The 66572-nt window shown below is 58.2% G+C and overlaps 4 protein-coding genes, 3 long non-coding RNA genes and 1 other non-coding gene across 15 annotated transcripts in view; 5 read left to right on the top strand and 3 right to left on the bottom strand.

The window, feature by feature from the left end:
• IGSF8 (immunoglobulin superfamily member 8) overlaps nucleotides 1-4780 on the top strand; it is a 7049-nt gene extending 2269 nt beyond the window's left edge. The window contains exons 1-7 of one of the 2 annotated variants that reach the window (XM_086693991.1): nucleotides 379-931; nucleotides 1032-1409; nucleotides 2094-2555; nucleotides 2901-3308; nucleotides 3512-3925; nucleotides 4206-4336; nucleotides 4516-4780. In XM_086693991.1, the coding sequence (XP_086550117.1) occupies nucleotides 817-931; nucleotides 1032-1409; nucleotides 2094-2555; nucleotides 2901-3308; nucleotides 3512-3925; nucleotides 4206-4321 (1893 nt within the window). In that variant the 5' untranslated portion in view covers nucleotides 379-816 and the 3' untranslated portion in view covers nucleotides 4322-4336; nucleotides 4516-4780. Of the gene's footprint in view, nucleotides 1-378; nucleotides 932-1031; nucleotides 1410-2093; nucleotides 2556-2900; nucleotides 3309-3511; nucleotides 3926-4205; nucleotides 4337-4515 lie in introns of those variants that run through there. The other variant, XM_025915262.2, reaches the window with a different exon arrangement.
• Nucleotides 4781-9545: 4765 nt separating this feature from the next.
• On the top strand, nucleotides 9546-10799 carry LOC147572267 (uncharacterized). The gene is made up of 2 exons (XR_015246093.1): nucleotides 9546-9848; nucleotides 10202-10799. It is a non-coding gene; the product is annotated as an uncharacterized LOC147572267 (long non-coding RNA).
• Nucleotides 9546-15913, bottom strand: KCNJ9 (potassium inwardly rectifying channel subfamily J member 9). Of its 2 annotated transcripts, XM_086693999.1 has the most exons (4): nucleotides 15704-15913; nucleotides 14543-14752; nucleotides 12257-13122; nucleotides 9546-9877 (listed from the first exon to the last, which is right to left on the bottom strand). In XM_086693999.1, exons 3-4 carry the CDS (start codon nucleotides 13101-13103, stop codon nucleotides 9546-9548), a joined length of 1179 nt encoding a protein of 392 aa, XP_086550125.1. In that variant the 5' UTR covers nucleotides 13104-13122; nucleotides 14543-14752; nucleotides 15704-15913. The 2 variants fall into 2 exon arrangements, with proteins under 2 accessions (XP_086550125.1, XP_086550124.1); XM_086693998.1 differs by having other exon boundaries at nucleotides 14543-15913.
• A 588-nt stretch (nucleotides 15914-16501) lies between these two features.
• Nucleotides 16502-22617, bottom strand: LOC147572265 (uncharacterized). Its single transcript, XR_015246092.1, has 2 exons — nucleotides 21025-22617; nucleotides 16502-19219 (listed from the first exon to the last, which is right to left on the bottom strand). It is a non-coding gene; the product is annotated as an uncharacterized LOC147572265 (long non-coding RNA).
• Nucleotides 22618-22749: 132 nt separating this feature from the next.
• On the top strand, nucleotides 22750-48588 carry KCNJ10 (potassium inwardly rectifying channel subfamily J member 10). 6 transcript variants are annotated; one of them, XM_086693995.1, is made up of 3 exons: nucleotides 22750-23005; nucleotides 46868-47057; nucleotides 47170-48588. In XM_086693995.1, exons 2-3 carry the CDS (start codon nucleotides 47055-47057, stop codon nucleotides 48307-48309), a joined length of 1143 nt encoding a protein of 380 aa, XP_086550121.1. In that variant the 5' UTR covers nucleotides 22750-23005; nucleotides 46868-47054; the 3' UTR covers nucleotides 48310-48588. The 6 variants fall into 6 exon arrangements, with proteins under 6 accessions (XP_086550121.1, XP_086550119.1, XP_086550122.1 ...); XM_086693993.1 differs by lacking the exon at nucleotides 46868-47057 and adding an exon at nucleotides 32420-32617; XM_086693992.1 differs by lacking the exons at nucleotides 22750-23005; nucleotides 46868-47057 and adding exons at nucleotides 30923-31152; nucleotides 32420-32617.
• Nucleotides 48589-51511: 2923 nt separating this feature from the next.
• On the bottom strand, nucleotides 51512-56744 carry LOC147572264 (uncharacterized). Its single transcript, XR_015246091.1, has 3 exons — nucleotides 54150-56744; nucleotides 52443-53667; nucleotides 51512-51909 (listed from the first exon to the last, which is right to left on the bottom strand). It is a non-coding gene; the product is annotated as an uncharacterized LOC147572264 (long non-coding RNA).
• LOC112851830 (small nucleolar RNA SNORA43) lies at nucleotides 56578-56704 on the top strand. Its single transcript, XR_003222825.2, has one exon. It is a non-coding gene; the product is annotated as a small nucleolar RNA SNORA43 (small nucleolar RNA).
• A 1610-nt stretch (nucleotides 56745-58354) lies between the features above and the next one.
• Nucleotides 58355-60458, top strand: PIGM (phosphatidylinositol glycan anchor biosynthesis class M). The gene has a single exon (XM_025915263.2). The coding sequence runs from the start codon at nucleotides 58491-58493 to the stop codon at nucleotides 59763-59765; it is 1275 nt and encodes a 424-aa protein (XP_025771048.2). The 5' UTR covers nucleotides 58355-58490; the 3' UTR covers nucleotides 59766-60458.
• Nucleotides 60459-66572: the final 6114 nt, after the last annotated feature.

The raw sequence follows: 66572 nt of genomic DNA, 5'->3' as shown, positions 1-66572 counted from the left end.
TGTGAAATGGAAGCAGGGGGCTGGCCCAGCCCTCCTTCCTGGAGTTCTGTGATCTTATCCAGTGGGGCTACGGAAGGACGGATGCAAGGAGAGAAGGAAGAAGCAGAGCCCTCCAAGGGCCTCAGGAGTATCTGCTGGGGGCAGTGTAGGGCCTGGAGGTGGGGGCAGCATGGGGAAGAAGAGAATTTTGGCCTATCTGAGGAGAGAAAGACAGGAAGGGGTGGCCCGAGTTTGCGCCTCCCAACACAGAGGGAACCTTATGTAAATGAATGCACACCGTATGCAAATGAAGGCTTTTGTTAGGGACTTGGGAGGGGGGCTTTGTGCATCCACTGGGTCAGCCTAGAAGATTGGGGGTGGGGGTGGGGCTGGGGGAGCGATCTTCTGCCCCCAGAGGCCAGGGCAGAGGTTGGTTCTTGCCCCATAAGCCTCAGCTGCCTCGGCAGCCCTGTGGGATGGCAGAAGCAGTGAGCTCATGGCACAGCTGGACGGGGCGGGGAGGGCATTGTGTGGTGAGAACTGACTGGGTCTGTGCCCTGTCCTGCTCGGGCCACTGGCTCCATTGTCTGGAGTCCCCTGGTCCAGGTGACACAGCTGAGCCAACCCGCCCTTCTAAGCAAGATTTTGCCAGCTCCCCTCCAACAAAGGAGAGGGACGCGGGGACTGAGTCCCTTAGCTGGAAGGCTCCGCTGACCGGGCCCAGAACGCACGAGAGCGGGGAAATGGGGGAGGGAATCCAGGTACAGCTGGAATCAAGGAACGGAAGCAGATAGACTTCTTTCTGCCCGTAGGGGCCTTACTTCTGACCCGCCGGAAATGGGGTGTTTCTGGGTCCTGAGGCAAACCTGGGTCTGTGACCAACTCGAGATCCGGGTGTCTTACCTCCCGGCATCCTTTCCCTGGGTCCCAGCCGGGTCCCAGCCTTCCCCAGGTCTCCGGTCCTTCATTGGGCAGGGGTCAAGAGCGGGGCTGGTAGTGGGCGATGCGGCGGGGACCCAGGCATCTCCGGCATCTCCCGTCCTTCCCTACAGGAGCCGAGTGCTTCGCCCGGGAGGTGCTGGTCCCACAGGGGCCCCTGTACCGCGTGGCTGGCACGGCCGTCTCCATCCCCTGCAACGTCAGTGGCTACGAGGGCCCTGCCCAGCAGGACTTCGAGTGGTTCCTCTACAGGCCTGAGGCTCCAGAGGCCGCGCTGGGCATCGTCAGCACCAGGGATGCCCGTTTCTCCTACGCTGTCTTCGGGCCCCGCGTGGCGGCTGGTGAGGTGCAGGTGCAGCGTCTCCAGGGGGACGCCGTGGTGCTCAGGATCGCCCGCCTACAGGCCCAGGATGCTGGCATTTACGAGTGCTACACCCCGTCCACGGACACCCGCTACCTGGGCAGCTACAGCGGCAAGGTGGAGCTGAGAGGTAGCGGCCCCGGGCGGGGGGCGAGGCCCACCCACGCAGAAGGCGCAGCGTCGGGGCCAGGAGGGACCTGTCTAACCACCCCTCAGGTTTTGCAGCTGGGGAAACTGAGGCCCAAAGGGGTTACGGGACTCGCGCAACATCGCCCACAGGCCGGTGGCCGGTCTGGGCCTCTAACCGAGGTCTCTTCGTTCTAGCTGCTGGCTCTTCCTGTTCTATGGAGCTACCTCCGGGGAAAGGGGGAGCCAGTCCCCTCCATTCCCGGGTGGGGGGAGCCTGCTGGGGTGAATAGAGGCCATTCCTGGAGATTCCAGGATCCAGATCTGGGGGCGGAGGGGGAGGAAGTGGAGGTAGGGTAGGAGGAGTGAGGCCACGTGACATTCTTGGTCTCTTATATTTCTTTGTGTTCTGGGAAGGAGGACAGAGCCACTTTTCTGTAGTTCAAACAGGGGTCGGCTCCACACATACGGGTGAGTAGGCGACGGGCTGGGCTATGAACTTTGACAAGTATTTATTGAGCGCCTGTGGGGTGCCCAGCACCGTCCCTGGCACCACTGGGTTAGAGAAGAGATCACCCGGCCCTGTGGGAGCTCACCACGGTCTATTTCAGGAAGCAGGTGGTACACGGGGAACAGCAACGAGGGCCACCGGCTCCCGGCCCTCCCCCACTCCGGCTGTTCTCTCCAGTTCTTCCAGATGCGCTGCAGGTGTCTGCCACCCCCCCGGGGCCCCGAGGCCGCCAGGCCCCCACTTCACCGCCTCGCCTGACGGTGCACGAGGGGCAGGAGCTGGCGCTGGGCTGCCTGGCGCGGACGAGCACGCAGAAGCACACACACCTGGCCGTGTCCTTCGGGAGAGCGGTCCCCGAGGCGCCCGTAGGGCGAGCGACGCTGCAGGAAGTCGTGGGGCTCCGGCCCGACCTGGCCGTGGAGGCTGGGGCTCCCTATGCCGAGCGGCTGGCTGCCGGGGAGCTGCGGCTGGGCAAGGAGGGGGCCGAGCGCTACCGCATGGTGGTGGGGGGTGCCCAGGCCGAGGACGCGGGCACCTACCACTGCACGGCTGCCGAGTGGATTCAGGATCCCGACGGCAGCTGGGCCCAGATCGCGGAGAAGAGAGCTGTCCTGGCCCACGTGGACGTGCAGACGCTGTGTGAGTGCCACGGGCCCACGGTGGGACTGGGGGCTGTGGTGTCGCAGTGGGCCCCGTGGCCGAGGGCGGGCACCGGACGGTCCCTGCCCGACTCCAGGGAGCCCGTCTTCCACAGTGAGCCATCCTGTTTGCATCACTTCCCTCCCGTGGTGGGTTTTCTCTGCTCCGAAGTTGGGTGTGGAGATGGGAGGGCCGTGGCCAAGGGCCAAGAGTCAGGCCCTGGGTGGGCGCCACGGTCCTACCCTGTGACAGTGCCGCTGTCCAGGAGAGAACTACAGGTGGGGAGTCGGGAGCTCTGTGCCCCCTGCTGCCTCCGTGACGCCCCTTCCCTGTCCTGTGTTGCAGCCAGCCAGCTGGCAGTGGCCGTGGGGCCCGGGGAACGGCGGATCGGCCCCGGAGAGCCCTTGGAACTGCTGTGCAACGTGTCCGGGGCGCTGCCCCCGCCAGGCCGCCACGCTGCGTACTCTGTGGGCTGGGAGATGGCCCCTGCCGGGGCCCCTGGGCCCGGCCGCCTGGTAGCCCAGCTGGACACAGAGGGTGTGGGCAGCCTGGGCCCCGGCTATGAAGGCCGGCACATCGCCATGGAGAAGGTGGCGTCCAGAACCTACCGGCTCCGGCTGGAGGCTGCCAGGCCAGGTGACGCGGGCACCTACCGCTGCCTGGCCAAGGCTTACGTCCGAGGGTCTGGGGCTCGGCTTCGAGAAGCGGCCAGTGCCCGCTCCCGGCCACTCCCGGTGCACGTGCGGGAGGAAGGTGAGGGGGTGGCTGGGGCCTGGCCAGGGTCCGGGGCTGGTGGGACCTCTTCCTTCTGCTTCTGTGCATCCCCCCCCTGCTCCGCCCCGGCTGCTGCCATGCCTCGGTCTCCCCGCTTCTCTTCTTCAGGACTGGGGTGTCGCTCGGACAGCAGTCCCGACCCCACACCCCTCTGACCCCACGTCCTCGTCCTCGTCCTGCAGGCGTGGTGCTGGAGGCCGTGGCCTGGCTGGCGGGAGGCACCGTGTACCGTGGGGAGACGGCGTCCTTGCTCTGCAACATCTCTGTGCGCGGCGGCCCCCCGGGGCTGCGCCTGGCTGCCAGCTGGTGGGTGGAGCGACCCGAGGAAGGGGAGCTGAGCCCTGCACCTGCCCGGCTGGTGGGCGGCGTGGGCCAGGACGGCGTGGCAGAGCTGGGGGTCCGGCCTGGAGGAGGCCCGGTCAGCGTGGAGCTGGTGGGGCCCCGCAGCCACCGGCTGAGGCTGCACAGCCTGGGGCCCGAGGACGAAGGCGTGTACCACTGCGCCCCCAGCGCCTGGGTGCGGCATGCCGACTACAGCTGGTACCAGGCCGGCAGCGCTCGCTCGGGGCCCGTCACGGTGTACCCCTACACGCACGGTGAGTGACCCCTGCCCGCCCCCCGCTTCAGCCGGGGCCCTTGTTCTGCCCCTCCCATGTGCCCCTCCTGCTCCCGTCCCCCCTTCTCCTGCGTGAAAACCCGCTTTCGTCCCATTCTGGCCCCAGCATCCCCGCTGAACCTGGTCTGGGAGGAGAGGGCAGGGGGCGCCGTCTGGGAATGGAGGAAGGGGGCCCGCGACCCGGCAGCGAGGGCGCTGGGACGCGGGCATGGCAGGGTAGTGGCACCCCGGGCTGAACAGAGCCGTCCGCTCTCTCCCAGCCCTGGACACCCTGTTTGTGCCCCTGCTGGTGGGTGCCGGGGTCGCCTTAGTCACCGGGGCCACCGTCCTTGGTACCATCACGTGCTGCTTCATGAAGAGGCTTCGAAAACGGTGACCCGTTGCTCCCCAGGTGAGGGCAAAGAACCCCCGACCTTGCTGTCTCCCCCCCCCCCCCCCCACCGCACCCCCGGCCCCGGCCTCCCCGCCACCGCGTGCTGGGGTGAGTGCCCCTCCCCGGCCCCGCCTGGGGGAGAAGCGGGCACCGGAGGGGGCTCTGTCCTTAGCGCACCCCGCGCTCTCTCTCCCCAGTTCTTGCAGGTGTGGACTGTCTTCCAGCCCAGCTCCAAGAGCACTTCTGGCTGCCTGGCTCCCCTCTCCCTCTGTCCCCCCTTCCTTTAATTTATTTGGCCTCCCCACCCAGAGTGGGGGCCGTGGCCCCCCGCCCCCACTCCTCCCTTCCCGGCTCCCCGCTCTGGCCTTCTGTTGTTGTTGATCTCATGCCCATCCCACGGGGAGACCATCCCCTGTCCTAGAATTCGTTTTTCTAAAATGTGAATAAACTTGTTTTATAGAACCCAGGGCTGGCGTGCCTTCCTGCCCCGGGGCCGAGGGGTGTGGCCAGGCGGTCTGTTGGGGGGCTGATCGCCTATTCTGGACGACTCAGGCCTTCCTTCCCACCATAAACACCATCTGGCCTCTGTGGGCCGAGCCACCCACCCCAGGAGGGGACACCTGGGTCCCATCTGCTGCCCGAGCTGTCAGTGCCCTGCCAATCCCTGTCGGGGCTCCTCCTCGGGGAGGGGAGCACAGAGAGGGGGTGAGTGCACCGAGCCGGGCCCCCTCTCCCAGCCTCCTCCCATGTTGCAGGGTAGGGGCTTCTGATGAGCCCTTTTTTGAGCTCCCCACACCCCTCTGCCTTCTCATTCCTGGTCCTCAGGGTCTCGGGCCTGACTCCTCCCATTTTCCCTCGGGGTCTTCCTTATTCTGTCTCGCAGCCCAACAGATGCCCCAGAGCACAGCCCCCTGGGGGGTGGGGAGGACGGCAGCCAGGGGAGGGCCTGTGTCCACAGAGCCCCCCCATAATGCCCCCCACAGCCTGCCTGTACCCCCCCAGGCCTTGGCCCATCTCCCTTCCAGCGCCCCAAGGGCCCCTCAAACTTGTCTTTGCTTCAAGAGTCTCCGATCTGAAAATTCTTAGCCGCCCTGCACCTTCAGGGGCACCCAGTGTACCTCTTTTAATGCAGCTGTTAAACAATTATCAAGTTTTCTCGACATTACTAGTTTTCTAAGTGTTATTTTTACAGGAGGGGACACTGAGGCCCAGAGAAGGGGTATAACTTGCCCAGAGTCCCAGAGCTAATTAGCGACCGTGTTGGGAGTACAGTCCAGGTCTCCTGACTCCCTGCGCCGTGCACGGTGGTGCCCTGAGCGGTCACCGAGTGGCCTGGATACAAACGGCCCGCCCCTCCGGTCCAGACCCCCCCCCCCCCGTTTCCCCGAATTAAACCCAGCGACCCTATCCCACACCCCAACCTTTGTTCTTGAGGGGACAGCCGAGGCCAGGGCTCAGGGACCTCATCCTTGACCCGTGGTGACCCAGGTGGCCCTGTGACGTGAGGCAGACGTTTCTCTGAGCGGACCCACACCGGCAGCTCCCTCCGACCCCCTTCCCGCTTTCCGGAGGCACAGGGGCCCACGGGATCCTGCTTCCCAGCCTGGAATGGAACAGACCGGGGTGCTTTCCTCTGAGGGGTTCAGTCTTTTATTAAAGGACAGGAGCAGGGTGTGGCCAGGACCAAGGGGTGGAGGTCACTGCTGGACCGGTGTCGTGGGAGCACACGCTTGCCTGGACAAACACTCCTCTCCCAGGAGGCCAGCCTCAGGTCCCCTCCACCTCCACCCTGTCCCAAGCTGCCCCTGCTCTCCCCTCGCCGTCCTGCTGGGCTGCCCCCGGCGACTCGGATGACACCAGGCAGGGGGTGGAGGTGGGATGGGAATAGCGTTTCCGGGGCCGGCTGGCCCAGCTGGGTGGACAGCAGGCCACAGACACATCCGATGTCTGACCTTCTCGCTTCTCCCTCCAACGGTCACCCACGTGCAATCCTGCCTCTTGAGTCAGTTCTACAGGGGATTCAGTCTCGGGCCACTGATGCCCTTTCCCCTCAGCACCCCCCCCCTCGCCCCCCGCCACCCCCAGGACTCCTGACGGCTTCGTCTTCCCCGAACGCCATCTCCAGCTTATCACTGCGGCGCTTCCACTGAGAGGTGAGTTCCCGGGCCCAGGGTTAAACATGTCAGCCTGCATTTCAGGGTCCCTTTTCCCAGTCACGATAGCCCACCCTTTATATCCAGTCTCCTCCTGCTGCGATCTTCAGTGTTTCCTCAGCTACTCCTCAGCTTCCCCTCAGGTTCTCAGCATTCCTTAGCTACCCTCAGCTCCTCAGCTCAGCTACTCCTCAGCTTAGCTACTCCTCAGCTTCCCCTCAGCTTCTCCTCAGCTCAGCTACTCCTCCTCATCTCAGCTACTCTTCAGCTTCCTCTCAGCTCAGCTTCCCCTCAGCTCAGCTACTCCTCAGCTTAGATACTCCTCCTCAGCTCAGCTACTCCTCAGCTTCCCCTCAGGTTCCGCTCAGCTTCGCCTCAGCTCAGCTACTCCTCCGCTTCCCTCAGCTCCTCAGCTCAGCTACTCTTCAGCTTTTCCTCAGCTTTCCTCAGCTTCTGCTCAGCTATTCCTTAGCTGCTCCTCAGCTACTCCTCAGCTTCTCCTCAGCTCAGCTTCCCCTCAGCTTCTGTCAGCTTCTCCTCAGCTCAGCTGCTCCTCAGCTACTCCTCAGCTCAGCTTCCCCTTAGCTCAGCTACTCCTCAGCTTCTCCTCAGCATTCCTTAGCTACCCTCAGCTACTCAGCTTCCCCTCAGCTCAGCTACTCCTCCTCATCTCAGCTACTCCTCAGCTTCCCTCAGCTCTTCAGCTCAGCTACTCCTCAGCTTCCCCTCAGCTTCTCCTCAGCTCAGCTACCCCTCAGCTTCCCCTCAGCTTCTCCTCAGCTCAGCTACTCCTCAGCTTCCCCTCAGCTTCTGCTCAGCTATTCCTTAGCTTCCCCTCAGCAACGCCTCAGCTACTCAGCTACTCCTCAGCTACTCCTCAGCTTTCCCTCGGCCCAGCTACTCCTCAGCTACTCCTCAGCTTCCCCTCAGCTTCTCCTCAGCTATTCCTTAGCTTCCCCTCAGCTACTCTTCAGCTACTCCTCAGCTTCTCCTCAGCTTCCCTTCAGCTTCTCTTCAGCTATTCCTTAGCTACTCTCAGCTTTTGCTCAGCTACTCCTCAGCTCAGCTACTCCTCAGCTTCCCCTCAGCAACGCCTCAGCTACTCAGCTACTCCTCAGCTATTCCTCAGCTTTCCCTCGGCTCAGCTACTCCCCAGCTTCCCTTCAGCTTCTCTTCAGCTATTCCTTAGCTACTCTCAGCTTTTGCTCAGCTACTCCTCAGCTCAGCTACTCCTCAGCTTCCCCTCAGCAATGCCTCAGCTACTCAGCTACTCCTCAGCTTTCCCTCGGCCCAGCTACTCCTCAGCTTCCCCTCAGCTTCTCCTCAGCTATTCTTTAGCTTCCCCTCAGCTACTCTTCAGCTACTCCTCAGCTTCTCCTCAGCTTCCCTTCAGCTTCTCTTCAGCTATTCCTTAGCTACTCTCAGCTTTTGCTCAGCTACTCCTCAGCTCAGCTACTCCTCAGCTTCCCCTCAGCAACGCCCCAGCTACTCAGCTACCCCTCAGCTACTCCTCAGCTTTCCCTCGGCTCAGCTACTCCCCAGCTTCCCTTCAGCTTCTCCTCAGCTATTCCTTAGCTACCCTCAGGTACTCCTCAGCTGCTCCTTAGCTTCCCCTTCAGCTTCCCCTCAGCTACTCCTCAGTTTCTTCTCGGCTCCCCCTCAGCTTCTCCACAATTCCCCTTCAGCTCCTCCTCAGCTCAAATGCCCTACCTCCTGACGTGACTTCCAAGTCTATGTAGAGCAGTGGTTCTCAAAGTGTGGCCCCCATACCAGCAGCATCGGCATGACCTGGGAACTTGCTAGAAATGCAAGTTTTTGGTCTCTACCCCACACCTATCGAGGCCGAAACTCCGGGAGCGGGGCCCAGCCGCCTGCGTTTCCACAAGGTCTGCAGGCGACTCTGATGGACACGCCAGTTTGACAAGTGCTGGCTCACTCGTTCTCTGTCGTTCTCTGGGCCTTACTCAGCCCCCAGCTTTCCGATCACCGAACCCTCCCGCCCTCTGCTCCGAGAGACGGTCGGGTTCCGTTTGAGCCACACCTGGTGCGGTTGCCTCAGGGACACCGTGTCCCGAGGACGGGAACCAGGTCTCCGAACGCCCGCCCCGCCTGTGCCGGGTCAGTGCTCTGTACCCAACGTGCACCCGGTGAACCCCGCCAGTGGCTCCCGGGTCACCGTGCCCCGGGACAAACTCCGCTTTCCCACGGGCCCCTGTACCCTAGCTCGAGCGAACTCACTTTCTAGATCTCTCCTGGCCCTTCTTCTTCCCCAGAGCGTCCCTCTTCCTCTCCTGCCGCTGCAGTGCTATTTATGAGATCTCGTCGCGCTGTCAGAAAATAGCCGTCCCTGCTCCTCCTTCCCCGGGGCCCTGTCTCCCTGCACGTGGGGGCAAGGTCACTCACACCTGGCCGAGCCACCCCCGCGGCCTTCCGCCCTCCTGCTCCGGTCACAGTGGTGGGGGCGGGGCGGGGCGGGCACCCTCGGCCCGGCCCACCTCCGTCCGCGCGGCGTTCTCTCCTCGGGGTCAGCTCGGGCCACCATGTCCAGCGAGACAGGTGGGCCTCAGCACGGGGAGGCTGGCCGGGGAGGTGAGTGGGGACTAAAACCCAGCCCGCACTCCGCTCCCCAAGCCGTGCCCTCTGGGTCCGGACGGCATCGGTTCCGGAGGGAAAGGGCGCCTTTCCAGAATTCGCACAGAGATGCCCTAGGGCCGAGCAGCGGCCCCGGGACCGCCACCTGCGTCCGTCCGTCTGCCTCCCCACCGGCGTCCGTCCGTCTGCTCCCGTCTCCCCATCCAGCCCCGCACAGATCCATCCTTCTGCCCACCCGTCCACCCGTGAACAGACGTGAGGGCCGAACACACACAGGCTGGCACGTTACCCGTCCCCACCGTCCGTCCTCCCGAAACCAGGCCCCGCGCCGTCCGCTGGATTCTGGGCTTGCCATTCTCAGGGGGCTCTCCGGCCTCAGCGCGTCCCCCGAGGGGGCCTTGCCTGCCTCCTCCTCCGCCCGCGCCATCCAGCTCCCAGGTACCGGTGTCTGGCCCTGCCACAGGGGTCTGGAGGAAAACTGCTCACACCTTGGACTCGCTCTCCGGGGGCGGCAGGCAGCCGTTCTGCTCCTTGTCCGCGCCAGCCCCTCCGCCCGCGCCCTCCCCGGCCCCCTCCTCCTCCACCTTCTCATCCAGCCGGCTGGGGACGGACCAGTAAAGATGGGCGTCTAGGCGGGCGGCGGCCTCGGCCAGCTCCCGGGCGCTGCACGAGGGTGTGGGCACCTCGAAGGTCTGGTGGAAGCTGGCATAGTCCACCTCGTAGAAGCCGTCCTCCAGCGTGAGCACCGACGTGAACCGGTGGCCCCACAGCACCTCGTCCACCAGGTAGGAGCTCCGAGCTTGGCAGGTCATTCCTGCGGGGAGGGACGCGGGTCGTGGCCGGGGCGGGGGAGGGGCGGGGATCCCAGCCCCAGCCTTCCCTCTCCTGCCTCTCATTCCGACCCTATTCCACACTCTTCTCTCTGCCCCTCCCCACCCCTCTTTGGCCCAGCCCATCTTCTCCCCCTTCTCCACCCCTGTACCCGCCCGGCTCCCCCCTCTTCTGCATCCGCCCTCCCTCGCTCTCTGGACCCCCAGCCCACGCTCTCCCCTCCTCCCTGTGGGAGGTGCCCCATCAGAGAAGCTTAACCTTGACACTGACCTTGGGGACCATCTATCCAACTTCCCTCTGCACACAGGCCGTCCCACTGGAGCCCGACGACGGGCATCGAGCTTCTCCTTCCCACTACCCGGGATGGGGCGCTCACCGCCTCACAAGCGTCGACGCCCCGAACAGGTTTGTTTCTAATAAGAGCTAAACTCTGCCGCTGGCCATTTCACACCCCTTCAAGTATCTGAAAACAGGAGCCTCGGGGCCCATCACGTCTTTTCCTCGGGCTGCACGTCCCTGGCTCCCTCCATCCTTCCTCATGCCACCTGGCTCCCCCCCGATTTTGCCGTCTTGATCGCAAACCTGAATGGCCAAGGGGACCCCTTTCGGCACTTTGAGCGTGACACGTGTCCGGCTGTGGCCCGCGCCACGCATGGAGAGGGCTCACCACCTCTCTCCGGCCATGAGGCTGTCGCTAATAGGGCCCAAGACTACGTTACATAAGCGTTTTTGGAAGCTGGATCACACTGCTGCAACATTAAGCCTGTGGCCAACTGAAACCCCCGGTTTTTTTTCGCCCCAGCTCTTCAATGCGGTGCTTACATAAGTGATTTTTTTAAAGCCTAAATGTAGAATTTTATATTTATTCCTTTTAAATGTCATCTCGTCGGGCTTTGGCTCATTTTCCTTGGCTTTTCAAAAGCGTTTTGAATCCTGACTCTCTCACCCAAAATATTACCGTCCTCTCCAGCTCTGTCTCTCTAGAAACGTCGGACGAGCTCCCCTCCCGATCGCCTCCACGCCACCCTCCCCAGTCCTGCTCGCCCTGGGGCTGTGTCCCGTCTTCCCTGGCGGGTTGGCACACCCACCAGGGCAGGCGACCCTCCCCTAGGGTCTCTCCCCCAGCTCCTGTCCACCTCAGAACAAGGGGGAACAGGAGACGGAACGTTAGCTAGCCAGGGACCGGCTCTCCACGTTGCCCTGAGACACCTTGGGGACACTGGCATTCTGACTCCTCTGGCGAAGGCTGGAATAGGAAGTGTCCGGTGGGGGAGGGGAAGAAGAGGCAGAAGGGACCCTGGGGGGAGAGCGGCTGTGAGGGAGGGAGGGCGCAGCAGGGACCTCTCTCCTTAGGGCTGTTGCTCAGGGCCCGGCAGGCGAGTGACAAGTGGCTGGACAGCAAGGAACGGGACCGGGGTGAGGGGAAGGGGCAAGGGCTAGGGCAAGCATGGCGGGGGGGGGGGGGGGGGGGCGGTGAGGAAGCCATGGTGGCACGGGGGCGGAGGGTGGTGCAATAGAGGCTTGGCAGGAAGGGCCAGGAAAGGGGTTTGAGGGCACCAGCCTGGGAAGCCGGCAGAGGCCGCCGCGCAGGCCACACCCCGCAGCCTTCCGCGGTTTTCGTACCCTCCTCCGGCTTCCAGATCTGAGGCCTGGAACGACCTCATCTGCGCCCCTGCGCTGGCCTCTCCCTACCTGCTCCCAAACCCTTCACTATGTAGGCCTGAGTCGAAGGTCCGGACGGACATCACCCAGGCAGGGGGTGTTGACAGCTCCTTCTGGAAAGGGGCTAGCGATGCTAAGATCATCTAGTTCCTTGGTCAGCGGAAGCTGAGAGTCCTCGGATGGCTGGGGAAAAGCTGAGGCAGAAGTGAGCCCAGCTGTCAGCCTGTTCCTAAGCTCCAGCCCAGGAATAGCTCAAGCCACGGAAGGCCCTCGCCACCAAGTTCAGGGGCCCGGACCCTCTCAGCGATGGAAAAAGCCCTGAAGGTACCCCTTCTTCCACCTTCCAACTCTGGACCAGCAAACCCCGGAGCCGGGCTACCCCTGCCCTATCCGCTTATCACACCCGCGACTATGGACACCCGTCTCAACCTCTCCTCGCCGCGCAATGTCCCGTCTGAGAAATGGGCACGGTAAGGAGAACGGGCCCTCCCGGGGTCAGGAGCGTCGCCGGGACCAGAGGACCTCGGGGCCGCGCGGGCCACGCAGCAAGTGTGAGCTCCGCGACCGTGCCCCCACCCCCACCCCGCTCCCGGTGACCCCGACCTCGCGGCTCCCCCCCCCGGGGGGGGGGTCGGCCCTCCGTCCGGCCCGCCCCCGCACCACCCCCGGTCCCTCCCCGGCCCCCCCCGCGCCCGCGCACCGGTGGCCTCCACCATGCCCTCGAGGATGACGACGATCTCGAAGTCGTCCCTCTCCAGGGCACGGCGCGACGCCTCCCAGAACGGGCTCGCGGCGTCGATCTCGTGGCTGATGACGAGCGGCGACACGAGGAAGAGGCGGTCGTCGCCCGTGTCGAAGCCCACGCTCAGGTCGGTCTGGTGCAGCGGGATGAACTCGCCCTCCAGCGTCTGGCGCGAGCGGATGAGCTTGGCGCGGATGGAGGCCTCGACGATGTGCGACGAGCGCAGGTCGCCCACGCGGAACATGAGGCACAGGCGCCCGTCGCGCAGCGACACCACGGCGTGCGACGAGAAGACGAGCGTGGCGGCACGCTTGTTGGGCTGCGAGATCTTGACGAACATGCAGCCCACCATGAAGGCGTTCACCATGGAGCCCAGGATGGCCTGCAGCAGCAGCAGCGCGATGCCCTCGGGGCACTGGTCGGTGATGACGCGGTGCCCGTAGCCGATGGTGGTCTCTGTCTCGATGGAGAACAGGAAGGCGGCCACGAAGCCGTTGAGGTTGTTGACGCACGGCGTCCACGCCGCGTCGCCCAGGTGCTCCAGGTCGCCGCGGCCGTAGGCCACCAGCCACCAGATGGCGCCGAAGAAGAGCCAGGTGAGCGCGTAGGCGAGCACGAAGAAGAGCAGGCTCAGGCGCCACTGCAGGTCGGCCAGCGTGGTGAACAGGTCGGTCAGGTAGCGGCCCGGCTCGCGCACGTTGCCCTGCTGCACGTTGCACCTGCCGTCCTTCTCCACGTAGCGCTGGCGGCCGCGGCGGCGCGGCGGCTCGGGGCCCGGGGAGCGGGGGGCGCCGGCCCGCGCCATGGCGGCGGCCGCAGGGGGCCTGCGGGACGGGAGCGCCGAGCCTCAGCCCCCGCCGGCCGGCTCTAGGGGGAGGGGGGGGGGGGCGCCCCGCGGCCCCCGCCCCGCCCCCAGACCCACCCTCAGATACAGCCCCAGCCCCGCCCCCAGCCCGGGGCGCCCCGCGGCCCCGCCCCGCCCCCAGACCCAGCCCCGCCCCCAGACCCACCCTCAGACAGAGCCTCAGCCCCGCCCCCAGTCCGGGGCGCCCCGCGGCCCCCGCCCCGCCCCGCCCCCAGACCCACCCTCAGACACAGCCCCACCCCCAGCCCCGCCCCCAGCCCGGGGCGCCCCGCGGCCCCCGCCCCGCCCCCAGACCCACCCCCAGACACAGCCCCAGCTCCGCCCCCAGCCCAGGACGCCCCGCCCCGCCCCCCGACTCAGACACAGCCCCGCCCCCAGACACAGCCCCGCCCCCAGCCCGGGGCGCCCCACGGCCCCCGCCCCGCCCCCAGACCCACCCTCAGATACAGCCTCAGCCCCGCCCCCAGCCCGGGGCGCCCCGCGGCCCCGCCCCGCCCCCAGACCCAGCCCCGCCCCCAGACCCACCCTCAGACACAGCCTCAGCCCCGCCCCCAGTCCGGGGCGCCCCGCGGCCCCCGCCCCGCCCCGCCCCCAGACCCACCCTCAGACACAGCCCCACCCCCAGCCCCAGCCCCGCCCCCAGCCCGGGGCGCCCCGCGGCCCCCGCCCCACCCCCAACCCGGGGCGCCCCGCGGCCCCCACCCTGGGACGCGGTGGGGGGCTGCCTCACACCCTAAGCCGGTCCACTGCCCTTACCCCCCACCGGGCAAGGACCCCGGCCCCGAGGACCGTCCCCCCTCCCCACCTCCGCTCCGCGCGTGCCCCAGACTGCGCGGGCCCCGTGCCCTCCACCCCTACCGTCCCGTCCCAAGTTCACCGCCCCCCCTCCCAACCCCGCACGCAGCCCTCCTCCTTGGCCCTCGCGCCCCTCGCTCGCTCCGCCCCCTCCCACATCTGTCTGTCGTCTTCCCCCCCATCTGTCGTTCCCCCCCCCCCCCCCCCCGCTGCTGCCCGAGAAGACGTAGAAGGGGCAGAAGGTCAGGGCAGCATCTCCAGGGGGCAGGGGCTGAACGTTCCCACGTTAGGACGTTCCCACTGGCAGTCCTCCCGGAGGACTGAGCCCGCTCATCGCTGATGGGTGTCAGCCCCCCCGGACCGCCGGGGTAGAGGAAGCACAAAGTTCACGAGGAGTTAGGCTTGTATACCCCTCTAGTCCCCGTCCCCCCTCGAGCCCTGTTCAGTCGGATCCAGTGCAGCACTAAGCACCCACATTTACCTCCCCGCTCCCTCCCGTTCTTTGGCGGCAGCCTCCCACTGGCTACCCTAAGCACAGCCCCCCCACCATATGGCCCAGAGCTCACATTCCAAGGGAAGCCCACCTGATTTCGCTTCAGATTCTTCCCCCCAGGAGCAATCTGGGCTGCAGTGTGCTGAGAGAGAGGTCCAGAGCCCCTCCCCCGGCCCCAGACCCCTGCAAGGAAAGCTTTAGAAGAAGGACGTGGTCCTGTTCAACCTTCCCTTCTTCCTGGGACTCGTTCTCTCCGCCCACTCCAGGGAAACCTGGGTTGGCTGGGATGGGGGAGGGGCGGCTGGACAGGAGGAAGGCGACAAGGATCACAGATGGCCTGGATGTTTGACCAAGGCCCCGGGGAGAGACTGCTCGGATATACAACTCCAATCCCGGAGCTCCAGAATTTAAGTTCTGGAATGAGGTGTTCGGCTGGAGTGTGTGTGTGTGTGTGTGTGTGTGTGTGTGTGTGTGTGTGTGTGTGTGTTTGGGGTAGAGGGCAGGAGGAAAAATAAAAAAAGACGCCTTGGAAGTTAGGGACACCTCCCCCACATTGATTTTCCAAGAGGAGTCAGGGGACACAGGGTCCAGTGCAGATCAGGGTCTTTCCCTCCCCCCACAATGAGCTTCCCTTTCCCTCCTTGCAGCCAGGGATGCCCGCTAGAAGTTCTCTCTAAGCACTGACTGGCTCAGAGACCCCAAGTCATGCAAAAAAGTACCTGGTTCCCACTTTTCCTAGCGTCAGCCCCAGGGAGGCTTCCAGATGTTCTCTCGGGGTCTTAGGTCATCTGAGCCCCCATCTGCCTGCTTAGGCAGATCTCTCTGCACAGGGGTGGGCAGGAACCCCAGGGTCGGATCACCCCCAGAATTCTCTTGCTTTCCACCGCCCCAGGGATCTAGGCGAGCCTTACTTCGTGTCCCCTCGCCTGTCTTCCTGAGCGGAGGCTGCATATTTCTCAGTGGGGAGGTAAAGGTGTGAAATAGACTTGATTTCTGCACCTTCCCTCCAGAGACTCCTGTTCCTCCAGCTTACTCCTTATTTCTTGTGCATGCTGTGACCCCTTTCCAGAAGACCCCAGGGCCACATTTTCCTGGATCTCCCTTTCTCCCCCTGCGGAGTGCTGGCCAGCAGGGGGGGTTTAGTTTTTGGAAGGGGCTCTGGTGCAAGCTCCCTTAGGAAGGAGCTGTTCCCAAGCCCCCGCTTGCCTTGGATTTAGGGGCCCAAACCCCAGTCCCCCGCAACTCAACTCACAGCGCGTGGAGAGGAGAGTAGCCGGCAGCAGAGACCCCTGGGGGGTAGCGTCCATGCCCCTGACACCACCCCTTCCCCGGCCCCCCTGGAGGGTGGGAGCCACAGGACACCGCTGTTCCTCCTAAACGTAGCGGCAGCTCCGACTAGGGCTGGCCGTCCGTGTCATCCACTTCCCAGACTCCCCTGCTCCTCTCCTGTTTCCACAGCAACCAGTCTGGCGACAGCTCTAGAGCATCCCCCTCCCCTCCCCAGTCCTGGGTACCACTAGAGGCTGAGCCACACGCCATAGCTATTTTTAGCCCGAGTCCCTCCTCCTGGACAACTCAGAGCTCGCCTCCTCACCCCCTCAGGAAAAAAAAAAAGAGAGAGAGAAGAGGAAAAAGCTGGCACGCTCCCTGAGAAGCCTCTTGCTCTGCAAAAATACGGGCCCTGGCGTGTTTGGGAATAAGGCGTTTGATCTCCTGGGGATTCGAGCCCCCCACCCCCACCCCCGGGAGCTGGCATCTCATCACCTCCAGCAGGGGTCTCTGGGTGCAGGCATGACCCTCAGGCAGGCATCATCATGTCGCCCCCTTTCGGAGAGGCCATCCCGATCCAGGAGGAGATCGCTAGAGAGAAAAGAGGTCCACCGGAGGAAGGGAGGCGGGGTCAGGGGCTCTAATCTTTGTCACTGGTTTATGGCGTGACCCAAGGAATTGCTTCCTTCCTTGAACCACCAGCGATCCACTTTTCACAGGGTACAAACCTCCCCTTTGAACCTGCTTCACGGGGTGTGCGGATCACACGAGGCAACCCAGATAGAAGGGCTTTAAAGTGTATTTTGCTACTAGCGAAAAGTCTGGAAACCACGCAAACGTCCAACGGAGAGAAAAGCCTAGGTGAGGGCTTAAAACTCTCCGTGCGACCAACTTCCGCAGAGCCAGGGTGCTGGGCAAAGTGCTAGGTGGGGGTGGTTACAGAAATGACACCTAGTCGCTGCCCACGAGGAGCACGTGGTCCAGTGGGGGAGAAAGACAGGCAGACACAGAACGCGAATATCACTACCCATAATTCCTTGAGCGCCAGCTATGACCTGGCCACACACCTCCTCTAAAGACCCCGGGAGACACCCTCCGAGAGGGGTATGGTGTTCTCCGTTTAGGGACGCGACACTAAAGCAGAAAGGGGAAGAGGGTTGCCAAGCGTCACAGAGGCAGAGAGAGCGGCCACAGTCCTCCACGTGTGTCCCCCCCCTCACTGCAGGGCCGAGAAGATGCAGAAACGGACACTGGAGGCTTAGAAGTTGCTGGAATGATCTGGGGAGGTGGAGAAGGTGGTGACTGAGTAGTATAATCTCGGGAGGCAGTGTCCCGGGTTCAAGTCCCGGCTCTGTCCGCTGCTAGCTGGGTGGCTTCGAGCAAGTTACTTGACCTCTCTGATCGCTTTCTTCACCTGAGAAATGAGAATTATCCATCTCCAAGAGAGTATCCTCCTTTTGGGGGTTGTCATGAGGCAGCGCCTGGCACCTTGTAAATGCTCCGCGGGTGCTGGCTACGTCTCTCTTCGCCTTGTTACCCTCATCCGGGGCATCTCCTGATACCCCACCCTGCTCCTCCTTCCTCTGTTTCGGTGCCACCCAGTGGGGCCTGCAGGGGGCGCTGCGGGTCCACCGCCCTCCTCTCCCCAGCCCTCCTGCCCACGTTTCTTGTTCCAAGTGGAAATACCGAGTTTTCAGCCCGAGATTGGCATCAGGAGGGCTGTTAAAGCCCCAGTCAACATCCCCGTCTCCTGGGCCCGGCACTGTCACCTGAGCCTTGGGACTGCTAGCCTGCCCTTCTCTGTCCTGCCAAGCAGCTGCTCACGTTGGTTCTGCTGTGCCAGGAGCTCAGAGGGAGGAAACCGGACCCCTGGGCAAGAGAGCATTTGCATAGAACTGGCCCCATTTCCTGAGGGTGGAGGGGGGGGGGCGTCACAGGGCTGGCAGGCCCATCCGGAGGGTGTCAGCCAGCCCCCTGCCTCAGTCCCGCTGACCACCCTGAGGTGCCTCCCTCCTCTCCCCAGTGCAGGTCCTGGACTTCACCTGGTCTCTAACTTCAATCCCTTGTTTCTCATTGAGCTTGAGCAGAGGGAGGGAATCAAGTTTTCTTAGGTTCCAGGGTGCAAGATCCCAGCTTTCTGGTATCCCGACAGGGAAAGCAACTTTACGAGGAATTGGTAAAACATGTCAGTACAGTGGTGATGGTGGGAGACTGGGTTTGGAACTTGAGAGTGTTGAGGGCGGGAGGGGCACGGCCGGGGCCACGTAGGTGGTCCACAAAGAACCTCGTTACAAGGTAGAAAAAGAGCCCGCTCTGGGCAGGTGCATTCCTTATGGCATGTGGCTTGGAGAGTAAGTGGTACTTTGGGGCAAAAACAAAAATAAAAAGGGGAATCCTTCTAGTAGATACAGCTCTGAGCCAGGGTGCAAGGATTGGCAAGCCGAATGCCGTTCAGTTCTCAGCTTGCCCCCTCAGTGAGTGCCTTTGTGCAGTCCACAGCCTGTACAGCTGTATGTGGGAGCCCTGGGACCAACCAGTCTGGGAAGGTTTCCTTGAACGAGATCATGAGACTTCTTGGGTAAAATCATGGAGGTGGGAGAGGAAGTATGATGGGAAAACAGGAGATGGTTGAGGATATGAATTTAGTGGAGCAGGGAGGCCAATCTGGCAGAAACGATAACAATTGTCATAAATTCAAGGGAGCTGGGGCCCGAGAAAACTCAGAGCAGAGGGAGAATACGATTGAAGCAGTGGATGCGGGTGGAGGTCAGAGCGAATGGGGGGAGGGGAGCAGAGCACAGCACCAGGACAGGGGGGACCCCACTGGGCACCCCAGGCTGAGGCACATCCTGGCCTTCTGGCTCTTTCCAGCACAGCTAGGGGATCAGAGCCTTCTCATCAACAGGTCTATCTTGCTTGATAGGATTGGTGCCGATTGCTCAGGATTTAAAAGTCCTGGCATTTAGAGGTGGTCCAGGATTAGTCCCCACCTTCCAGGTCTGGGATGGGTCCTTAGGCAGGACTAAGACCAGGCATCCCAGCTCCTGGTCCCTGGTTGTTTCTTTATTCCCTGTAGTCTCCCCGCTGCCACAGTGTATTGGGTGTCAGCGGGATTTTAATCCGTGGGACCCAACTGGAAAGATACGGGAGGAGTCACCTAGTTAAAGAAATTCTGGGAGGACTCTGTTAGCAATGTGATCAAGCACCCCTCAACTTCCGTCCTATAAACGTGGGTTTATGTACACTGCATTTCGCGGAGGGAGGGGGTATGTATACCTAAACAATAATCCTTTAGTGACTGGGGCGATGTAGCCTCGTCCCTCCGTCTCGCGGTCCTCTGTGGTCTGGATCATCCAGCTACGAGGTGCCCACTACTGATGGAAGTTCGTTGAGCTCAAATGTTGCTCGGAGCCCCATAGTGTGCAGTGCAATCAATCATCTCCACTCTTTCCAGAGCAAGGTCAAAGAGGAGACGAGGCCAAAGTCGGAAGGAATGAATCTGAAAGGAGCAATCGAGAAGACAGTTGGCTACACTGAGAGAAGAGGGGAGGTCTTCAGAGAAAGATGGTTCCCCTACCCGCCACGGAGGGGTGGTCCAGAATTAGTTCTCACTTCACGGGGAACGGATGGGTCCCAGGAGAAGGTGGTGGTCATGGATGTCACAACCGTGGCAAATTTTTCATACTAACCTGTGTGCCTGTTGACAAGATTATGTTTAACCTATGCAAATTCACTCTAGTGAGAGGAGCTTTGGAGCCAAACACGTGTGGATTCAGGTTCTGAAACTAACACCTTCTAACTATGTAACCATAGGCAAGGCAAGCCACTTCACCTCTCGGAGCCTCGGTTTCCCCATCTCAAATGATATACGTATCTTCTATCATAAACACTCACGAATACCAATTCCCTATGTCCTTTATCATGGGTTCCCTATTGGGCTCCTAGTGATTATTCTAGGACTTTTTTTTTTTTTTTTTTTTTTTAATGTAAGCCTTACACCCAGCATGGGGCTTGAACTCACAACTTGGAGATCAAGAGTTGCATGGTCTACCAACTGAGCCAGCCAGGCGCCCTTAGGACCTCTTTTCCGTAAAATGATCTGAGAAAGTGAGAACTGTTGTTTGACAATATCTACAAAGGAATATATGCGATGGGTACATGTGTATATATGTTGTAACACATGACTTAAGAACAAAAACTCCATTTAAGTCACTCTTTTAAAAGTAGAAAACCACAGTTCCATTTGAGCTATCTGTACTTTTCCACGGTCTTGCACCCTTGCTGTTCTAGAACTTCAGAGCTCTTTCTAATTGCCCGGTCCTGCCCCACACCGTGATTTTTAGCAAATGGCTCTTCTGCTTTCCAGGGAAGGTGCAGGCCGTTTGGAAAGAACTCCTCCAGAGACCTCTCCTTCACCACGAGGTATCTCTTCTGCTCCCATCCCTGGCTCTTTCCTCCCTGGCCTCTCCGAGGCATACCCTAAAAGCCTAAAAGCGTCGAGCTGAGGAGCTTGGACCGTGCCCAGGAAGCAAGGGGCACCCTGTTTGGGGGTTGATGGAGGGGTGCAGGGACTGACATGGTGAAAACAGGTTGTCTCTTCCTTTGAGAATGGAGAGAAGGGGGAAGGGTGGGTCCAGGGCCTGGGCTGTCAGTGATCTTCCTGATCCTGGCTGTGGCCATGAAATGAAAAGGGACATCCTAGAGAAATATAACAAAGAGAGACCTGGCAGGATTTAGTGGCTTAATTGACGTGTCAAGGGGTGGAGCAGAGGGAAGGGTGAAGAGTGGAGATCGGTTTCAGTTTTTAAATCTGATCGACAGGGAGGGGCGCCTGGGTGGCTCAGTCGGTTAAGCCTCTGGCTCTTGATTTCAGCTCAGGTCGAGATCTAACAGGTCGTGAGCTCGAGCCCCACATTGGGCTCTGCACTGAGAGCATGGAGGCTGCTTGGAATCCTCTCTCTCCCTCTCTCTCTGCCCCTTCCCTGCTCATGTGTCTCCCCCTTCTCAAAATAAACCAATAAACTTAAAAAAAAAATGTGATTGACCAGGAGAAACACAGAAATAAAGAAGTCATGAGGGCTGCCAGCCTTGAGGAGGAAGAAGATAAGTTCGGTTTGGGGCCTGTCCGGGCGGAGTGGAAATCCCCCGCCAGCAGCTGGAACTGAGATGCTCTAAAGAAAGTCCAAGGCTGAACACAGAGATCTGAGTGTAACTTGGAGATGAGAGGCAGAGCGACGTCAGTGATGAAGGCTCCACCTCAGACACAGAAAGAGATCAAGGACACGAAGCGAACACAGGACCAACCCTTCGGCATTGGAGGAGGGAGCGGCTGTAGGTTTGGGTGCGCAGGGCCAGTGGAGGCGGACGGGGCTGGAAGGACACCAGGTCTAAGTCATAGCGGGCCTTCTGTCCCACGGCGAGGAATCTGGATTTTACTTCTGGCCGACGGGCAGCCACTGAAGGCTTTTACATTGGGAAGGGACACAGTCAGGTTTGTGTTTCAGAGAGCTGGTACCTTACAGGTGTTCAGCCTTAAATGTAGGAGTTCATGATCCGCAGGATTGTTCGAGTGACGGAAACTGGAGGTGGGGATGCTCATGAGAGGGCAGCTGCAGAGATCCTGGCCAGAGAGGGGCGGTGTCCTGGGGCACAGCTGAAGGATGCGGCAGAGAGGAGGGGGCAGGCTCTGGTTAGCTCAGATGAGGAAAGAGGAAAGAATCAAGGCTCTGGCATTGAGGTCTGCTGGCCCCTCCCTCCAAACCATCTCGCTCACCTCCAGATTTATCTTCCTAAAATTCTGCCAGGGCTTCGTCTGTCCTCGGCTCAAGACTTTGCCTCCAGGAACCCAGAGCTGACCCCCAGCTGGCACCGTCCTCTCTTTCCCCAACATAGACACCTCACCTGTGGTGCCTGGCTTGCGGCCCACCTCCCTTCCCCAGGGGGGCTAGTTCAAATGTACATTTACCCAGCGTACGGCTTTTAGAGGCAGAACTAAACTAAAACGTTTCAGGTTTCTTTGCTTTTGTTTTTGTTTTTTTTTTTTTTCCAAGATGTATATCAACTCAAGATGATAATGCCGGTTACTGATTAATAGTTAAATATCTAAATATCTATGATGAACCAAAATGGGGAACTGATTCTTTCCTTAATAAATGCCCAGGGCGGGAGCCTGTGGATTGGAACCCCTGGAAGCACGGATTCGGATACTGAGAGCAGTCCTTGGTGACGGCGGGGTTGAGAAGAACTGCCACCTGCTCTCTGTCTAGTCCAGGGGGCCCGTGTGCCGCCGTTTCCCAAGCAGACTTGTATTTCCATGTGTCCCGGGGACTTGGTGACTGCGTTCCTTCTGCCTCGGACGCCCTGCGCATCATCTCCCAGGACCTGAATCCTCTGCGCTCTTCAGGGCGCTTATCAGATGCCCCACATCTGCCAGGACCCCCTAAGTGGAGGGACCTGGCCCCCTCTGCGGCCTCCAGCGCCTCGCACCTGCGCCGCGCGCCCCGCCGCGTCGCGGCTCCGGGACCCGGCGGGCTGCTGGCGGGGAGGCTGGTCCGCGCACTCGGCCCCCGGGACCTCACGCAGGGCTTAGGGCCCGGTGACCCGCAGAGGGATAGCGCGCCGGAGCCCAGCCCCAGCCAGCCGCTTGGCGCTGCGCGCAGGGCCACCGGGCCGTCCCGAGTTCATTTCCAGCTCATTAACTCGGCCCGGCCCGCCCCCCGCGCCCGCTCCCCGTCGCTGACACGGCCGCCGCCGCCTCTCCTCTGTCATCGTGCCAGCGCAGCCCCTATCGCTTCGCCCATCGTCTCGCGTCCCTTTCCCTCCCGGAGTCTGTCTGGGTCCCGCTCCTCGGGCGCTGCGCTCGGCCCTGCGCCTCCATCTGTCTGGGTCTCCGCTTCCTTGCCCCCTGCGCCCCGCCCCCCGCCCCGGCCTCTCCAATCCCGGCGGCGCGGGCCTGGCGCTCCACGTCCCCATTGGCCCGCCCGCAGCCCCCCGCCCCCGCCCGCCGGCCCCCTCCGGGCCCCTCCATTCACACAAAGTTTGGCTCCGGCGCTGCGGAGGGAGGGGGCGGCCCGGCCCGGCCCAGCTCTGCCCCCGGCCGGCCCGACCCCGGCCCCGGCCCCCGGACCAGCCCTTATCTGATCCCAGCTCCGGGTTTAAGAGTCCCGGCTCTGCCCGTCGCTCGGCTCGGTTCCTCATTCCTGCCCGCCCCGTCCGTCCGTCCGTCCGTCCGTCAGCCCGTCTGTCCCGCTGCCCATCCGAGGGGCCACTCCACCCCGGACCCAAGGTAAGACCCTGGCCCTGATGGAGCCCTGCCCACCTCGCTCCCCAAAGATAGGGGGAACCCCAGCCCTTCGGTCCCCACCCTGTCTGGTCTCAGCGGTACTGTCCTGTTCCCCAGCTTCCCACCTTGGGCGACCCCAAACAGACCCTCCTGGGAAGGGCTCCCCAAGAAAGAAACCTTACCCATGCTGGTCACCTCCAGCTCATTGGGCTAAAGAAGGGGCTTTCCCGATGCCCCTTCCCACCAGGCGGACCCGGCAGGGCATCACAGCCCTCTCAAGGGATACAGTGACCACCACATACAGGTAACCATGCATCGCCCACTCCGGCACTCCGGACAGCGCCCTCTCTTCCCAAGATGGTCAGGTTACCCCCACTCCCATGCCAGCCCCTTCCCCCTCCCCACACTGTGACACTCATGTAGTGACACCCATTGATCACGAGTCCACACATGGGAGCAGAGACACAAACTGCTGGGATTAGCGAGCCGCGGGAGCCTGGTGTGCCTGGGACCCCTGCCCACTTGGCCTCTTCCCTCCACTCCCACTTGCCCCGCATGTCAAGCCCCCCCTCCCCATCTCTTGCCCCCTTCCCCAGGTAGGTCACACTAGGGTCCCTGGGAAGCAAGCAGGGCCGCTCCTGCGGGAGGAAGAAGGGCAGGTTGGGTTCTGAGACATTCACGCTCCAGGCAGAGATGCCCCTTCCCCATCCCAGCCCTTGTCCCCACCAGGAAGTGACCAAGGGCAGCGGTGTGAGGAAAGAGATAAGGGTCAAAGCTTCCCGATTTGGGGGAGGAGAGCTGTGCCCCTGGGATGGGTAGAAGGACAGATCTGGGACAAAGTGGGAGGGGGGCCTCTGGTTACTTGAGATGTCACTCCTGCTAATGAAGCACCCAGAGTGAGGCGGGGGTGGAGGGCCCAAAGGAGGCCAGGGCTCAGGACGTGAATTTGTTGCTTATCAGCACAAATTCTGGCTAAAGGTTTGGGGCCCGTCTGCCTCGGCTGTGGTGTCTGATGTGTTCCCCCACCGGGACTGCTTTTGGGAGTTCCGTGGGGTGGGGGGGGAGGCGGGGAGAAGATGAGAGATTTGGGCCCCTGGCGTGAGGAGGGTCTCGGTGCAGGGGTGCTCGGCAGGGCCTGGAGGGCACCAAGCCATCGGCCTGAGGAGGGGCCAGCAGCCCCCTCTGCGTTCCATTTGGTTCCATCTCCGGACCCTCTCCCTAATCTCTGCGAGTTTCCGAACGTGTTCCTGGCGCAATGGTGGGCACCGTCCTGTGCTGAGGGTAGGGCCTGCGAATCCCTCAGGGTGTGGCCTGGTTGTGGGGGACCCAGTGTCGAAGGAGGCAGGTGTTCTGGCTTCTAGCTACTTCTTCAGGGAGCAGGAAATGAGGGAGGGGGAGGGACGGCGTCACGCCAGGGAGAGGGGCCAGGGCTGGTGTGCGGAGGCGATGGGCATGGCCCGGGCAGGGCCAACCCCCTTTCCCCGCCCCTCTGTCCTTTGGCGGTGGTGGCGAGGGAGGGAGAGAGGGGGTGTTGGGGGGCGATCTGGGCCAGTCCGGCCTCCCGGAGCCCTTGCCAGCCTGGGTCCTGAAAGGAGCTGCTGTTTTCTGAGCTGTCCCCCACCCCCCACCCCCCAGCCGGAGCCTGAGCAGCCAACTTGTCTCAGTCGGTATCATATGGCAATGACTCCACGGAATGGAGGGGTGGGGGGGGGGTTGGTGAGCAGGGTTATGGGTCCATTCCTTCTGTGGTTCCAATGCAGAATTCCACTGCAGCCCCCTACGCTGAGGGGGAAAAAAAATCTGTGTTCCCAACATCTGCCTCACATGCAGTCTAGGGACACTTGCGTTCGTATGGGAGGGTTAGCTGTCTGGCCACCGGCACCCCCCACCTCTTCCCGTGCCCCTACCTGCACCTCCATACATGAGCTCATTTGTAGCTCCAGGTCGTTTGGCTTGGAGGGGAGGGCCTGGCAGAAGACCCAGGGACCTCTCTTCCCTTGTCCTCCCTAAGGGACCAGAGAGGCTTGACATTTGGATCTGGGTGGGCTCAGAGCCCTCCGGATCATCCTGGGATCCACGGGATGAGAGGTTTAGGGTCCTGGGGGGCGGGTCATACCGAGAGACCCACTTCCTCCGAGGAGAAAAGGCCTGTTGGGCCTCCTGGCGAGATGCTCGGCCTCTGCATGCGAGACGGAAGACGGGCCGAGTCCCCTCGGCGTCGGTGGGGGAGAGAAAGAGACGTGGGGCCACGGAGCCCCCAACTTTCCTGCCAAGGGTTATGTAGGACGGAAGGAAAAAAAAAAAAAACCTTCCACTCCCCCTCCCCTTCCCGGCCTAGATTCTCCTCTTGCCTGACTGGTCAGTGCCACTGTCCAGGCTGAGGCCAAGCGGTCCAGGACAGTGGGGAGGCCCCGGAAGGGGCAGGGAGGCCGTTGGGATGGAACTATGGAAAGATAGAGGGCGGGCAGGTCTGGACCGCAAGGGTTTTAGCGCCCGGGGAAGGGTGGTTGGCAGGGCAGCTCCTGGAAACCGAGCTGCGGGAGTTTCCCCCGTCACCGCGGCTCCCCCACGGGCTGAGTTCAGCGCCTCTCTTCCCTCATTCCAGTTTCTCGTACATGATGCTGCCGTTCTGCATGGGCACGGTGCCTCTGGGTGGGGTGGGGGGGGGACCCTCTCCATCCCCTCCCCCGCCAGAACCTCGAAAGGGCAAAGAGAGGGGGATTGTGGGAAAACCTCTCCCGTGGGTGTCCGCCAGCCCCGCGCTGGATTTGAGGCGGCGGGGAGAAGGGAGGGGCTGGCTCTGGAATGTGGAGAGAAGTAGGAGCTGGCCCGAGTGGCCCCGGGGAAGCAGGGCTGAGAGGTGGGCCTGAGCGCTTCCTGCCTCTTAGGCCGTGACTTCCCAGTACACGGCCATGGCGTTCTTTTTCCCAGGGGGCAGAAGGCCCTGGAAAGGGTTGGGGCCGCGGCTGGAAGGACTTAGGTTCGACTTCAGGAAGCGCATCCCATGAAAAAGGAAAGAAATCTGAGATGGAGTTTGGGAAGGAACGGGAGACCACCTTCCGGAACAAAAAAACCCCACCCCTAAGCCCCCAGGCCCATCCTTAAGGCTTCTGAGGGGAGCTGGGAAGCACAGGAAGGACGCGGCAGCCGTCGGGAGGCCTCTCCGGGGTGGCCTGGCCACTCCGCCACGTGGTCCCAGGGCTTCTTCCCGCTCGGGCCCCACCTGGGAGGCCGTGGGTGGAGAGGCGAAGAGCCTGGCCTTGCAGTCAGACTCCCTGGGTTCAAATCCCGGTTCCGCCGCTCGGCAGCTACGACGTGCGTCCCCTCAGCCTTATGATGGCGCCAGTAACAGCTGGGGACTGAACGAGGCGCCGCTGGTAGAGGGCTGGCAGTGATGCTCAGCACCTAACACGTGTGTTTCCTGCGGTGGCGCTCGACCCTGCCTCTCCCGGCCCCCGGGGCCTTACCACAGCCCGTCCCTGGTACTCCCGAGGCCACGTCCGGGGCTCTGTCGCTCCACCCTTCCGGAGTTCGGGAAGGCAGAGAATCCTCACCTACAGATGCAGGCGGGACTCCCGTCTTCATTCCCGCAGGTGGCCCCACGTGGCCCCGTCTCCTCTCCCGTAGCTTCCTCCCCTGTTTCCAGGCAGGCGTCCCGTCTTCCACTGGGGTCCACGAAGTGTGAACTGAGACGTTGAGCTTTCCTGAAGCGGCCCGTTTGCCCATCCGGAGCAACTTCTCCCTCCCAGCCAGCGGCCCCCCACCTCAGCTGTCCCCCGCGAGCCTGCCTGTCCCTCTGCCGCCCGGTTTACACGCCCGCCCTTTCCTCTGTCCCCCAACCAGCCCGAGTGTCCGCAGCAGCCTCCCTAAAGGCCTCCCTGACTCCGGCCACCCTCTCTCCTCCGTTCCCTCCGTCTTCTTCACTGCCCAATTCCCCCTGGGACTGTCCCCACGAAGCACCTGTTTCGTCTTGTCCCTTTCCTACCCAGACATCCCTGTTGGTTTTCAGATGAAAACTCCCCATCACAGTCTTCAAGGTACTTTATGGAAGCTTTCCTCGCTCCCCTCCAGCACCCCATCTCTTGGGACTGCCCTCTTGAGAGGGGTGGGGGACGTGTCCGCCGGCCATCCCCGAACGCCTTCTCTTCTCTCCCTCTGGGCACTCGCGGGGCCATTCCCATTCCAAGGCTGATCCCTCTTGCCCAGCGCCACCCGCGTCTCCCCATGGGCTCTGCCGTCTTGTACCCCTTTCTCCTCAGCAGTCCCCTTGTCCTTTGTCCCTTGTGTCTGTGACTTTGCCCGGATGTCCAACGCTACCGAATGGTAGTGCTGGAGGGGACATCCTGTCTCCTTCCTTGCACCGGGGCTCCTCTGGGATGGGGCCATGACCCTGCAGGGTTTGGATCCCCCGAAGCAAAGGCCTCTCTTCCCTTCCGGGGACCCCCTCAGCTCCTAGGAACAGAGTGCCCTCTGACCAGCTTGACTCTAGGTAGGAAACCTTTCTGGTGGCTAATTCTGCGGGGGAGAATCCCGACTTTGGAGGCTTACGAACGTCTGGGAGTGGGGTGTGTATATGTTAGACCCTATGATTGAACTCCCTGGGGAACTTCAAGAGAAGCCCCTCTCCCCCCGACAGCCCCATCCTTGTGGAGATGGCATCACCCTAAGATTGCGAGCAGCAGACCCCAAGACCCCCAGTTTCCAGCTCTTTAAGCATGTTGGCCCCAACCCAAAAACTCCTGTAGGGATCCGCTGAGCCTTTCTCTCCTGGCCAGGGAGGTCCGCTCCCGCCTCACGCTGGGCTTGTGGCCAGGCGTCCGGGGCGGAAGAGGCAAAGGTCAGAGCCCAGTCTGGGGCATCCCAGTTGTTCTGAGCCTCCCCCTGGGCTCGAGAGCTGGGAGATCTGTAGGGACACCTCCCAGGTGGGGCACAGGCCTGACCACTTACCCTTACGTTCTCCCTGGGACTGTCCCCTGGCTGTTCCCTCGCCCCTAGTCCCAAACAGGAGACCTGGGCACAGGCCTTCTCCCCACGTCTAAACCTCCCCACCGGCCCTTCCGGGGACAAGACACGGGCAACTGGCTGGAGGAGAGAGCGAGTATGTCTGAGTCTAGGGCGGTGTTCGCAAGCCTTTTGATCTCAGGACTTTACACTCTTAAGCATGATTCAAGACTCCAAAGACCTTTTGTGTATGTGGGTTATGTTTATTGCTATGTCAGAAATGAAAACGGAGGAGACTTAAACTGTTTATTAATTCATTTAAAAACAACCACAAACCCATTGCATGTCAACGTGTATGATATCTTTTTAACGAAAAGTGGCTGTATTATATTTTATTTTTCTTATTATTTTTTGAAATGTATATTCATTTTTGAGAGAGAGAGAGAGAGGGAGAGAGAGAGTGTGTGAACGGGGGAAGGGCAGAGAGAGAGGGAGACACAGAATCTGAAACAGGCTCCAGGCTCTGAGCTGTCAGCACAGAGCCCGACATGGGGCTTGAACTCACGAACCGCGAGATCGTGACCTGAGCTGAAGTCGGATGCCCAACCGACTGAGCCACCAGGCACCCCCAATATCGCTATATTTTAAAAACAAAGCAACAAAATGTTTAGCAAGAAGAGTGGTGATGTCCCACACTTTCACGAGTCTTTGTAACGTGTGGCTTAACAGAAGACAGACAATTTCTCATATCTGCTTCTGCGTTCAATCTCTTGCCATATCATGTGTCACATAGCTTCTGGAAAACTCCACTGAACACTCATGAGAGAATGAAGGCGAAGAAAGCAAATAATATAGCAGCATTGTTGGGAAGACAGTTTTGACCTCACAGAGCCTCTGAAAGGGTGTCAGGAACCCCCAGGGTCCCTGGACCACACTTTGAGAATCACTAGTCCAGAGGACTCTCAGAAAACCGTTTCAATCCCCACGCCTCCTCCCCCGCCAAGCCGAGTATCCTGGCTGATCTCGGCTGCCCACACCCCTCTGAGTGTTCTCACTGGGCAGGCGGTCTGGGGGCCGTGGTTAAACAGGTGGGGCTCCGTTCTACCCCTCCCTAAGCTGTGTGACCTTGGGCAGATCATCAACATCTCTGTGCTTCAGTTTTCTCATCTGTAAAATGGGGCTTGAAGAAAGTGCCTATTTTTTCGAGTTGTTGAAAATTACATGACAGAATTCTAGAAGAGGGCTTAGCGCAGTGCTACGTAGTGTGAGTTCTTCCGACGACGTTCAGGAGCCTTGCCTCTGAAGAATTCCCAGGGCCCGGAAGGCAGGGAGGGAGGGGCACAGGTGATCCTTCCCCTGTGGCTGAGGGGGCTTCCCAGCCCAGGGACGGGGAGCGACTGGGAGGGTTCACAGGGTTGCTGGCCCTGAATCTAGGAGTTCTAACTCCCAGCCCTCCCCTCCTCCCCCGCTGGGGACCCTTTGGGGGCAGGGAGGGCTTGCAGCAGAACCGAAGTCCGGACTGGGAGGAAGGAGCAGGCCTTCCCTTTTCCCCCAGTAGCAGCAGGTGAGCCGTTCAGGGCCCAAGGCTGCGTAGCAGGAAGCCCCGAGGTCAGATAACAGGCAGGGCCTCCTGCCCTCAGCACAACTGAAAACAGAAGTGCCCAAGCCCAGAAGCTTTCTCTGTCTTGCCGGGGGGCAGTCCTCTAAAGTGACCTCAGCCCTCTCTCCTGGGGGTTTCTGGCCCAGGACAGAGGAAGTCTTGATTGGGCAAACATTGCTAGTCAAGTGGCACCCCTTCCCTGCTCGCTGCCCCCAGCCCCTTCCCTGCTCGCTGCCCCCTTCCCAGGTCTGGGCCTGCTCTCAGCCCCCGCACTGGCCGCTCCCTCCCAGGGCGGGGGTGGGGAGTGGGGCCGCAGCTGGCGCCCAGGCCGCGGAGGGTGCCCGTGGTGGGGGTGGGTGGAGGAGGGTGCGGGGCCCCCCTGGGCAGGAGGACCTCTTGCCCACAGCGTGCGTGGGGGAGGCCCGAGGCAGCCACACACACCCTGCAGCACCGCTGGTCCTGGCCCTCTGGCCCTTCGGCCACGCTCCCCGGAGCCGGAGCTGGGGCTGCAGGTGCCGCCTTCCTCAGAAGCCCAGACACCCCGGCTGCCTCACCCCCACCCCCCGCACACACCGATTTTGCATCCGGTGGCGGTCCCGATCCGACCCGCAGCCCCCCAGCCCGACAACTCCGGAGACCCTCAGGCTTAAGTTTGAGACCTTGCTCCGTGTCTCCTGCCCACACCACTCCCTGGAATAGAGGGCAAGAGATGGTAATAGATGGGGGAAACTGAGGCAAAAAGTGGGTGGGCTCAGACTGCCCACCTGCTTCTTTCCCGGCGGCCCGGCCTGGCCCCCAGAGTGCTCCCCTCCCCCATCGTGACCGGTCCCTTGGCTTTGTCCACTTGCAAAGGCCTTTGTGGCCAGTGGCTGGTTTGGGGGCCCTAGGCGAGGCTCCCTCTGTTGTCTCCCTAGGGGAGCCCCCAGGGACTAAGATCTCTCCAGTCTCGGCCCTGCCCCACCCCCTGCCTCCACAGGCAGGGCCAGCAGCCCCCCAGCTCCCTCCTCTGGGCTGTGGGACAGGGAGAGGGCCGAGGGGCTGGCCCTGCATACTAATGGCCTGCCCATTGTCAAAGCCCCTTTGTGCCAGAGAGCTCCATTGAGGCGGCTCCGGGGCGGGCACAATGGGGGCTCTGTCCCTGAGTTCCCCCAAACAGTCACCTGCTTTCAGAGCCTCCCCCCACCACCACCCCCACCCGCCCCAGTGTCCGGAGGGCCAAGAGAGCGCGGGGGGAGTGGGCCCAGGGCCAGGGGGGATGGGCAGGAGGCGACCCTCCCCCCCCACCCCCGGGGCAGGCTGGGGAGCTGGGCACTGGTGGGGAGAGGCCCCCAGCTCATGGGGAGGGGGTTGGGGGGGAAGGGTGCAGTCTGTGGATGGAGCTGGGTTGCAGGCTCTAGGAGGCCAACGAAGGGGAAGGGGTGTCCCCAGCGCCCACTCGTCGGTTCCAAATGCCCGGGCCGGGCCCGCGGCTGCCCGCCTCCGTTCCTCCTCCACTGGGCTCATATATGCAGAGACACACAGGCACGCACTCATCTATGCAGCCCCACACACGGATCCCACACGCACGCTGGAGCGGATGTGCCCAGACCTCGGTCCTCTCGCCACCCACGTGCCTATGCACCTGCACGGCCGCGCCCCACCCCTCCTCCCCTTTGCACCCCTCTGCCAGCCGCTGGCGGCTCAGCGCCACCCCCCCCCTTGCCCTCTCTGCCCCCTGCTGCTCCAACACAGGTTGTAACAAGTTTGCACTTGTTGTGACCTCAAGAATGTAGCCCTGGGGCGGGTAATGTCCCGCTGCCCCAGACCTGACCGCTTATACGTTAACCACGGACACGGCCTCCTCTGCTGAACTGAGTGTAGCTCCCACCTCGCCCCACCTCGGGGGTTTCGGGGGCCAGGAACCCCGCCCCACCGCCGAGCCGAGCACGCAGAGGGGAGCTGTGCGCCACGAGCAAACCCAGCCCGCCCGGCGCAGGTCCAGTGTGACTGTCCCTTGCTTTTGCCCAAGGCGCCCCGTGTCACAGCCCCTCGTGGCCCGAGAGGTCGACGGGGCAGTGCTCATTTCCCGTCTCCCACTAGGGCTCTGGGAAGTGACGCCACGTGTACAGGTGGCTAGGCTGGGACTGGTCACTGTCAGTCCCCACCTTCCCTGGGATGGGATTGGGGGAGTGCTCGGGGGGGGTGGGGCGGAGAACAGCAGATACAGGGACCTTAAAGAGGATTCTGGGTCTAGAAGGGACCTCAGAGAGTCACCTTGACCCTTCCACTGTCCCAGGGCAGGGTGGCCCTACCTCTGTTCATTTCCTGCCCTCACGTCGACCCCACTCCTGCCATTGATTCTGGATGGCTGGAGGGAGAAACCCCGCCGGTTCCTCAGCTAGGCTTTAGGGTTTGGGATCTGTGTTTAGAAGTCCTTCAGATGCCTGGCTCTGACCTTCCGTGCTAATACCCTCCGTTTGTTCAAGGATCCGTCCGGGATGTCTATGCCTCCCTCCCCTGCTATTCTGGTCTGGGGCATCCTTCGGAAGCCGGGAGCAAGCAGTCTAAAAAGGGAAGGGACAGAGGGCCCAGTAGGACCCCAAGACCTGGGGCGGCAGATGGGGTCACAGCACCTGCAGCAACTTCCTTAGATGGACGGCTCCAGATGTTGGGTCCCTCGCCTGCGAGGGTCGTTGGACGTTGATCTCCACGATGTTTCCCTTATGTCAGAATTGACAGGACCCTTTGGCTGTTTAACCCCCCCTCTCCCTCCAAAGCCCCCCCCCCCTCTGGCTGCCGGGTTCTGCTTAAGCTGCCTCATCCATCCGTCTTCTTGATGTAGGAGCACCACCCCCCCCCCCCGCCCTTACTCCCTGGTGTGGTTCTTCTGCCTCCAGATTTCCCTTCACGCGTCCCCTGGTGGAGAAGGAGGGTGCCATCGGCGCCCCGGCTGCACTCAGGCCGTCAGTCCCTGTGAGAGGGAGGATGGAGGGCAGCCACCTCTGAATCTAGTTCTAGACTCATCGAGAATCTACAAGTGTCTCGTTAGTGCCTTCATGCCGCTCCTGCCTCATTCTTGTCTTCGAGTGGGGAAGGTAGGTACAAAATAAGTAGAATGAAGGGGGGTGGGTAGACAGACTCCCTCTTGGGTGACGGCGGGGCCCCCTGAGGCCCCCTGTGTGAGGGTCAGGGGTGGCTCTGCACTTAGAACCAGGAGCCCCAGGGTCGAGAGGGAATGGACCCCTGGCTGGGAAGGTGGCTCAGTCCCTGAATATGCATCATAAGAACGGGGTGCCTCGGGTCCCCATCTCCACCAGGGGTGAAGGTAAGATTAAGTTGCTTCGGGGCGCCGGGCTGGCTCCGTCGGTTAAGCATCTGACTCTTGATTTCGGCTCAGGTCATGATCTCACGGTTTGAGTTCGAGCCCCGCGTCGGGCTTGGTGCTGATGGTGTGGAGCCTGCTGGGGATTCTTTCTCCGTTTCTCTCTGTCCCTCCCCCACTCGCGCTCTCTCTCAAAATAAATAAATAAAACTTTTAAAAAAAATTGTTTAGATAGCAGTCAGTGCATCTAGACGGAGAACAGGAGGCATTTCCCGGGTACAAGGTATTATGAGGCAAAGGGGATGGGCGGAAAGAAGTGGTCAGCTCACTGTCCCCGATGACAGAGGGGACCACCTTTGGTCTCCATTGGACAGAGGCTGGTTGGCCTGGGAGGTAGTTCCCATGACACGCAGGGCCCCGGTGCACTGTGGGATTCCCAGGTCTCTCAAAGAAGTCCCTTGACCATTTCTTAGCCCCCAGCAGAGAGCACCCCTGAATCCGTCCCCTCCCTGCAGGCCCGCATTTTCGCTGTTCCTTTTAGCTCTCTCCTTGTTGGCCTAGATGTGGGCTGGCGGCCGCAAGGCCGAGGGGATTCTGGAGGCCTGAGGATGGGAGGGGGGTGCGCCCTGGGCCGTGGCTGTGGGTGGACAGGGGACGAGCTCAGTGGGTCATGTTCCCAGGTTGGCATCTGGCCCTTTGAGACCCCAGGTCAGTGAAGAGTCTCATGGGAAGAGAGGTTGGGACGAGGAAGAAGTCAGCGGTTCTTGCTCTGATTCTGACCAGAAATCACGTGCGCCGCTGGCCAGCTATGAGGTCGTAGGGAAGTCGCTTGTTGTTCCTAGGCCTTGCTTCCTCTTCAGGAAACCCGGGGAATCCGCCTGGATGGCCCGGGGGCCTCCCAGCATGCGCATTCCGTGACCCTAAGGTGGCAAGGTGGGAAGCGTGGACTCGGCTGCAAACACACTTTGGCCTGTGGTCGCCTGGGCCAATCGGTAACCTCGTGGGTCTGGTTTGCACACCACTGACAGGCAGGCAGTGACATTCCCGGCAACCCACGCGGGGGCCGTGGGCGTCTGCAGAGGCTTCCCGGAGACCGTGGCCTCTCAGCTGAGGCCTGGGAGGAGGGTAGGGATTGACCAGGCCCAGCGGGAGGGGGCAGAGGGTTTCCCAGACGAGGCCCCAGTGTTTGCCGAGAGCTGTTGGTAAGAGGAAGCCATGGCCTGTCCAAGGCCTGGGAGAGGCTTGGCGTGACTGCACAGGGGACACTGCGAGGGCAGAGAGAAGACAGAGGACGCTGATGCTGGGGAGGCCGGCAGAGACCGGTTATCCCCGACTCCGTCCCAACTGTAATTCTGGGGCTTTCGAGGTGGGTCGTCTGCTCCCTCTCCCCCTCCTCACCATCCTCTTTCTCGGGCTTCTCCTCCCATTCTTCCAACGCTGAGCCCTCTGGCACTCGGTACTCGGGCACGGGCGGCACTGGGCTCACCAGGAGCACGTGGTCGGTCCAGGGAGAAGCTCAAGTCCAGAGTGGTCCGACCCTAGACCGTGCAGAGGGTCTACCTCCCACAGGAGACTCTGGACATCTGGCGTGGAAGCTGTCCTGCCGAGCACTGTGCACCTGCTGTTGGCCTCAGTTTCCCCATCTGGACCCCCACTAGAGAGAGTCCGGAGGGTGTGACGGAGGTGGGCTGAGGGAAGCTATGGAAAACCCAGCTCTTCACCCCGAATAAAGGCTTAGAGGCTGATGGGGAGACCGGGTCAGTGTCCCCCACCTGTTCCTAAGGGAAGTTGGGAGGCGGGACCTCCCGGGGCTGAAGGATGTCACACACGGGAAAGGGGCCGGAGGGAAGAAAGAGTCACGTGGAGGCGCAATCCGATGGGCTCTTGTAAGAAATAGCCCAGCTCCATTCTGGGCACTGCAGAGCACACAAAGATGAGCAAAATACAGTTCAGGAATCAGTTCAGAAAACAGTCCCCTGTTGGGGAAGATGGGCTGCTTCCTTCCTGGAAGGAGGGGGGGCAGGTACAATGACCCCATAGGAGCTGCTTCTGATGTACTTCCACACCGGGGAGCATCTCTTCTGGCTCCCCGTCCCCTACGCTCTCGGACCTTCTAGCACCCTGGGCCCAGCAACTTCTAAGGCCACAGACAAGAAAGTGTGTGGATGCTTTCAGGCCCCCGTCCTAACTCAGGCAGGGAGCCCCACTGGTCCCTAAGGGACCCCTAAGGGAGCCCCTAAGGTCCCATCAGCTTGGCTCCTGTCTAGTTTCTCAGACCCTGCTGGAGGATCTGGTGACAGCTCTTGGTGGCTCGCCGGCCTTCCCACCAAAGCCCTTATCTCCTGGGGCCTGGCCATCCCGGGCTTTGAGAAGCTTGCCAGCTGCCTGGAGCCACCGAGGCGGGGACCAAGCAGGAGGGCACAGGGTCGAAGGGAGTCACTGAGGAATGTGGCCCTTCTGCATCCCTCACGTTCCCTACCTCTTGGCGCGTTGAAAGGGTTTTGCCGGGAGCCTCATCTTGGGAATGATCAGGAGGTGGGACGGAGAATAGCGCATTGGAAGCCTCTTCCGATTCTGGGGCCACAGTCAATCCTACCCCACGAGTCACTATTCCCCTGAAAAAGGAGCATCATCAAACCCCCGGGCATACGGAGAGGCGGGGCGGGTGAAGGGCCACGGGGCTCGGAGACAGACGTTCGGGCTGAGCCATTGAACAAATGTCAGCGAGACACTTTGTCTCTCTGAGCCCTGCTTCCTCGAATTCTGTAGACACTTTCCTTCATCTGCAAAGTAGGATAATAATAATAATATCTTCATATTTGCATAAGGGCCTTACAGATTTCACGTACTTCATCTCATGTGATCCTGACTATACAATGGAAGGTTTTATTGCCTCCTTAGGTGAGGAAACTGAGCCCCGCAGAGATTAAGAGATTGACTGGAGTTCCCATAGCTAGAAAAGGACCCAGACCAGGATGGCAAATAGTGGGAAAGAATAGGTAAGGACTTTGGCTGTGACCCAGACAGGCCAGTAAAACTAATAGGCTTTGCTTGCGAGGCTAACTCCGCTTGACTGAAATGGTTCTCTGGGCCACCATGTTGAGGAAGATTCCGAGGCTCAGCGAGCAAAGGTCTGAACGGGTGATATCTGCTAGGGGTGGGGGGGGTGGGGTGTGCGATGGCCCCCAGGCTGTGTGGTTGACATCCCCTTCCCCCCCGGGGTCAGACTGGGGGTTTGAAGTCTAAGTCCTTCCTCTATGTTAAACAATTGGGTTAAACGCAGAGACGGGCAGCTTATGAGATAACTGCGGCTGGTCGCCACCTTCCGGGGGCTGGCGGTCTCTGGAGAAGGAGCCGGACGTGCTACACGGAAGATGTGGCAGGGAGACAGCGGGCGTCTGCCGAGGGTTCCGAGGCTGGGGAAGCGCAGGAGCCCCTCGCGGGCACAAGCAGGCCGACTGAAGGCCATGGTCAAGAGTGAACGGTCGCTCTACGGCCGGAAGAGGGGGTGCTTAGGGACAAGTGCTGGAAGAAGAGGCTGTGGCCATCAGAGTAGAATGGGATGGGGGGTGGGGAGGGTATGTCAGGAAGCTGCCAAAGCCGTGGAGCCCATCAGATTTCAGGCAGAACGATGGGATGGGAGGCATCCGTGTTGTTGAAGGGCCTGGGGCAGCTGAGGGGAGCAGGGGAGGAAGGTGAGGCCGGAGGCAGGGAGGCCAGATCACTGCAGCGCCTGGCGGAGGTGAGGGAGAATCCAAGGCTGAACTAAGGCCGCCTCAGGGGAGACGGAGAGACGCCCACCCGGATGTGGGGCTGGAGGGGAGCCCAGGGTGACTCTAAGGTTCTGAATGGATGGCAGTTCTGTGAAGAGGGGACAGCCCGAGGGGACTCTCTCCACCCCTCCACAGGCGTCGAGCACGCTGACGCTGGAATGCTCCAGATAGAGGGCAGAGGTGAGGAGGGGTGAGGAGGGAGGGCTGGGCAGCTGAGGAAGGGCCACAGAGTGGCGGCGGGAGATGAACACCAAGGGTGGGGCCCACAGTCAGGGGCAGAGGAGAGGCCACGGCAAAAGGGCTGGGTGCAGAGGCAACAGCCAGGCACGGGTGGCAGAGAGCCTGGGGGACAGGCAGGGAGGGAGAGAGGGCTCCGCGACCTGGGGACCCTGCACTGAGCGCTCCTGGAAGCCCCCACCTCCACGGGCAGGCCCTGCGCCAGCCTCCGTGCAGGTGAAGGGAAGGGAAACGCAGAGACTTTAACCCATTTGCCCCAAATCTCGAAGCCTGGAAGGAGCAGGGCCATTTAAGAGGGGACCGACGTCCCCCAAACCAGGGGGCGGGGGCAGGGAGTCCCCACCACATCGCAAGAAGGGCCAGAGGACAGAGTGCCAAGAAGGGACCACCGGCCCCGGGGCCAGGTGCTGCAGACTGCTGGCGTCAAGGCCCCGGAAACGCCCTTGGCTGTGGCGATGGGAAGGTCAGCTGTGACCTTGGAGAGAGCTCCAGAGCACTAACCACCGCCAGCTTGCGACCGAGGGCACTTGCCTCTAACGTGCTCTGTGGTGGCGGATGCTTTTACCTTTGCTGCTATTAAGTATTAACAGATCGAACCATTTGATATTGCTGACACGGGACCTGGTTTTTTGTTTTGATTGGCAATTTCTTATGGTTCAACCTAACGGTGAAAGGAGAGAGCCGGGGAGGGGGCCGGAGAGGTTGGATGGGGTGGGAGTGGGGGGGGGGGGAGCAGGCAGAGAGCACGCAGAGCGGTGGAGCCCTGCCCCCTGGTGGCGGGGAGGTAATGTCCCGCGCGGGGCTGAGGGACACGTCTGGTGACAGCCTGGTCTCCTCCACTCCCCCGCACCTGTCTGCGCTCTGGACGGCCCCTCGGCGCAGCTGGGGGCGAACTCTCCCACTCATAACCAACCTCTCCGCGAGGATGATGCCCTCAGCCAGCATCTTGGGGCGTCAGCTGGGTATAGATTCCCCCGTGGAGACTCTCAGGAGCCCCGCAGACCTCTCTCCTCGCCCTGCTTCTACCCAACCCGCCCAGACCCTCCGAGGTCTCCCCCGTCGAGGTGAGGAGGGGTGGGTTGACATCTAGGGGCAGTTGTTGCTCTGAGGTGAGGACCCAAGCGGGGCCAGGCCGGGAGGCTCTTGGGATTGCCGGGGCTGGGACTGAGGGGGCAGTGGCACACCCTTCGTCCTCAGCTGAACCCTGCCCGGAGCCAAGTTCCCCGCACAGGACCGGGATGTGCGGCCTCGCTGCCCCAGACGCTGGGTAGGAGCGGGCACTGGCCCGCGTGATGAGTCTGGGAGGGAGGTGTGCTCGGGGTAGGGGTGAAGGGTGGGGAGGCAGGGGCGTCAAGGAGGCGGTGCCCATTTGCCGCACGTGACCGGAAGTCATCCTCCATCTAGCTGGGGAAAGAGGGGGTCCCCGAGATGCCACCCTCTGGGCAGTTCTCTGCAGAAACATGGTTCCCTGCTTGCAGGGGGCAAGAGACACCGCCGGGGGGGGGGGGGGATGGGGGCAGAGGAAGGGGCAGTGCTCCCCGATCAGCCCACGCTGACAGGCAGGGGTGGTGCCTGGACGGAGGAGAACATCTGACATGGCCCCATCTGTGTCCCTCCCTCTCTTGACTGGAAAACACACAGAGGGGTCAGCAGGGCCAGACAGGGGTCACAGCCTCCCAGGAAATGCTTTGACGGCTTTTATCCTCTCTTTTGATCAGACTAGGAGAACTTTCCAAACGTTGACACAAGGGAAGAAAAGCCTATTCTTCCCTGGGCCAGGGCCTTGGTGTCAGGCCGAGGCCAGAGGATGGGAGGGAAGGGGATGGAGGCCGAGGGTGGCGGGCAGAGGGAATAGTGACTCAGCTGGAAAGGCAGGCCCCCCGGACACGCTCGCTGTCCTCCTGTCCCCACCTCCACCTCCAGGGAGCATCTGGCTTCCTTTCTATTTGTTGATTTTCTTTGGGGCAGGACAGGAGGGAGATTAATGAATAAAGCCATCCCGTCTGAAAAGAACCCCAAACCAACTCCATTTTTCTTGCAGCCTCGAGGGCTTATGTAACCCGGCGCTTTTCTTACTGGCCTCTTATACCCGTCCTCTCCCCCTCTCCCCCTCTCTGCGTTAAGAGCACTCGGAAGCCCAGAACTGCTTCTTTTCAGGCCCCAAAGCTGCCCAGCCACCTCCTTGGAAGCCTCCAGGGTCGCTGTTCAACTTGGAGTCAGTGGCCAAAGAAGAGATAATATATTTGGGGACAGGAGGCTGAGTGGCTGTTTCCTCTCTCTGTCTCCCAACGTGGGGGGAGGGCTCGGGCTGGACGCGGGGTCTTAAAGCCAGGAGGGACCTTGATAATCCTCAGACACAGCGCCCCGGAGACGGACCCACCGACTGGTCCTGAAAGGCAGAAGGGAGGGAATGTTCCCTGAGAAGATACAGACATGAGCCCTCACCTGTCACACGTCGGATGTCCTTGAAATCTGTTTTGTCTTTTAAATTAGGTAAAATTTTCATTCCACTCTCTGTCTGTTGTTGGTTTAGGATGAAAATAAGATTTCCCCTCAAAGTCTTTGAGCAAAATTGAAACCACAGGAAAGATGCATTGAAGCCTGTGGCCTCGAGGACCTCCTGGCCCGCTAGTCTGAGAAGTGGGGGGCCAATGCCACAAACGCCCTTAATCCCCGATTAAGGAAACGATGGTTTGATGGGCTCGGACACTGCCCAAGGTCACCGCTGTCAGTGGCAGAGATGAGGCTGGCCCCTAAGTTTCTTGCTTCCCCGTCCAGCCCACTCTGCACGCGGCAACATTGCCTCTTAGCTCCTGGCGGGGTCTTAAAACACCCTTGTTTTTTGCCTCCTTCCACCTCCAGGATGTTGTGCTCAGACACACACCTCGCTCGCTGTCCCGGGTGAGCCTGGCCTCGGGTTCTGAGGCCGATGGTGCCCCATACCCCTCAGTTTGTGTACAGGGCTTGCCCAACACACAGCACTTGAGCGAGGTGGGCAGGTGCCGGCACGGATCCCGCGGGTACCCCAAAGGCGGTTTCCAGCCACCCGCTCGTGATGCCCACGCCCCCTAGTGGTGGCTTCAGGGACACCTTTGAGCCTAAAGCGACTGGACTGAGTCACAGCAAGAGCGGGTCCCTGAGGAAACTGCCCCCCTTTCTGATCCCATTTCCAGCCCCTAGATCAAGAGGCTCTTTCCTGGAGGGAGGAAGCGGGGAGAACAGGAGGGTAGGGGGCTTACACTGCCTCTCCTGACCCCTGGGCCTCAGGATGTAGACGGAGGGCAGAGTGTGATGGGGAATTCACAGGTCTGAGCTCTGCCTGCACCTCGCCACCTTCACAAAGCACATCTCCAGGGTGAGACACGGGAGGCTGAGGGACGATCCAGACAGATGTGCGCGGGGGGAGCAGACCGACAGGAAGGTGACAAGGACGGAAGGGGAAACGCACGTTAGTATCAGCCGGCACGACGTACCAGGGGCCGCGTGGGCAGCAAGGAAGGCGGAAGAGGTGGCAAGGCAATTGGGAGCAGGGTCCGAGGAGGAAATGGGGACAGTAGGGACCTGCCACGCCAGCCTAAGGGAACAGATCATGGGACGCAGAGATCACAATAAAAGAGCATCGCCGCCAATCATGAGATGCACTCTGGGTGTCACTGCTGGGGACACTGCTGTCCTGCTAACCTGTCAGCAGGTCGAAGCGTCACCTCCTCTGGTGGCTGCGTGTGGAACTTGCCCAGTGGAGGCAAATTCACTAGTATTAGCCTGAAGCTATAGGAGGAAGGACTTTGGAATCCAGCCAAAAGCTTGGCTCTGTTGCTTGTAAGTTATGTCTCCTGGCCTCCCCGAATGTCAGCTTCGTCTCCTCCCCTCCCCTTCCTTGCCCTCCCCTTTCCTTCCCCTCTCTCTCCTCCCCTTCCCTGGAAGCACCTTCTCTCTGACCCCCTAGCCCCCAGCCTCCAAGTGTCTAAATCCTGGCTAACCTTCAGACCCGCCGGTCCCAATGCCACCTTTCTCTGTAAAAGCCTTTCTTGAGTGAGACAGCCAGGTGTGGAGGGAAAACCCAACTCCTGGCTGGTAGTCACTGAGTTGGTTTCCTGGCCTAAAAGGGGATACTAACATTCTTATGGAGTGCTCCCTTGAGCCAAGTGTCGCCTTTCCCTTTGCACATCCCCCCAGTGCCTCACGGATACTGTGGCCCTTACCACCTCCTGCCTGCTTTATGGCTGCCTCCCTTTGGGCTTGGCAGGTCCTCAAGGCCAGAACCTACGTCGAATTCATCTCTGTGACTCCGGGGTCTGTCGTCCTTAGAATCTGGCACGCAGGAGACGCTGAAGAAAGCGTCTGTCGTGTAAATGTGTGGAACTGCCGGGTTCTTCCCGCGGCGGCCGCGTCATTACACACGAGGACATCTTTTCCTTGCTTGCACATCTGTTAGTGTTGGCGACCAGTTATTGGGGTTTCCGTGTGTTCAGGAGAAAGAGAAAACATATGAAAAGTCAAGAGCAGACAAAGAGGGAGGGAGGATGGAGAGCCTCGGAGGAGAGGCTCTGGGCCCGAGCGAAGTTCTGTCCGTCCGTGCGGGACGAGAGCTCCCACCGTGCGGGAAGGGGTGGTCCGTTCTCTCCCTTCTGCTCATTCGCTCACTCCAGAAATACTCCTGGAGCACCTACTATGTGTCCTAATCGTACGTCAGGGTAGTGAAAACGTAGTATGCCTGGATCCTTACTTCAGTAAGCTTATTTGTAGCAGAAGATGGGCGCTATGCCAGATCGATGTCTCATAAAACGTACAGACGGTGATATATATGCGCGTGTATATGGAGGGTCAGAGGAGGGAGGTATTAGGTGAAGCCGTGGGGATCAGGGGCTTCATTTATCCTGGGCTCTGAAGGATATTTCGGTACGTAGGGACAAGGACAGAGGGGAGGCGAGGGAGGGAGAAGAGCACGAACGCATGGGTGCGTAGGGCAGGGACCAGCTGGTTTGCCCAAAGCCGTAGGAGAAAAGAGGTGGGAGGTGAGGCTGGAAAGGAGGTTTGCAAACAGATCAGGGAAGGCCACCTATGCCCGGCTGAGTCTGGTCTCCCCTAGATCGATAACGCAGAGACACGGACATTTCCTGAGCTGGGGACGGCACTGAGACGGTGACACTATAATGAAAAGCCGGTGGGCTCGTGAGACAGGGGACCCGAGCCTGAGACCAGCCGCACACTCCAAGTCAGTCACCTCCCCCAGCCTCAGGTTCCTCCGCCACGAGACAAGGAGTCTGATCTTAATCCCCCGTAGGTACTGAACCTGGGTAAATGCTCTCGGGTTCGTGATCGGAGGTGTGCTTCGGGGAGAGAGAGCGGGCGTCGCAGTGCGGGAAGGACTCGGGGAGAGAAGGAGCGGACAGGTGAGTGGGAGGCCGAAAGGCAGAGAGGACCCGACGTCAGGCCGGGAGATGAGAGGAAGGGGCACGAGTGGAAATTGGCAGTTGTGTGACGCATGTTGGCGTGGCGAGAGTCTGAGTGTGGTAACTCGGGATGATGGCGTCCTCAGCTGTTCGGGAACCCAGGATTCGTTCACATCGGGGAATGAACACAGGTGGTGTTAGGGCCCAAAGCTCCTTTCAGGCAAGTCGTCACAGGAAACAGATGGAGCCTTTGCCCAGGGTCCCTTCCCTGCCTCTCCAACCTGACCGGTTTTAGGAGGTGCACGGCTCTCCCCTGTGCCTTCTGCCACGGCCCCGGGTGGGGGTTGACGCATCTTTTCCAGGCACGTAACTTGGCGTAGCTCACTCCTGTGTCCACGGCCACGGCCACGCTCAGGCTCTCTCTGCATCTGGCGTGGCCCGCTCCCGTGTCCACGGCCACGGCCAAGCTGTCTCTCTCTCCATCCTCCCGCTGACCCAGAGGAGAGATGGACGGGTGCCTTGGGACTTGCTTTCTCTTGCCTCTGAAGCTCGTATCTGTAACCCCCTGCAGCATTAGTGGAGGCAGGGTAAGCCTGGGTCCCTCCCCCTGTGTCGCGGCTCCACCTCGAGGTCTCCGGAGGCTCGGCGGCCAGTCTCCCGGGAGCTAAACCAAGGCTGCAGCCCTCACTCGGGCCTCTCTGGGTCCGGATCAGCTTTCATCCCCTTCCTCAGTCTTTGGTAATAAACTGTACCCGGTGCTGGGGAAACAGGCGAGAGTCACGGTCCACGGCCTTAAATGAAGACCTCACAGCTGACAAACAACGGCAGAGCGCTCAGATGGTCTAACGTAGGAACGTGTATAAGGCCCAGGCTTCACGGACCCACGCTGGGGTGAGGCCTGGGGGATGGGGAGCACCGATTATTTCTTGGATGGTCAGGGAAGGCTTCAAAAAGGGGGCAAGTCACCCTCGAGTCGAGTTTTGAGAGATCGGCAGGAGGTCCTCAGGCAGGCACGGAGCCAGCGATGCCACGGCAGGTCCAAAGGCAGAAAGGGTGAAGCGGTGAGGCCCTCCGCGCTCCGCGGAGCTGGAGCCCGGGGTGCGGGTGGACAAGCGGCAGGAATCATGCCGCCAAGTAGGCAGAGACTAAACCATGCAGGGCCTTGAATGCTAGGCTCAGAGGTTGCATTTGATCCCCAAAGCAGTAGGATTGATTTAATCACGACGGTCACGACAGCTGGGTGTCCTTGCTCCAGAGCAGAGCTGTGCTCCAGAGGGGCTCTGACAAACCCACCCATTCTGGAGAATAACTGACTCCCAAGCTCGCAGGCGAATCCGGGTTACCTGCAGCGTGAGAGTCTGGAGCTGGGGGGAAGCGGGCCGGACACCCCCGTGGGTCTGATGGCCCTGGTCTTAGAGAAAGAATCATTAGTACATTCCTTAGAGACGGGAGAAGTTGATGGTGTCCCCTTCCGTCTGTTCACCACTTGGGGGCTGGTTTCACCGTCAGACTGTGTCCCTGGGATCTGGCTGGGACCGGGTTGGGGACACAGCACCCCCTGGAGGCAGGACTGTGTGTGTGCCCGGCAGGGCTGGGGCTGCTCCCTTCCCAGGAGCCCGGCCAGCTTGGGGGTGGGGGCGTGGCGGATTGTTTGTCCGCTTCTGCCTCTCGCCCCCTCGGAGAACAAAGCTGCCTGGCCGTGGGAGGTGGCGTGGCAGCTGGGGGACAGCCGGACGAGGCAGAGAGAAAGGCTGGCACCGCAGGCACGCAGCTGGAGGCGGCTGTCACAACAGAGTTCCAGCCAGTGGCCAAAATCTCCGTCCGGTGCCGTGAACGCCCAGCCCCGACGCCGGGCTCCGTGTTCCCTGCACAGGGCCCCGCAGAGGCGCTTTCCCCAGACCGCGGCACCCGTGAGAATGGACCCGGGTACACGAAGCAGTTGTTGCAAAAGTCCTGGGGGTGCCTGGCTGGCTCGGTCGGTGGGGCGCGTGACTCTTGATCTCGGGGTTGGGAGTTCGAGCCCCGCGTTGGGTGTGGAATCTACTTAAAAACAACAACAACAAATAAATAAATAAATAAATAAATAAATAAATAGAAAAAAAAAAGCGTTCTGGACCGGATCCCAAAGCCCTGGGTTCTGGTTCCAACTCTACCATTAATCTGTACTTACTTCATAGTGTGACGGCCAAATTCCATATTTTACGGACTGCGATGGGATAACATCATCACAGGCTACTGTTTGGGGAGGATAAGCGAGGCTTCCCTTGGGCCCCAAGAGCTTCCGTTCCTGAAGTCAGGCGGAATCTTTCCTCAGCACAAAGCTAGGACTTTGAGGATGGGTCCCCGAATGTCGCCCTAGGACGTCCGGGGTAGAGATGGCGCGGAAGGGGCAGGCATCCTGTCCCCCGTGAGGGTAGTTGAGAGGCTGCACCTCCTCTGTGGACTCTCTGCGAAGTGCCAGTCCATCCTGCCCTTGGACACCCCCAGGCACGGAGCGCTGTCTGCCTCCCGAGAAGCTCTTTCACGTTTGGTTGTCCTGATTGTTACATTGTGCCTTGTCATCTGGATCTGGAATCTTTTCCTCTGTGGTGTGGATTCATCGGTGCTGGCGGTTCCTCTTGGAGCTCCAAGAGCAGGTCCAAACCCCTGTTCGTGTGATCGCCCTTCAAACCAAGTATTTGTGATCCGGAATTGCTCAGATAATTTTGGGGCCCAAATATGCAACCCAACATTTATCCTTTTTGTTAGACTTAGCCCATTCCTCTGGCTCCTTTTGGGTCCTAATTCTGCCCCATACCTTGTATTTGCGATCTGTTCCAGCTTTGTGTCACCCTCGTAACTGGTGGCCGCGTGTTCTATAGTTCTGAATAAAATTAATGTTGCAAACAGGGGCGCCTGGGTGGCTCAGTCGGCTAAGCGTCTGACTCTTGGTTTCGGCTCAGGTCACGAACTCGCGGTTTGTGAGTTCGAGCCCCGCATCAGGCTCTCTGCTGACGGTGAGGAGCCTGCTTGGGATTCTCTCTCCCTCTCTGTGCCGCCCTAAGGGCACCTGGGTGGCTCAGTCGGTTAAGCGTCCGACTTGGGCTCAGGTCATGATCTCACGGTTCAAGAGTTCAAGTCCCGCATCAGCGGACAGCCCAGAGCCTGGAGCCTGCTTCCGATTCTGTGTCTCCCTCCCTCTCTCTCTCTGCCCCTCCCTCACTCGTGCTCTGTCTCTCTCTCTCAAAAATAAATAAAAACATTTAAAAAATAAAAAAAAAGAAACTAAAATAAAAAAATTATGTTCAGTCATCCACAGCTTTCCAGGGCTCCCTCCATCCGCTAATAGTTCCTCAGAGTCTCTCAGGAAGGTTCCACATCTTTTCCAGTTTGAGGATCAAATGAGAAGGCACACTAATGGGCGAGCTTTAAAATGGTAGAGATGCGGGGGCTGTGCTTTGTCTTTACTGCTGCTATTGAGTGCTGAAGGGGGCTATACCTGGGCTTGAAATCGTAATTCTCCAAACCTCAGAATTATAAAGCTTCCCTTTTGCTCCAAAGTAGATAAGGGTATTGGGAAGTGGACAAAGGTCCCAAGTGGTCGAGCGCTGGTAAGCAGGCTCCTGGCTGCCTCTGAACATTCTGGGATTCTCATCCATTGGTGACCGCCAATTCAGGGTCTATTTGGGTGGGGGGTTTAAACGGGCCCAAATAATTTAGTTTTCCAGATGTCGGGCCGTGGGGAAGATGGGGTAAGGGAGCAACGTGAAGAATGATGATGCGACGGCCCAGATTTTTTGGAATGGAGAAGGAGATGAGCTTCTCTGTTCTCCAAGTAGGACCCAAATCCCCGGAGATCACCCTCCTCCTTCCCAGAAGGTCTGGTCATCAGATCCAGAGTCCAAGGGTTCAGTGATTGAAATCCTATCTCTGCTGGAAAAGTACAAGCTACTCCTTGGGCAGAGCTACCGGCACCTTGCGTGAAGCGAGATGTCTCCTATTTCGGAGCCTTGTCCCACTTTCTTCCATCAGGACAAACAGCGATCCTGAATTTGAGCTTGTGCGGACGTGACCGCTAATCCACACCAACTCTCCTACCTCACCCGGTCAAGGCCACTTTGCCGCCCCTGACCTGGCATTTCCCTCTGCACCGCCAGGAGGCCTCGGCGTGGTGGTTCCCTCCTCCTTTCCCATCGCTCAGCTCTTTCTGCTCAGGTCCTGCCCGTGCTATTCCCACCGCCACCTGACCCAGACCGAATCCCCCCGGATGATGCAAATAGATGATGGTGATGGCGATGATAAAGTAGTAATAATAATATGCAGTGAAATGGTCCAGGTCCTTAGAAAACATCTCAGAGGGTAGCAGGTTGGGCAGTTTCCGCTGTTTTCTGAGCCAGATGAGTCCCCTGGTTGTCACCAGTGAGTACTGCCCTGGGGCTAGGGGAAAGGCAGGGAAATGAAGGGTTTGTGTGTTTTCAGGGGCGGGGGGTGGCCTGGAAGGATTTCAACAGGATAGGCTTTCTTGCCCTGCCATTCATGAGGGTGGGGAGGGATCCTATTTCAGAATTAGAGATCTTGACGGAACTGGTTTTGCGGGGAAGAGAGACCAGGAGAACGCTTTCCTCTGGCCCCACCTTCCAGGACCTGTGCTTGTCACAGAGAATCACAAAGATCAGACTTCCCTGCGATTATCTGCTCCCTGAATGTGTGTCTGGCTCACCAGGCTGGGAGTTCTTGGAGAGCAAGGGTGAGGTCATTTGCATTGTTGGCTTACCAGCGTCCTGCACAGCGCCCGGCGAATAGCGAGTGCTCAGTAAATATGCGCTAAATGGTAAGATCGGTGACCCCGAAACGCACGTCACTTCTTCCTTCGCCGTGGGCGGTGGCCAGCAGTTGGCTGGCTTCCTGCAATAACCCCCGTTATGCCGTCTCGCTCCCTCCAGATGACGTCGGTGGCCAAGGTGTACTACAGTCAGACCACTCAGACGGAGAGCCGGCCCCTCGTGGGCCCAGGGGTCCGACGGCGGAGGGTCCTGACGAAAGACGGCCGCAGCAACGTCAGAATGGAGCACATCGCCGACAAGCGCTTCCTGTACCTCAAGGACCTGTGGACGACCTTCATCGACATGCAGTGGCGCTACAAGCTTCTGCTCTTCTCCGCGACCTTCGCGGGCACCTGGTTCCTCTTCGGGGTGGTGTGGTACCTGGTGGCTGTGGCCCACGGAGACCTGCTGGAGCTGGGCCCCCCGGCCAACCACACCCCCTGCGTGGTGCAGGTGCACACGCTCACGGGGGCCTTCCTCTTCTCCCTCGAGTCCCAGACCACCATCGGCTACGGCTTCCGCTACATCAGCGAGGAGTGCCCGCTGGCCATCGTGCTGCTGATCGCCCAGCTGGTGCTCACCACCATCCTGGAAATCTTCATCACGGGCACCTTCCTGGCGAAGATCGCGCGGCCCAAGAAGCGGGCCGAGACCATCCGTTTCAGCCAGCACGCGGTCGTGGCCGCCCACGACGGGAAGCCCTGCCTCATGATCCGCGTTGCCAACATGCGGAAGAGCCTCCTCATCGGCTGCCAGGTGACGGGCAAACTGCTCCAGACCCACCAGACCAAAGAGGGCGAGAACATCCGGCTCAACCAGGTCAACGTGACTTTCCAAGTGGACACGGCCTCGGACAGCCCCTTCCTCATTCTGCCCCTCACGTTCTACCACGTGGTGGATGAGACCAGTCCCTTGAAAGACCTCCCCCTTCGCAGCGGCGAGGGGGACTTCGAGCTGGTGCTGATCCTAAGTGGGACGGTGGAATCCACCAGCGCCACCTGCCAGGTGCGCACCTCCTACCTGCCGGAGGAGATCCTCTGGGGCTACGAGTTCACGCCCGCCATCTCGCTGTCAGCCAGCGGCAAATACATAGCGGACTTCAGCCTTTTTGACCAGGTTGTGAAGGTGGCCCCTCCCAGCGGCCTCCGCGACAGCGCGGTGCGCTACGGAGACCCGGAGAAGCTCAAGTTGGAGGAGTCCTTAAGGGAGCAAGCGGAGAAGGAGGGTAGTGCCCTAAGTGTGCGTATCAGCAACGTCTGATGGCCCGCGGCCCCACCCGCCCCCGTCTCTCTGGTCTTTCCTCTTTCGGCAGCCCGGGTGAGGGCTGTTGATACCCAGGTTAGCTGGAGAGCCCCCGGAAGCACCCATTCTCCACTCCCTCCGCTTTAACCTGGCGGCCTGTGGGTAGGCGAGGCCAACTGGAGTCCGAGCTTTCCTTCCATCGTCCCCTTCAGCCCACCCCACCCGTCCCCAAGACACGCAACTCCCCGACACCAGGATGGGGGAAGGAGAGGGAAGATTAAGGCTGAAGTGGCTCAGGACGCATCAGCCATGCTTGGAGACCCACATCAGGAGGACCACGCAGTTGGATGGACAGACTCCCCCCCCCCCCCCCCACCGCCACCACCACCACCGTGAAATTTGGTGACCTGGGGCCGGAGCCCCCACCCGCCTCTAATTTCCCACCCAGCTAGTTCCCTAAGGCAAGACTCTGATGGTTGTTTTGGAGTCCGCGCCCTCAGAAATACGGGAATCCGGAATTAATTGATCCTGGGTTCTCTACCAACCCCTGTTGAAAGGAGTCAGGGTTTCTCATAGTGTAATTTCTGCTGGCACATTCTGACTAGAACCTTGGTCACCCCCGTTTTCCTCTTTCTATCTTCTCCAGTGGACCCTGTCTTAGGATACCCAGTTTTCTCACAAAGCCGCCTCTTCTCTCAGAGAATAGAGGTTGACGGGCGCCCATCCCGGAATCTGAACCCTTCGGTGTGGAGTGACGAATGCAGAGCCCTAGTCCAAAGCCCTGACCCTATCCTCCAGACAGCCCTGGGGGGGATCTGTCTCCTGTGACCCGTGGATGGGATGGCCCTTGCCGGTATGTTCCCAACCCCCACGGAAAGGTCTGGAAATGGTGTTCCAGGTACTTACAGGGCACAGATTCCCAAGGAAAGCGACATTAACCCTACCATGCAGGATGAGTACATTCTCAGACCTCCAGACTGCTGTGTGGAGCCTCTGGGAATTGGGGGCGCTTTATTAGGGTTTGGGCTGGGGCAGAACTCTGGCTGGTGGACACCATTCTCCCTGTCACCCTTCTGAAGTCTCAGCTGTTTCACTAGGCAGTGCTGGGAGGGAGGGAGACTATATTTCCTGACCCAACCACCGGGGTCTCCCTGAGCCATTCCCGAGACTTGGGCAAAGTGGGCACCGGTCCCATCTCCACTCCCCTCTGCCGTGAAGAGGAAGAAGTTAAAGGGTACGCTTTAGATCAACCTCAGGCCAGTCCTTGTTCCCTGGTGGGGACTGTGGGAGGGGCCAAGAAGGGCGTTTGGGCACCAGAACGTTCTCTAAAGCCCCAAACCCCAAGAGTGCCTCCTGGTCTCATTTAGGTGCCAAGGAACTGCCCCCGTGCCCCCACGGTGGCTTGGCATAGAGTCCTTGTGCGAATGCAGTGGCAGTTTAAGGTGGACTCAGCCAACCGTTACGAGCTCCAACACTCGCACAGGCCGTGGACACGCGTTTGCGTGCCGAGCTTCGGAAGAAACGCACGGTTCTGAGGCTGGACCTGTGGTCACGGCTCACGCGACTGCACGAGACCCTCTTCTACGCAGCTCTCCTTGAACTCAACTCCGTTTTGAAACTGAAGACCCTTCGTTCTTCCCTGACCGTAAACCCCACCAACGCCCCCTAGCTCTCAAGAAAACGAGAACCAGAAAAACTTGAAAATCTGATACAGAGAACAGAAGGCAAAGAGCCAGTTTCTGGGCTCTCGACTTTATTCAACGTTAGACTTACCTGATTTCTTTCTGTGTGTAAGGGCCCAAAATACTGGACAGTGTGTGCGTGCGTGCGTGTGTGCGTGTGCGCGTGCGTGTACCTTCTCCATCAGCAAGCCATCCTGTGCTAGTTTCTTCTGTGCACGGCTGTGTCCCTCCTGAGGGAAATCCTCTCTCCCGAGTGCCCCGCTGTCTATTCTAGGCCCCCGGACTCAGATTCTTGCATAACAAAATAAGGACATGTTCTGCCTTAACCTTTTTGATTCTCCTCCCAGACCCCAGACTTTGCTCTAAGCTGCACTTTAAATCATACTGTCCTTTTAACACAACCTGGCTTCCTCAGCCATGAGCCTCCCTGGAGGACAACGCTTCCCCCCCACCCTAACCGGCTCTTCGTATCACCCCCTCTTCCTCGGAGCTGAAATCCTTTCTCCGGCTGTCGGACAAGCTTTATAAGCAGCCACGTCTGGTGAGCAGTGGGTCCCCTGACCACAGCAACCATGGACTTGGGATGTCAGGAGAGCACTGGGCACCCACGTTAACCGGGAGATTCCAGACGGGCAAACAAGCGACAGGGAGGGTACTCAGGGTGTGACGAAGACAGAGGGTGGTGCTGAGGGACCTGGCGAAATCACGAAGCCGGAGTCTCCCTTGGACGAGCGGACGAGTCGTAGGCGGAGGCTTGGGAAGTAGCACATGGTACAAATGGAAGGTTTACCTAAGGAGAAAGCGACAGAGATAATATATATATGTAGACAGATGTATGTATATAGATGTTTATAGGACCAAATATACTGAATGTACAGAAAGGAGATCTTAGCACGGGGGCAGTTCTGTTGCTCTGGTTCGGGGGGAGGGCTCCCCAGATTTCCAGACTTCTGCCCAGTGATCCTGGTCTCCGTGCGGAGACAGCTGATGAGGCTTTCAGGTTTGAGGACGGGAGAGGGAGGCGTGGAAGCCGCTCTTCAGACGCCCATGAGGCTGCTGACAACCCCTGCGTGCTGAGGCCCGGGAGGAGGGGGACAGGAGGACACGGGGGGAGGACGCTTGGGCCATGGGCATCTAGAGTCCACTTACGCTGCGCGCTCCGCCCCAGCAGTGTCCTGTCACTGTAGCACTTTTTTTTTTTTTGGTTTTAAAATAAAAAGCACCTTCTGTTTCCTGGTCTTGAAGTCCGCTGTATTTCCTTCTTCTACAGGGGTGGAGACAGGGGGGGGGGGGGGGGGGAGGGGGACTGCAGCCCCAGCCCCGTGGCGCGGGTGGGGTGGGGGGGCTGTCACACCAGAAGCTGACCCCCCGGGGGGATGGGAGGCATGGATGGGGACGTCTCCACCCTAGACTCCAAACGCCAGGACTGCACAGGTGTTGGGCTGCGGACGAGCCCCGAGGCAGAGCCCCAGCCCTCGCCCGGGCTGCATCCGGCCCCGACACTGTCTATGCCGGGAGTCCTACTAGCGGCACCGGGCACCGGGGAGGGCGGGGTGAAAAGGGGGAGTGGGGCCACCCGCCCCAGGGGAGGGTGCAGTGCCACGGGAGGCTTCTGAAATCCTGACTCTGTGCTTCACCTCGTTAGGCACGGCCCACCCCTGCCAGCTAAGAAGACCGTGCAAAGATTTCCCTGTGAGGCCCCGGCAGGGAGGGGCAGGCAGTTCTCACACCGCTGCTGCAAGTCGGGGACGCTGCCCCCTCCCCTCGGCTGCTACCGGGTCCTCCCCGCGCCGGTTAACCTAGTGTCTCTGTAAGAAAACCCAGCTGTAGCGTCCGCACGGCCCGTGGGCTTCGGATCGGCCGGTTCTGCCGAAGCACACGTGTCCAGGGACGGCTTTTCCGTTCCCCGCGTTCAGATGAAACCAGCTCTTTTTACCTGGTTAAAAAAGACGTGAGCTTCTTTGGCTTATTTTATTTTAGTCTGTTCAGAACATGCTGCTAAACAAAATGGGACGAATCTCTGCTCTAAGTCAAAGCCAATCCTAGTACGGGCCGAACTCACAGGCCTGAGGGAAGGGAGGGTGGAGTGAGGCGGGGAGGGAAGAAGGGAGCATGTGGCCAGGCCCCTCCCCTTTCCCACTTCCCTCCCTCCTTCCGGGAGCCCCCTTCATCAACCTTGGGGGCCTTTAGTTTAGCAAATCCCTTTCACACTCGACTTTGGTTTTTTTTTAAAGACCCAGAAATCTGGATATTGGCTCAGCTCAATCTGGGAAAGCCCAGGTGCTTTGGGTCCCGGGCACTGTGCCCTTCCAGCCGGTGATTCACACGCCCGATTTCCCTTCCATGCTACCGTGTGCACGCACTCCTCACACATCCTCGAGGCTCTCCAAGCCCGTTCACTTAACTGTGGGCATCTTGCCCCGACATTCGGAGAAATGGGTTTCTCTTCTACGCTTACCCAGCACTCACCCGAAAAAGATCTGGTTGTCGGCCCCCGGTCCCGAACCGTCTCTGACAAGAAGTAACACATCCCGGAGTCACTGACTCCTGTTCCCTAGAAATGGAAGGACAGAGGGAGGAGGAGGGAGAATACGGGTCTCGTATCATCGTCAACAGATGTTTTACCCACGACATTTCGGCAACACTAGTTTAGGGACGAGCCAGTCGTAAGACACGGGGGACGGAGGATGTACGAAACATCCAGTCCCTCAAACTTTGAAGAAACTTGCAAACTTGTGTGGAAAACAAGACAGAGCAACAAGTCACGGGCACCGAGGCCAATGGCAGGTAGCATCCGCTAAGGACCAGGTATGCCATTCACAACACGTGCTAGAGAGTGAGACCTCGGGGGACAATAATACTTCACAGGGACAAGCACCAGGCAAGGGATGATAACAATCTACGAGGTCTGGCTAGAACACATTTGATGGAACGTTCAAGAAACATCAGCAAATGCTGAGTTCCTCTTATGTGGATGGTAAGAGTACCATTCGAGGAACAGGGATAGAAGACATGACACCGGCCAGGAGGGATGGACGGCCTCACTGGGCTTTGCTCTGCTCTCCTGCACAACTCCCTCCTGTCCGCCAACCCCAAGCCTTGCTAACTCTTACGACGCCCTTCTCAGACCAAAACGCCTGTTAAAAGCCATGGCTTGGGGCGCCCGGGTGGCTCAGTCGGTTGAGTGTCCGACTTCGGCTCAGGTCACGATCTCGCGGTGTGTGAGTTCGAGGCCCGCGTAGGGCTCTGTGCGGACAGCTCGGGGCCTGGAGCCTGCTTCGGATACGGTGTCTCCCTCTCTCTCTCCGCCCCTCCCTTGCTCATGCTCTGTCTCTGTCTCAGAAATAAGTAAACATTAAAAAAAAAAAAAAAAAAAAAGCTATGGCTTCGCCACATACCCCCCTTTCATAGCACTTATCAGAGCGGCCACTTCACTCGTGACTGGATCTCACTGATGTCGGTCTTGCTCACCAGACTTTAAGTACCATGTGAATGGGACTCATGTCAGGGTTTGGTCACGGGCACGGCTGGCACTTAGCCCAGGACCTGCATGTATGATACTCAAGAAGAAGGGAAGAGGGAGGGAAGGAACTTGCCTGGAGTTCACACCGCTAGTATGCAGTGGAGCTCATACGTCTGTTAAACGCCCACAGAAGACTTAGGTAGCAGATCTCCTAAGGCAAGACGCAATTAACTGATTACAAACAAAAAAATAGAACAGACACTAAACTCTACTGTTCTACAACGAGAGATCATTTCCACTAGTTAAGGTCTAGGGAGAGTTGACATAGGAGTAGAGGTTGGAATCCGGCATCCAAGGACCAACAGTAGTTAAGTAAGTGAAAAGAAATTCGGCCCTTTGTAGATGGTATAGCACGAGCAAAAGCATGGCAGGAAGAAAGCATAAAGCCGCAACAGAGGGCTTTATAGGTGAATAGATGGCAAAGGTAGGGCAATGGAGGGACCGAATGGCACGTTAAATGGCCCATGATTTTTTTCTGTAGGCAGTTGGGAGCCATTGAAAATGTTTGAGGAAGGAAAGGATCTAATTAAAGTGCTGTTTATGGCTATCAGCCTAGCAGCAGAATTGAGAGACAGGAGACACTAAACCAGTTAAAAGACCTACAAAAGCCTGGGGGAAGGGGCGGGGGGGGGGGTGGGCGGGAAGGTAAGCACCACAGACCCTCGTGTAGTGTAGGTGGTCAGGACGTATGATTAAGTGGAGTTGTTGGAGGTCTGGACTAAGGTACAGGATGCTGAGCCTGAAAAGAATTAGGAGTCGATCAAAAAGAAATGACAAAGCAGGAAATATAAGCAAGATCCATGAAAAAGAGTGACTGAATCGATCAGTATTCCAGCAGAAACCAGATGGTGCACTCCAAGGGCTAATATGGAGAGGACTCAGTGAAGGCATTTTTACAAAGGTGTGGGCAGGGCTAATAAACCAACAAGGGCTGGTGAGGCACCCAGGGACTCCCGACAGCAGGAAGCCTTTAGCAGTCTTAAACCTGCCCGGAAGGTTACTGGAACCTGGTGAGAGTTGGAGCCAAAGGGAGGGGGCTGGAGTAGCTCCAGTGGAAGTCAGGGTCTCGGGCAGCCGAACTCAGCCACTGCCAAAGATCTGCTAGTCCCCCCCACCGGCCTATTCTGATGGGGGAGCCAGAGGGCAGGGAAGGCCGCGTGACGCTGCCCAGAACAGGGCAGAAAAGATGGGAGAGTAGACCTGGAAAGGTAATGAGGGCAAGACAGGATGATGACCAAGGTCAAGGCACCGGCGGAGGAGGCTAGCTAGGGACAAGCTACGCACTTGCATGCTTTCCCTAGCCATGGGCTCTAAAAGGGTGAGAGCCTAGAGGCAGACAGTGAAAGGGGGAAGTGTTAAGTAATTGCTCAAGAGGCAATCCACACGTGAGCTTTGAAAAAATGGTAGCTCTTCCGGGAGGAGGTGAGAAATAGAATCCCTAAGCCCAATGCCCAAAGCTCGGTATGGGCCCCTCTAAGCCTGTGGTTCTGTCCCACCTAGAAGCAAGGAACAGAAGTTGGACCTCCCCGTCCAATCTATTTGCCTGAACTCCAGTCCCTTCTTCAGTCCTCAATTACTGTCTGTATCTCGGCCCTTTGACTGCAGTACTCCAAGCTGAGTTTCTTTTGGTTAGCTGTTTCTTGTTTCCTTATCTGTCCAATATGGTGCCTCCCACCTATTAATAAATAAGCTCTAGAGGGTCAGATGGTTGGGGCCTTTCTGCCACACTACTAAACCAACTGCGCCAGAGGAACCCTTAGTTAATCCTCAGACATCCTCCTCCCCTAACTTTCTGGGACTAAGCCTCACTTATGTACCACTGGCAGATGAGAAGAATCATCAGAGCAAGGATCACAGTGAGAGTAAATATGAGAACGATGCATACAAGAGATCAATGAGAGGAGGCAGAGAGGGAGATCAGAGTGCACCAGCAACATTTTATTTGCAGGTTAGCCACACGGTAGTCAGAAATGATCTGAGCCAGGGGAGCCTGGGTGGCTCAGTCGGTGAAGCGTCCGACTTTGGCTCAGGTCATGATCTCACGGCTCAGGAGTTGGAGCCCCACATCGGGCTCTGTGCTGACAGTGCAGAGCCTGGAGCCTGCTTCGGATTCTGTGTCCCTCTCTGGCTCTGCCCCTCCCTGCTCAATCTCTCTCTCTCTCAAGAATCAATAAACATTAAAAAAAAAAAAATTAAAAAAAAAAAAAAGAAGATCTGAGCCAGATAGAATTGCTTTTGCTTTCCAGCTCTGCCTTTAGGTCATGATGTGACTTAGGAAAAAATTACTTGACCTCCGTTAAGTCCTGCTTTCTTCATTTGGGAAGGCAGGGTATCCACCTTGCGTGGTAAGTGTCGAGCACGATGCCTGACACACTGCAAACAAGGCCTCAACAAAGCCGGCTGTTTGAAGTCATCGTCACCACCATCACCAGCAGGGTGATGCGCTGTCATTACAGACGCAGCCACGGTACCAAAACGACAGTTAAAAGGAACTATCCACATAAGGCACGTCATTACACCGAGGCACACAAAAGGAGAAAAAGGTATCGGGATATAAACATGGAGTGTTAATACGATTAATACGGTTCATCCACAGGATAAATGTAAATTGCGTGATGGATGAACGGGGCAAGGGAGAGCAGTCGTGGGAGCTGCACGCTGAGGCTGAATGGCCTCACCTACTCTGTAAAACCTGGAAGTCAATATCTGCCCGACATTTCTAATGTGCCTAACATGGCAGTCAATTATGAGTGACTGAAAAGAAACTAAGGATAAGATATCGTCCCTAACCTCAGAAACCCAACAATCTCGTTGAAAGGTTACGAATAGAACCTGAAATACATGAGGACATCCGGTGGTTCTGCAGACTAAGTGCAGTGAGTGTCCAAGAAGGGAAAGAGCTAATGGGCTGGAGTCCTTGGTGAGAAATTCAGGGGAGCACGGTCGGGGGAGGGGGGGGGACGGGGAGGAAGGGGGCAGAAGCTGAGACAGGTGAAGGACATCAGAGAGAGAAAAGGGCTGGGAGTAGGGAGTCCGCCGAGGATGCCGCCCTAGAGGGACTCTGGTCAGAGGACGATCCAGATTGCCCTGCAGGTGCCGGACCTGCTGTTCTGCTGCACCTGTGACGTTGGGGCAAAGAGGAAATGGCTGTTTCCACGCTCAGTGCTCACAACAGTGAGCACTAAGCACGGTCTGTAGCCCCATGTGCCCCACAGCTGCCGCGGAGGCAGTTTTTATGTGCACGTGGCAGGGAGACCTACCTTTGGGCTTCTAGCTGGGAACGCCGAGCAAGGCACTAACCGCTTTGGTTTTCAGGTTCTTTGTCCATAAAAGGAGACTTGTCATGAGGGTTACAGGAGATGTGCATAGAGATGAGCATGTGACCGGCCTCTGGCACAACGGGACTGACCAGGAAGAGGGTCTTCCCCTCGTGGAAGTGCTCATTCTGTAGGTCCGTCTGGGGGTAGGGCTTTCTGGAAGTCTGGGCAAGTGTGTTGTGAACCCCCGGCTGCTAGGAGTGGCCTGTGTCCTGCCGTTGCTCCCTGCGGGGGCTTCCAGGCCCTGTGCCCGCACACCCTGCTCTAAGGACACTTGAGACAAACAGAGAACTCTTAGCTGAACAGGAGGCAGGCTGGGAAGAAGAGAGACAGCAGAGGGCCACACCTGGCTTTGTCCTGCCAAGGAGACGTGATGGGGCGACGGGCAGCCAGCAGCGGGCTAACTATAACCCTATAAGCAGCCCTCTAAACCAGGGCACTGGAGAGTGGAGAAGGGTTGGTTTTGGTAACCCCACTGCGGGTAGCTGGTGTGACGACGGCTAAAAAGAATAAAAATTTTAGATTAAAAAAAAAAAAAAAAGGGGAACGTCCAAAATCAATTCAACTTGTACAGAATGCCTACTACCAGCCTGCTAATGTGTTAGGCGCTGAGGCACAGAAAAAAAACAAGATAGTCTCTGTTCTCAAAGAACTCAAGGCGTCCCGACGGAAAACGAGGGAAGCGGGACGTACAAAAAATCGGGTATCACAAGGCAGTGCGACAAATGCTGTAACAGAGACTGGTCATTCCATAAGAGAGAGCCGGAGCACCGGGATGGCAGGCACCGGCCAGGGCTTAGGTAGCAGGCAGGGTCTCGTGCGGGAACGACCTAGAGCTTAGAGGCCCCTGCACCCCAGTCCGTCCACCCCCGGCGGAGAGGAGGCAACTACATCACACTGCGGATGAAACCATAATCTGAGAGCCAGGACGTGCTTTTTAAGGCCGGAAGGGTCGAATTGCTGGCTGGGGACGGGAAGGCCACCTTGACACAAGGAAGGGCCAACTCCGCAGCGGCGAGACCCGGGGACACCTTCCCCGCTCCCTCCCACCCAGGGCTGCCGGACAAAACAGCAGCCGTCCAGTTCGGTTCCAGTCCGGGCACACGAAGCATAGTTTCAACATATAGGCGCTTCCCGAGTACTCACGGGGCACGCACGCTGGGCCCGGCCCACACGCCCCGGTTCCCGGCGGGCTGGCGGAGGGACGCCCGGCAAGCGATCGCGGGTCATCTTCCCTTCATCCGCGGGTCTCCGGCCCGGGGGACGCGGCCCGAAGTTCGTCCCGTCCCAGGCTCCGTCTCCGCTGACCGGAGATGCGGCGGGGGAACAGGCGGCACGAGCAGAGCTAAGCCGCCGCGACTCCGGGACCACGCCGGCCGCCCTCCGGGAGCCAGGGCACCACGCCTCCCTCAAGGACCGGAAGTCCCGCCCCCGCCGAGGGAAGGCGCGGCAGCGACACAGCCAATCCAGAGGAAGGCACGCTCGGCCGGGCCACTGAGAGCGCGGCGCGGCGCCTCCGACCGGAAGCGGGGCGGGGGCGGGGCCTCCTGCCGGAAGCGACCGCCCGGCCGAGGTTTCGGTTGGCGGCCGGCGGGTGGGAGATGCGCCCGCGAGCGAAGGGCGGGCGTTCGAAGGCAGCTCAGCGCTGGGGCTGAGCGGCTGAGGCGCCGCGCGGTCATGGCCCCCACCAAGCCCTGGGGAGAGTGGTTCCTGGGCCTGCGGGTGCCGCCCGCCGGCGTCTTCGGGGTGGCCTTCCTCGCCCGGGTGGCCCTGGTTTTCTACGGCGTCTTCCAGGACCGGACGCTGCTCGTGCGGTACACGGACGTCGACTACCGGGTGTTCACGGACGCCGCGCGCTTAGTCACCGAGGGGCGCTCCCCGTACCTGCGGGCCACGTACCGCTACACCCCGCTGCTGGGCTGGCTGCTCACGCCCAACGTGTACCTGTGCGAGCTCTTCGGGAAGTTTCTGTTCATCAGCTGCGACCTGCTCACCGCCTTCCTCCTCTACCGCCTGCTGCTCTTCAAGGGGCTGGGCCGGCGCCGGGCTTGCGGCTACTGTGTCTTCTGGCTCCTTAACCCGCTGCCCATGGCGGTGTCCAGCCGCGGCAACGCCGACTCGATGGTGGCGGCGCTGGTGCTGGCGACGCTGTACCTGCTCGCGAGGAGGCAGGTGGCGTGCGCCGCGGTGTCGTACGGCCTCGCCGTGCACATGAAGATGTACCCGGTGACCTACATCCTGCCCATCGCCCTGCACTTGCTCCCGGAGCGCGGCGGCCACCCCGGTGACCCCGGCGGGCCCCGCTGCCCCTTCCAGGCCCGCCTGTACGAATTCCTCAAGAGGCTGTGCAGTCGGGCCCTGCTGCTCTTCGTCGCCGTCGCCGGGCTCACGTTTTTCGCCCTGAGCTTCGGCTTCTACCAGAAATACGGCTGGGAGTTTCTGGAGCACACCTACCTGTACCACCTGACGAGGCGGGACATCCGGCACAACTTCTCGCCCTACTTCTACATGCTGTACTTGACCGCGGAGAGCCCGTGGAGCTTCTCCCTGGGCCTCGCCGCCTTCCTGCCGCAGTTCCTCCTGCTGTCGGCCGTGTCGTTCGCCTACTACAGGGACCTCGTCTTCTGCTGTTTCCTGCACACGGCCATCTTCGTGACTTTTAACAAAGTCTGCACCTCCCAGTACTTTCTTTGGTACCTCTGCCTGCTGCCCCTGGTGATGCCGCTGGTGAGGATGCGGTGGAAACGCGCCGTGGTTCTCCTGATGCTGTGGTTCATCGGGCAGGCCCTCTGGCTGGCTCCTGCGTACCTCCTGGAGTTTCAGGGAAAGAACACCTTTCTGTTTATCTGGTTAGCTGGTTTGTTCTTCCTTCTTATCAACTGTTCCATCCTAATTCAAATTATTTCCCATTACAAGCAGGAACCCCTGGCGGAGAGAATCAAATATGACTAATTCGTGCTCCCGTTCTTCCGCCACTTCTAGTACATTCTGATGGTGCCGAATGGGCCAGAAGAGAGCTTTGGAGACATTTTTTGAACATCCTGTGCACGCTGGTGAAAGTTCAGTTGGGAGCATGAATCCCGGCCCCAAGGGAGATTAAAACGAATGGTTGCCTTGTATATAAAGGGGACTCAATAATTGAGGTCCGCCTCTAGGAAATCTTAGGCCTCATTCATCGGGAACACGATGGGGAGGAAAGGTTACTTGTTTCGACACCGAAAGGCTGATGAAACTATCAGATGCCAAAAGGTTTTTGAAGAAAAATAGAGGAATGTAGTCAGTCCTGGGGTCTAACCCAGTATTCGTACCAGCTACACTATGCTGAAGAGTCTAAAGCTGTCTTTCCTTTTCAACCCCCCACTTTTTCTTTTGAAAGCTTTCCCAATAGCTGTGAAAACTCACGGAATGTTCCTAAAGTACAGCTTTTAGATGTAAAGTGGTAAAGATTAACTCTTGTGCTTAGGTTGGGAAAGTTCATTCTGTGTTAAAAGTGGGGGCTTAGAAAAGAGCCCAAAGAATTTAAACTGTAATCATGTTTCACATGTCTGTTTCATTACTTAGTTTTTCAGCACTTAGTCTCATGGTATTTCACTACCATTTGGTTTTATGCAGAAAGGATTAAATTAAAATTCACCCATCTTTAAACTGAAGTCATTATATTATTTAAAAAAAATTTTTTTTTCAACGTTTTTTATTTATTTTTGGGACAGAGAGAGACAGAGCATGAACGGGGAGGGGCAGAGAGAGAGGGAGACACAGAATCGGAAACAGGCTCCAGGCTCTGAGCCATCAGCCCAGAGCCTGACGCGGGGCTCGAACTCACGGACCGCGAGATCGTGACCTGGCTGAAGTCGGACGCTTAACTGACTGCGCCACCCAGGCGCCCCTCATTATATTATTTTAAAATAGCATCTTGCTTTTGATGTTTGACGTCCACAAACTATTAAGGACATTTTAGTGTTCTTTTTTTTTTTTTTTTTTTAATTTTTTTTTTTTTTCAACGTTTATTTATTTTTGGGACAGAGAGAGACAGAGCATGAACGGGGGAGGAGCAGAGAGAGAGGGAGACACAGAATCCGAAACAGGCTCCAGGCTCTGAGCCGTCAGCCCAGAGCCCGACGCGGGGCTCGAACTCACGGACCGCGAGATCGTGACCTGGCTGAAGTCGGACGCTTAACCGACTGCGCCACCCAGGTGCCCCTTTAGTGTTCTTTTATACCCCTTTGTTTTTAATTTTCTGATTGCTTTTTTTTCTAGTTTTCATTTTTTTTTTTTTTTAATGTTTATTTATTTCTGAGAGACAGAGAGACAGAACGCTAGCAGGGGAGGGGCAGAGAGAGAGGGAGACACAGAATCCGAAGCAGGCTCCAGGCTCTGAGCTGTCAGCACAGAGCCCTACTTGGGGCTCGAACCCATGAACCGTGAGATCATGACCTGAGCCGAAGTTGGACACTTAACCTGACTGAGCCCCCCCGGCGCCCCTAATTTTCTGATTGCTTAAAAATATTTTTCGTCTGGAATTTAAGTGAATCTTGTGTCATCTGTGTTGCGAAAATGCAAAGTAGTAGATTTTAAGTGATAAAAAAATTACATTGTTAGTAAAGTGTTTTCCAGCTTAAAAATACCCCTCTGAAGAAAATTCTATGATGGAAATGGAGACCTGTGTGGGAGGCTCTGGAAAGCATTAAGAAGCATCATTAGTCTTCAGACCAGGAAATTGAGGGAGAGACTGTGGACCTGAGGCTTTGCTGGGCAGACCATTTCCCTTATTACTATCATATTTCTAGGAAAAAATGTTTTCTGAGTTTCAAACAAGCAACCTAAAATTTTTTTTTAGTCCCCATCTAGGTTGGGGACTCCCTAAGAAGCTAAAATGTAGGAGTTTGTGGTTTTAAAAGGTGAGTAATTAAGTGACATTGTTCTTTCATAGTAAAACACACACACACACAGCGCACAACTTTAGAGAAGTAGTATATTTCATATCAGTTCCGGCCAAAAAGAGACTTTGAGAGTAATGTCTGCAGGCTGGTCATAAACAAGAATGCTGTTACTGGGAGCACTTCTTTGATGGATGTGTTTTGGGACCTGCCATTAGAAGGAGGGAAAGAATGGGTGGTTTTGCACAGGTTGTTGTTCAGTGAAAATAGCAGAGACCATTAATTGTTGGAGATGGTGACCGTTCTTAGAGCATCTAGTCTCATATCCCATGTTAGGTCTTACCTTGAGTACTCTTTGTATGTGATTGTTCATCAGTTGCCTTCCAGCCATGACTTTTTTATCCTTTTTTTTTTTCATTCTTTTGTAATAATAATTAAATTTTTTTTTGGTAGAGAGGCACCTGGGTGGCTCAGTCGGTTGAGCTTCCGACTTCGGCTCGGGTCATGATCTCACAGTTTGTGGGTTTGAGCCCCGCATCAGGCTCTGTGCTGACTGCTTGCTCAGAGCCTGGAGCCTGCTTCAGATTCTGTGTCTCCTCCTCTCTCTGCCCCTCCCCTGCTCACGCTTTGTCTCAGTCTGTTTCTCAAAAATAAAAATAAATGTAAAAAAAAACAATTTTTTTTTTGGTAGAACTGGGTGGGAAAGGGGTGGGAAACATGGAATTCCAGTATCCCAATATAATTGTCTTTTTGGTATTCCAGACTATTTTTTAGATTGTCATAAGTATATTCACTTATTAACTTCCCAATTTGTTTTAATATTCTGTTTTTGTCGCGGCTTACTCTGTACTTACATTGAAGTTGCTGAGCAACACTCCCATCACACGGATGTTCACATCATAAATAGGTCAGTCTTCCACTGTGAAACCTCGACAGTTGCCTCTAATCTAAGACTTTAAACGTTTTCCATGTCTTAGATCATTCCCTTAACATTCTCAGAGTGTCCGATATTCTTAGAAGTCGGTGGAGTTCTCCTGGGATCTTTGGACAGAGCTTCAAGTGCGGAACCTGCCCTGGGGGGACATTCTCTCCCAAAGAACTGTGGGCATTTCTCAAAAGATGTAGAGGCTGTTTTGCAGCTCGTAGGCTGCAAACCATTTATAAATTCATGAAGTGATTTTATTTTGTCTCTTGAGGGTTTTCATTTTTTTCATTTTGCTTCCTGGTTTTATAAAATCTCTTCTTGTCTTCTTTTCACTTGCAGTCTTTTTGGTGTCTTTAGTAGTCCTTTAAGAACACCTTAAAATCGTATGGGACTTTGCCTTATTTCCTACACAATTCTTTTTGTTCTAATGATCAATGTACCTTAAGATCAATGTACCCATTTATAGATAAGCGCTAATTATTAGCATATGAGGCACCATACTTAAGAGAATCTGTTCTAAACCCAGCAGACCACATGGCTTATTTTCTTCAGTTGTTGCCTTACTGTCTTCAAAATGTCCTTAAATATCTCTAGATAAATTTCCTGGATTAGGTACATTGGAAAGGCTCATATTCTCCCGGCCCCCACACAAGACTCTTAAAACCGTAGATCTTAGTTACTGACTTCTCACCATTTGGCTGAATGACTCTGTGACATAACATTGTGTCAAAAGTTGGATAAAACTCGTCTTGCAGTTAGTTTTCTGCACCACCACCCAGCCTCAACCATCTGTACAATGGGTGGAAAAGGGAAAAGATGGAAAATTTCACATGGGACAGTCTCTAAATGCAACCTCGTGTTTTTATTTGTTCCCCAGTGCTTTATTATGAACACTTTAAACACGGCCCACAAACCTGCCATCAAAGTTCAACAATTAGTGTTTTGCTATATTTGCTTTATTTACACGTACTATTTTTAAATTATTACTATTATTATTTTTAAATTAATGCTCATTTTTGAGAGAGAGCGGGGGAGTGGCAGAGAGGGAGACAGAGGATCCGAAGTGGGCTCTGTGCTGACAGCAGAGAGCTGGATGTAGAGCTTGAACTTAACCGTGAGATCATGACCTGAGCCAAAGTCAAATGCTTAGCCGACTGAGCCACCCAGGCGCCCCTTATTTTTATTTTTATTTTTAGAGAAAGAAGGAGAGAGAGTGCAAGTGGGAAAAAGGAGCAGAGAGAGAGAACCTTAAGCAGGCTCTATGCTCAGTGTAGAGCCTGACGTGGGGCTCAGCCCCACAACCGTGGGATCGTGACCTGAGCTGAAAAAGTCAGACCCTCAATAACTGAGCCAGCCAGGCACCCTATACATATTATTTTTATTATTTATTTGTATATATAATTTTTTCTGAACCGTATGAGGTTGCAAACATCAGTGAACTTCACCGGTAAATTCATCACACATCTCCTAGAAATAGTCTTTTCTTACAAAACTGTAATATTGTTATATCATTTTAACAGCCTGTCCGTTTTCTAGTTTCTCCAATTATTTTGTGTTTAATCTTAGAGAATAGACCTTGGATTCTCCGGAAGAGCGTGCTAGAGAACCTATAATTAAGCATTTTGGATCTTTTCCTGGTCTTTACCACTAAGTGAGAAGTAAAGGAATTTACCTCCCATCGAAGTCGAACAAATAATTCTTTGGTGTGCGTCTTTCTGTCTCCCTCCTAGGAAAACCCAGGGTAGGCATCATCCCCAAGAAGTTTTTCAGATAAAAGATTATACGTGTTTAGATTCCTCGTATCCACCCCTCCCCCACGACGACCGATGAACTGATTTTACAACGTGGTGACGGTTAAGTTGTGGCTTTTCATGATTCACTGATTCAGGATCCCTCTTCTGCCGTATGTGGCTTCGGTTCATTTTCACGGCAACACTTTGGTGTTGAAGTTGGAGCTGGCGTTCGTACTCCCGTTTTACAGATGAGCAAAGAGGCTCAAAGATTAGATGACTCCCTAAGTGTCCGGGCTAGAATCTGACGAGAGTTTTGCCTGACTGCCCTATTCCTTCCATTCTGTTATGTTTTGGATTTTCCCCGGAGCGCGCAGGCCCGGTAGATGGAGATGGCCGCAAAATAAACAGGACTCAGCACTAACTGTCGCAAACGTCGGCCAGTGCGTCCTTCCTAAACTTGCAGTATCTGCTCGAGGGCCAGTTCTCACTTGGGCGGAGGTTCCCGCTGGCCCCAAACTTCTTTTTCATCATCCCAGACATGTAATAATCCCCTCCCACATCCAAATCCTCTCACCAGATTTTATTTGCTTTGCGACGGCTGACTTGATAATGCCCTTTCTCTCCCTGGCCTGGGCTAAAGCTGATTTTCAGAACGGCGCGTTAGCCCCGCTGTGGTAGATCAAGCTATGGAAATTACGTGACCGTAATTTCCAAAAGGTAACCGATCATGATTAGATTCCTCTCGCTCTACTGTGTGCGTCGATTCATGCATTTATAACTCATGACCAAGACTTGAGAGTTTGGCATATGAAGACACAGGTTCAGATAGCTGAGGTTCAAGTTCCAGTGTGTGACCTTGGGCGAGGTCCTTTTACCTACGCGGACTAGTTTTCTGTCTGTGAAGTGAGGACGATACCATAATCCTCAGTATCGTCTGCAAGGATTAAATGAGCTACTATCCCGGTGTTGGCACAGAGCTAGCCATTCCACATCGCCTCCCCAGCTTTAACATCTGTTTACAAGCATTTAAAGAAGGAGCTAATGTGGAGTCTAGATGTAAGCCTTCCTCCCCTCCCCCGACCCCTCACCCCACCATCCCGGTCTAATGGATATAGGAAAATAACCTGGACTTATACCGAATAATTGTCTAAACTGCCCGTTACTGTGACTTTATTCCTTCTAACGTTGATCTGGTTCTTTGAAAAGGCAGTGGCTGTATGTGAAAATGTACGTGCAGAATTTTCAGAGGCCTGGTTCCGTCTTGACAGTTGACTAAGCAGCGGAGGTTCGGCTCATGCCCCTCGGTTGGCACTTATGACCCCATCGTGTGGAGGTGTCACTCACGGGGCCGGCGCTCTGTCGTGGGAGCGTGTCTTCTGCCTGGGTCGAAGCATCAGAATGGCATAAGCACTTTTTCCGCGCTGACCCGGGAGAACCATTCGTTTAGTAAAAACAAGCGTTTGTATTCTTTATCCTAAACAAAACCCAGACTGACGGAATATTCCTAGCTGCTCAGACACATTGCCAATGGTTTTGTCTGCCATAGGAAACGAAATGACACAGTGGCTATGTAAAGATCATTTGGAGCATGACTGTTTGAAGCTCGGTTCATTTCTCAAAGGAAGTTTTTCACCTTTGTTCCCTATTTTTTCACAATTATTTATAGATCCTGGCTCGTGCCGAGTCCTATAATAGACGAGTAAGACTAGGTCCATGCGCCTGGAGAGTTAACGGTAAAGTCAGAAACATACCCTGTTGATAAAATGCTGTGTGAGACCCCGCTAAGTTCCACAGCAGTCCTGTGATTTGTGACACGGGGAAGTGGAGGGCCTCACTGCTCTTTTACGGGGAAGAGCATTGACGCTCAGAAACCGTGACTTTCCAAGGCCAAATAGCTTGTTACTGGCGAGGACAGGTCTGGTCTGATTCTGCTGTGTTTCATTTTGCAAGTCCTTCTTGATTCCACGCGATGACAGGTGACGACAGCGAAAAACTTCCTTATGCGCCCCACGCCCTTCATTGAGCAAACGACCCGGCACGAGGCGCGGAGTGTCCCCTGTGTGCCAGCCGCCGTCCTGGGTGTTGGGGAGGCCGCTCTACGTGAGGGACTCTCTCCACGGGGCTTGTGTTTTCACGGGAGGCCACGGAGTAAACACGATTGTGGGGATTACCGGAAGGAAAAGAAAGGCGGGCTAAGAAGAGGGAAGCCGCGGCAGGGAAGAGG

The sequence above is a fragment of the Puma concolor genome, chromosome E4 (genome assembly GCF_028749965.1).
Source record: "Puma concolor isolate L17-30 chromosome E4, mPumCon1.1.hap2, whole genome shotgun sequence".
Classification (NCBI taxonomy): domain Eukaryota; kingdom Metazoa; phylum Chordata; class Mammalia; order Carnivora; family Felidae; genus Puma; species Puma concolor.
This window is presented reverse-complemented; position numbering and strand designations above follow the sequence as displayed.

Coding starts and splice junctions, on each gene's coding strand:
- KCNJ9 (XM_086693998.1), bottom strand. CDS start 13,103: ATGGCGCGGGCCGGCGCCCCCCGCTCCCCGGGCCCCGAGCCGCCGCGC. Junction 9,878..12,256: donor GGGCATGGTGGAGGCCACCG/GTGCGCGGGCGC, acceptor CCCTCCCCGCAG/GAATGACCTGCCAAGCTCGG.
- KCNJ10 (XM_086693992.1), top strand. CDS start 31,120: ATGTGCCCAGACCTCGGTCCTCTCGCCACCCAC. Junction 31,153..32,419: donor TCGGTCCTCTCGCCACCCAC/GTGCCTATGCAC, acceptor TTCTGCCTCCAG/ATTTCCCTTCACGCGTCCCC. Junction 32,618..47,169: donor CTTGTCTTCGAGTGGGGAAG/GTAGGTACAAAA, acceptor CGCTCCCTCCAG/ATGACGTCGGTGGCCAAGGT.
- PIGM (XM_025915263.2), top strand. CDS start 58,491: ATGGCCCCCACCAAGCCCTGGGGAGAGTGGTTCCTGGGCCTGCGGGTG.